General features: G+C 37.2%; 1 pseudogene; it reads right to left on the bottom strand.

Annotated features, from left to right (window-relative positions):
- Window positions 1–26,386: 26,386 nt before the first annotated feature.
- LOC117400286 (cadherin-7-like) lies at window positions 26,387–49,447 on the bottom strand (annotated as a pseudogene).
- Between the last annotated feature and the right edge of the window lie 22,642 nt (window positions 49,448–72,089).

Genomic DNA, 72,089 nt, shown 5'->3' with positions numbered 1-72,089 from the left:
CCAGCTGGTCAGAGACTGGCTGACTATGTGGTACTTAGGCTGATATAACCGCACTTAGGAAAAAGGATGAATGTTACCAATGACAATTTTTTATTTCACTGTAATTAGCAAAACAGTTGAAGAAAAAAAAAACAGCCTGGTTTGGAACAGTAAACAAAGCAAGAAGAGAGTTTTCACCATCTGCGCAAAACTGTAGAGAACTGAACGCAGCTCAACCTAGATACAATGCGCATCAAGTGACACACGCAACAGAAAACAGTGCTAGGTAACTAAATGCAATAAAAATAAAACTTCTGATATCTGTGCCCAGTGTGAAAGAGCACTATGTGGTAAATGCACACGACAAGCTGATAAGCGTTACATCTGTGTGGATTGTGCTAATAGGGGAGCTACTTTGAAGTATGTTTCCCTGAATGCACATTCACGTTACACAATGGGAATTGAGTTATTTTCTTTTTTAATGTTATTTTTTATAAACAATTACTTAGTTTTTACAATTTTGTATGTACATATACCAGTTTACAGCTGTTTACACAATATTTTCTTAAATGTTTATTTTATTATAGTTTTTCATGTTTTGAAGTCATGTGTTATATGTGCTAATTTTGAAAATAAAGTCTTTTAAGTTTATTTTTTCACCAAACTCCCTTCACCAGACAAAGGCGTTCTCCTTCCTTATATACATGTGTCCACTCCCCAATTTCCACTCATTACCTAACTGTGGAATGGCCACACCTGTGATTGCTGGCAGGGATAGATTTAACCCCACCCCTGCTAACCTTACATTCCCACACAATTATTTACAGTAGCAGGGCTTCTGCCCTGCCACAGTCACATTGACTGATAATCTATTGGCACAACCTTTGCCCAGCACATTAGCAAATCTTGTTTGTTCTACAAGGGAATCTTCAGGGAAACATTTAACAAATAATTACATTTAATCATTCTTGGAGATAGAAAAAAAAGAATGATAAGTAGAATGCCCCATTTACTCCTGTCGTAAACAATTAGCTAAGTACATCTGGAATGTTTCTGTAATATCATTCTCAAATCTTACAAAGTTCTTGTAAACACCCTTTTTAACCCTCTATACCCCAGAACGCCTGTGAGTGCCCGTTCTGTAAACTACTAGAACGCCCGCCAGCGCTCGTGGTTTTTTATTCAGGTGCTGCAATAATAATTATCGCATTAACGTACTCAAATCACTCTTCCGTATACACAGAAGGGACTCACTTATGACCTGGAAGTGGAAAAAACGTATGCTCACATTTGAACTTTTGAAGTTATCTATGTTTGAAGTATAGCAAAACAAAGATGGATTTTTTTTTTTGTTTCTGTGGAGACTGTTGCTGAGATGGTTTTATCGATCCCGAATCATCTCAATCAGTTTTGAAGTTACTATAAAGTAGGTCACACTTGTCGCAAGTGGTGGAAGTATGTATTTTGGGGGATGCTGAACATAGCAATAATAAATGCTTACATCATCTGGGCTCTTCTAAGAAGACCTCTGCCAGGAAACCAATGTCGCAGGCTTCAAACTTGCTCTGCTACACAAGTTAGCAGATGACCATTGTGGATGGAAGCGAACGACACCTGGTGCTTCAGAAAATAAAGTGGAGGCAGTTGTTCAGAAGAACATAAAGCCTGGACATACCCTTGTCAAGTTTGCAGGTAGAACGAAGGGCTGTGTTGCATGCATCTGGAGTGGCCACAGAGCACACAGTGGTAGATGTGTGCAGACAAATTTTGGTTGCTCTACATCCAGCATACCCCTGTGCAAAATGGGACCTGCTTTCAGGAATTTCATGGAATGGTGGAATACACATGAACATTGCTAAATGGGACCATCCAGTTATACTTTTCAGTCTTTCTTTAAGAATTTGACAGTGTTACCATTGCAGTTACAAGTTTTTAAATATTACTGTGCAGTTACTCATTTTATAATGTTATTGCAGTTTTAAAGCCACATTTTTTCTAGAAATTCATAAGCTTAAATCAACTTTAATATTTAAATGTAATTGCTTAATTCAAAAACAGTATTATTTCAAAATATGAATACCACAAACCACGTATAGTATAAGGCTATATTTTTGTAAATAGTTTTTAAACATTTTCTTTTTCTTTTTTTTCTAACCAATGATTTGACCTGTTTAAAATAAATTAAAAAAAAACTTACAATTCTAGGTTTTTCTTGGTTTTTGAGTTTTATGTTTATTTGAATAAAACATAGCTAAAATCTCTATTTTTTGCTAACATTCCTACAGAAGGGTTCTAGAATTATTCTGGAGTCTAAAGGGTTAATACAATGCGTATTTAATTTTGAGTGCAGTTCATTTTGATGCATGACATCTGAAATATTAAAATAGTCCCTATTAACCATAAAATGACCTCCACTGACACAGCAATTAGAAGTTTGTTGTACCCATGTCAAAATAAAGAAGGACAGCGTCAAGTGTTTTTCTTTTCAGGAATAGAATAGCACAACTCTCATAGCATGGTGTAAACATAGCCACACATACACTTTAAATATAATTGTAATTACATTTAGTTATTACATACCAGTGTTGTTTTGTTGGTCATTTTTTGCTTAAAAATATACCAAGAAAAAGATTACTCTTTACATTTTTTTAAAATTTTTGTTATTATATTAAGCTGCTCAGCATCTTATAATTCATAGGCGATATAAGTGGACTTACTGTGCTTTTCCATCTATCTTCATTTGGCTGTGGTATGTAGCATAGGAGGCTCCTAATGCATCTTAGATACTAAGCTATCTTTACAAGTTATTATATTTTTAATTTGAGCTGCTCTAAAAGGATCAAAGTGCTTTATCTTGTTGTAATATACAACTGAATTCATGTTTGGGATATTAACTTTCCAAAAAACTTCTGTAAATTATTGTGACGAGCAGATATAGGTATTTGTTCATTATTCACACATAGCTTGCACTTTGCTGTGGGTTTTTGTGATGTAAATACATGTAATCAAATCTATACTGGATTCACATATTGCAGTATAACATGATTTGGTATCCCAATAAAATTCAATTGATCGGTGGCTCCCTTGTCATATATTAATAGTTAAAAGGTGCTGCTGCTTGGAGGGGTTTGACTTGAAATGTGAGTTAGAACATAAGAACATAAGAAAGTTTACAAATGAGAGGAGGCCATTCGGCCCATCTTGCTGGTTTGGTTGTTAGTAGCTTATTGATCCCAGAATCTCATCAAGCAGCTTCTTGAAGGATCCCAGGGTGTCAGCTTCAACAACATTACTGGGGAGTTGGTTCCAGACCCTCACAATTACCCCTTTATCTAATCTCCATTTGTGACCCCTGGTCCTTGTTTCTTTTTTCAGGTCGGAAAAGTCCCCTGGGTCGACATTGTCAATACCTTTTAGAATTATGAATGCTTGAATCAGATCAAGCATTCTTTCAAGCAATCAGATCAAGTCTTCTTTGTTCAATTATTTGTTTATTTAGCAGACGCCTTTATCCAAGGCAACTTGCAGAGATTAGGGTGTGTGAGCTATGCATAAGCTGCAGAGTCACTTACAATTACGTCTCACCCGAAAGACGGAGCACAAGGAGATTAAGTGACTCGCTCAGGGTCACACAATGAGTCAGTGGCTGAGGTGGGATTTGAACCGGGGACCTCCTGGTTACAAGCCCTTTTCTTTATTATTATTATTATTATTTATTTCTTAGCAGACGCCCTTATCCAGGGCGACTTACAATTGTTACAAGATATCACATTATACATTATTTCACATTATACAGATATCACATTATTTTTACATACAATTACCCATTTATACAGTTGGGTTTTTACTGGAGCAATCTAGGTAAAGTACCTTGCTCAAGGGTACAACAGCAGTGTCCTCCACTGGGGATTGAACCCACAACCCTCCAGTCAAGAGTCCAGAGCAATTTTCCATTTCAGCTAGGAATATTTTTCACTATTTCAAATCTTACAGCAGCCTTCACTTCCATCTGTGACCTTATGAATCACTTATAAATCAAATTCTTTGTTTGGTATTAAATATCATAGCAGAAAATATTTACCAATACAGAGGTCAATGCAAGGATCACAAATATGAGTAGATCAGGTGAACCCTTGACTGTTTGTCTGTAAATGGAAAAACTGTGAATAATAACAGCTCTTTCCAAGTATTCATATACTGTATATTTCAAATAATTGCAAGCAGTGTTATGTCATTAACATACACAATTCCATGTTGTCCTTCATTAAAATAATTAGCAGTTGCGTTAACGAGTGGTCATTACGTAACATTAGTAACAGAACATTTATTTTATCTCATAATAGCAAGTTGCATTTGTCTAATTCAACTCCAAATTACCTCAATGTATTAGAATGTATTGGTCATTTCTGATTTCTAGGTACTTCAATGAAACAAACTTGTTCTTTATTTTTTAGAAATCAGATGAGTGTATGTGTGAGAAAAAAAACAAAACCTGTGATCTATGTTCTGCTATATAATGCACAGGCATTTTGTAACTGAGATCTACAGCAACTTAAAAAAATCAATCACCCTCTCAGACAGTTTTGACAATTATAAAGATGTGCTGCTTTTCACATTTGCATTTTGTCCCTCCGCCCCCTCAGGTATCTAGTAATCTAAAAGATTTTTTGCTGCTTGCATCATTTATTTGATGTCTGCAGTACATTTCGGTATTGATTAGTGTGAATACTGTATAGGTACATACCATTACCTTAACAAAGTTATCCCCAAGGGGGCATTATACTTCCTCTGCTTGAATTTAATACATATAGTCATTAATATTAAAGGTGGAATACACAATTCTTAATAACTCTAAAATACAAAGATAAATGAAACAGAATTCCACTCATAATGAGTGATTATTAAAGGAGTGCTAACTGAAACAGAATTTTAAAATCCATTTTGCAGCTTTATCTCCCGTGAGATGAAGGTATTTTGATTCTTTGGTAGCTTTATACTTCCACTGGGGATGTAGTGATTTTTTATGTACAACACTCTAGATCTGTGGTTCTCAGCTCTTGCCCTTCATTCTAGGCCAGGAATGTGTTCCAATCAGGTCCTAAATATGTTAACTGACCCCTTCGCTTCTTCAATTAGCTGCTTTAGCACCAGGGACGAGATTCAACCTAAAGCTAAGGTGGCGTGCTTTCTGAAGCTGTGAATTATGCGGCTGTCTGGTTTGCAGTTTCTCTTACACAGAATCAAATTCAACAATTCATGAAATTAAGCGTCACAAAATGGGAGGAGAGATACAAAGAGGGTATATTTTACCTTTTGGGAAGAAACTGAAGTGTCAATTTCCACGAATCAGACCGGCTTTTTTTTTAGAAATAAACACCGCACAAACACCCACATTGAAAGCATGAAGGAAGAAAACATGTATTTTTGATTTTATTAACTGAAGCACCTTGCCCAGATAATTACTGTAAGTATTGAGAAGCATAAAGAAGTGTACGATCCCTTTACTGTTTTTGTGGGTAGGCTATAGACTAGATTGTTTTTACTCAGTTGAATAATATTTGTTTTTGCATTACTGTACTTTACTCAAATAATGGTTGAAACATTCTAATATTGAAATAAAAAATAATACATAAATATATCTATAAACACAAAAATGTCATGTATTTCTATCTATGTTTACCCAAAACTAATGTGGCATCGCTTGGGACCAGAAAATTATCCCAATCAGTGAGCTGCTTTACAGATACTGCAAAATCTAATAACAAACTATTCAAACTGAAAACTATTACAGTACATACTGTACAGTAGGAGTACTGTCCAGGTATACCCTGCAATTCAAGAATTGTATTCATTTCAATTTGACTTTTTTCATTATGTAAACAAGGATTTTACTGCAGATGTACCACACACAGGACATATTTACCCAATACAGTTGACTTCAAACGTAGAAAAGAAAAAAGACATGACAAGACTTACCAGACAAGACTTGCAAATCATGCCAGATTTCAGAATACAGTTTCCGGATTGAAGAGGTTATCACACATGATTTATGATGTGTGCTGCTTACCCATGTATAGTCTATTGCTGTTTTTGGTGTACTTTAGTTTGCTATAATGCCCATTTTATATTGTGTTTATATAAACAAAACCATGGGATGCAAATATGGCCTAATTAATTTGAGTGATGCACTACAAACCATGTTCCAAATGCAATACATTGGAGAAACAAGGAACTTCATTTCCACCGGGAAATAGGAAATTGTTAACCTGGCAACTGCAGAGAGAGCCGCCCGCAGTTAGGACCAAGCCCTCGGTAGGACGAGGTCCGCGTCGTGGTGAAGTCACCGCCACAGTTAGGTGAGACTGCGTCGTGGTGAGGCAACTTACAAGGCTGGGTGCATGGCACCCTCAGGGACATGGAGTTAGTAAAGACTGAAAACATATAGAAAAGGGGTCCCCGTCTCTTGGGGGACCCGACATACACAAGGGGTCCCCGTTTCTCTTGGGGGTCCCATACATACTGTAAATAGAGGCTCGTGAATCTGAAAAGAAGGAAGAAAAAGGAACTCTGACTCGGAGAGCTGCCCTCAATGAGGTGAATTATAGACTTCCAAAGCTTGGACAGAGACACACCCCCAGAGAATCTGAAACGAGAAGAGATCCTCGTGTTACGAAGGAAGAGCTCCTACAGCGAGGTTTAGCAAGAATAAGCTTAGCTCCTCAGATTGCGAGGGTAGTGATAGATCATGAGATGCTAAAAGGTTGGCTTTGGCCAGGGGGTCCCCTCTGACTCACGGAGGTAAAGGAAGCGGAGCTTAACCAATGGTTGGAGAAAGTGAGATCACTAACCCCCCAAAGGATGGACCCCCGGCTCCCCACTAAAGATTCCTACGAGTCCAGACAAACAAAAGAACTGCCAATGCATATACAAAAAAGAAAGAAAGAACCACATTCCGGACATACTAGCAGTAGACTGTTGTGCAGAAGGTATCTCAGATGGGTAAGAACATATGTATGATTCAACTGTTGATGAGGTCCAGCGCCCCATATTTTGAATTAGATGCTGGTTAATCTTTGCTCTTGCTGCTGATGTGGCTGCCCGATTCTGAATGAATTAGGAGTATAGAATTGCGGGGGAAGTCCTGCTCTGGATACCAACGTGGACAGATGTGAACCAATGTCTTGATATAACAGTCCGGGTTGAATCGATGAACAGGCGGCCAGAATTTGAAATATGTTTGCGTTCTGCGATATATTTCTGCATGGAAGCATATGGGCATAGAGGAATGTCCATTTTTGACAGCTGAATAAATTGACCTTGTCGAAGCTGATCCATTTTGGAAATGTGCAGGAAGAGGATAAAGTGGGAATCTAAGATGAGTGTGAGATCACTGCACCGAATACCCAAGCATTGACCCCGCAAGCATTGGCTCTGAGACCGCTGAAAATCCTGTTGAATAGGTCTAAATCAGGGTGTGCCCAGTCAATGATATGGTTATCTGTTTCTAAAATAGCTGCTGCTTTTGCTGAAAATTATTTTTGGTAATCGAAAAACATGGTCCCTCCATATCTGACAGATCTTGTCTGCAGTTTGGGTTTACTGACTATAGCACATCTCTGTATATAGCGAAGGCAAGGACAAATTCAGTAATCTGGGGTCTCTGGATTTCAGCGTGACTGATAAATCTCCGCAATCCACCACTCTATGGTCCAGGAACTTGGATGTAGCCATCAATAGGGAAACCAGATTAACGTCCTTCCCTTCAATTATACTGCGTCAAATCTGTGGGGATATTGAGTGACGGCAGGCAGTGGTTGAGGAAACAGAACCATATGCTGTTGCAGATGCAAGGTTGTAGACCGGAGGCTCTACTGTAGGGACCGGGGTTGGTATAAAACTGGAATTGACGGTAGCTGTTGCGGCGGCGGCTGAGTTTACTGCAGAAATGGAGGAAAATACTGTAACTGCGGAACCTTGCTTCTCTCGCTTGATATTGGACACCCACTTATCCAAATTGCTGAGTTTGGTACTGACTGAGGATGAGGTATCTGCAAATGGTTGCATGAATGCTTTTAAACTTAAACCTTAACAGCTGGAATCAGCAACATACTTTGTTACGTCAGGTTTTGCATCTGCTTCGCAACTGGAGTTCAGTTGCTAGATTTGAATAAGATATAGATGTTGATTTCAAAATGAGATACAGTATGATAAAAATAAAAGCTATACACACTACCATTTGATGTGAAAAATAATTAATGTTTCACTCCTTATAACTTGCTTTATATATGGTAGTGCAAGTTATACTCACACGCTCTGTAGAAATATTAAAGACATGCATTAGAATTATTTATGCTTGGGCAACCTTCAAGGAGACAGAAAGATATTACATTGATAACTACAAAATTTGATTAAAGGATCAACCTACAGTAGGTGACTGTTTTATTGACTTCCACTGAATCTACTGTCTCTACAGTTTGAACTGAAAGTTTCCCTGCTAATTATTATGTCATAACAAGGATCAACTTAGCACTGCATGTATACCTAAAGATCCTGCCTGCATATTCTATTTCTTCTAGATGCTGGTTTCACACTGAGTGGTTCCATGGCCCAAGGCTTATAAGCAGTATAATTAATTCCACAAGCTCCTTTTTTAACATTAAATCAATGGAAATATGTAGAGGAAAAACAATGAATATTGTGTTGTAATCACGGCATAGCCCTATTTCTACATATTGTTTTATAGACTTAATTCAAAACTCAGGCAGAATAGTGTTCTCAGTGTACCTGCTGAAACTCCATCATTTTACTATGGATATTTCCGAATCCTGTTATGAGCTATTGTTCTCTAGGTACACACGTTACAAAAAGTAAGAAAAGAGAATGATGTCTAGTAAAGTGATGTCTAGTAAAGTCGTGTCTAAATTTGACACGACTTTACTAACAGTGGTGGTATTAAGACTCTTATATACAGTATGTAGACAGAAATTGGCAGAGGTTAGTGGTGATGGTAATGAAGTTAATACAAGTTAGGACAATGGCTCTCAATTACAGTCATTAATTTCACCAGTTACTTGCTTGTAATTGCAGTACATATAATTGGATCACATATAAATCAATTCAATATGGGCTCTCAAGATATATTTAAGATACATGTACTGTACAAATTATTAATGTCACATAGACATGGACAAACAGAGAGTGTGGAACAGAATGCACACAGTTTAATCAACACTGCACAATATTATAAAAAAGTAAATGTGATACAGACAGACAGTCGGACAGAAAGAAAAACAGCCTCCATAAAACCTTGAAGCATTAAGCATTAAAAAATGTGTGATAATGAGAATCTTAGCATCTTAGTTTCATAACAAGTGTTTTTCAAAATATATCTATATATATATATATATATATATATATATATATATATATATATATATATAACAATTTAAGCATTACATACTGACACACAGTTAGACAGTGTCTACTTACGCAAAATGATACTAGCAATAACCTGGGCTAAACAATGTCCTTATTAAATTGGAAAAGCAGTTCTCTCTATGAAAATGGAACTGTAACATACACAGCAGAAACAACAAGGTTGGCTGATCTCAAAGAGTGAATCCTTTTCAGGAGGGTTGACACTGAAGGTGTATTAATGGATGTTGCGATGACTCCCTGTCCCTATCTTTTGACATTACTTTATTGGTTGTAATTATTTTAATCATTTTTGAGCTTACTTAAAAATTAATGAGTTAAACTATAACAACATATTAATACTTTTGAAGTCTAGTGGCTATTTCACTTTTTTCACAGATACTTACTTTCTATAACATGTGAGTGAATAGTTTATGCCAATAAAAAAAAAAAAATCTACTAAGACTACTATGACGACTAATAATAATAATAGAATAAATATAATTCTGTAAAGTTAAATCTATTGCTTCTGTAGCTTTTAGATTGTTTAAAACATACCTCCCAGTGGGAAAGTATCAAACATAATTGCAATGGAAAGTCAAACTGATTGAGCTTGTGGATAGAGAGGAAGCTCATTTTCATACTGTATGTGGCTTGCATCACACACTGTATTATGTCACGTTTCAGTCAATTTGTATGTAGTAAATGCATTAACTCTCTAAACTCAGCCCCTTTACGTGCATATTACTCAGGCACCATAAAAGCCACCTACGTGTTTAAAAGTACAGACCCGACACTTGCCAATAATGTATTCAGTGTTTGTAAGCGGTACTCCTAGCCAGAGCTACAATCGCCTGAACATAAGCCTTTATTTTTTTTTTTACATATATTCTCATCTCTACCACATATAGTGTGTCTGATCCTGTTGCAAATTATATAATATGAAAGGAAATATTTTGTGGCCTTTCATTTGATATCAGTTACATGCATGCAGCACAAACTATTCAGTAGTTACACATACATAAATGAAAACAGTGAAAAACAGGCGGAAATAGAGCTGAGTGTGAATTAATATACCCATTCTTAATTCCCCATGTAAAAAACTCTGTTATATGCTTTGGAATAATGGAAACAGCTGAGTTTTGTTGATATTTGGCAGCAGATAGATTGGCCCTGCATTGCCAATTAAACATGATCATCAATAAAAGCAGAATAAAACCCTCAAATTCAGTTCACATACCTTATCAGTAACAAGATCGAAAACCAAATTTGTTGTGACGTGTTGATCTACAGGTAACTTATCATGCCCTTTTCCCTTGATGGTTGCATGTTGAGAGCTCACAGAAATGGTACAGTTTAGAAATTAATAAGCATGGCCACTTTGCGGTCCACTCTGGGTTACATTTTAATTTAATTTAATAAAAGGCTCCAGAAGTCGTGTTGTGGGAGGAACATATAAAGCGACCCTGGGCAGCAGCAGCAGTACTCACTCCTGTCAAAAGCACAATTTTGTTTTACCGTGTTGTATTCAGTTACGCAGGCTTTTTAAAACTCTTGTGCGTCAAATTGAATTTAGTATAAAACACCAATATACAGGTATTAGCCTTTCTGTTAACCTGTAGGATCACTATATTATCTTCATATTCAACAGTGAGATATGTATGACACATTTTCTTTGTAATTTATAAAAAAAATATATAATATATTTAAGCGATAGAGCCCGTCGATATGGGCTCTAGCGTTTCGTAGATGACTGCGACTAGAGTTATGCGTCCCGAGCCGTAGGCGAGGGCGCTAACGAAAGTCAAGGTCATCTACCACATGGTAGAGTACGCATCAAGAGGGTTCTATCGCTATTACAAAAACAATTCATTTCTTTATTTTCTCTTTTAAAAAAAACTTTAAAACCTATATTTACCTTGAACTTCTGATACTTGGCCGGGTAACCTTCCGCTGAGGAAAATAATCCATAACAGAATTAGAATAGAAAAACGACATACGCGTAGAGAAAACAGTTTTTATTATTATTATTTGGCTAAGATATTTATTTACTCTTTCTTAATATAATTTATCTGGACATTGCCAGATAAATTAACTGTATAATTGTTGAATAGTCCGTGTGGTATAGAGTCGGACTCAAAACTTGTTGGAGGCGGGGCATCATTCAAGCTGGCAGGGAGTGGATTGGCTGGTGCGGAAAGAACTGAAACAGGGTTGGCAGTTTGACTGGCTGGTTTTGAGGCAGTGTGTTGTTTGGATCCAGCTGATGAAAGAATTGTGGACCAATTGTGTCTTTCCTGTTGATTTGCTGTCCAGTAGCTGCGAATTGAGCCTTCATTACAGTGTCCTGTCAAAGACATGATTTTCCTTGTCTCTAACCAGCGTCAGAAAGTATCAATGTTTAAGTCGCTTTTTATGTTATGAGATTAGTTGTAGATTAGAATGTTAAGGGAAAAAGATGGTATTTATGCGCAGATTGATTTAAAATTTAATTCACAGTTAAGCACTTCAACGTTCCAGTGGGCAAATAGAAGCCCGCTAGATCTGGAAGCTAATTTGCTGTTCACACTCAATCGTTTTCTAATATGTGAGCGAGTGCGATGACATGAAACTGAGTGTGAGACTTGACATGTCTGCAGATGGTCAGACGACAGACAGACCCCAGGTTATGATACACTCAATAACTTGTGGTAAACTTCATCACAATAGGAAACCGTGGTCCCTGGATATATGCACATGAAACATAAGCCCTGGTGTACACCATTAAACTCTGCAGGCTGCTGTAGCTCTTTTAGAGTACCTGAAACCAGACATTAATGTTATGGAACATGAGCAATTTACTGAAACTTGGGAGGCTATATCTATACATGCATGCCCTATGTTTGATTTATAACTCTTGGCAAGGTCTGTGCCATACTATTGCATTTTCATAAAATGTTTAAAAGCTCCAAAGAAGTTTAATTAGTGTTAGCTAATTAATGCATTGCCACGCACTAACAGCAACTAAATATATTTTAGTATTTATTATTAAAACTGAGTCCAAAGCACTTTTTTTTAAATAGTATTCAGAACACAATCCAGACCATGGGGATATATTAAATGAAATTAGATCTGCCACTATGCATTTATGAGAAACTGCTAAATAATGTAAAAAAGATTCTGAATGAAAAAAAAAAATCCATTTGAAAGATTATTCTTACCCTTGAAGGACAATCTATCAAAGCACTTCTGTTATTTATGTAATTTATGAAAATGTTGCAACATGGGTGATATTTTTAATATACATATGTGACAGAGTGTGGCAAAGTGGGTAAGCATGTGCAGGTGGATGTAATGCAGCAGTGCAGAATAAAACAGACAATTATATTCAGGTGCAAGGGTGTTTATTGATGAACAATGTCCACAGCCTTATGGCAAACACCTGTAAATAATAACTGTTGTAAAGTGATACAGCAGCGTGTGTCACTTTATCTGTAATCTGTATCTGTAATTGAATCTAATCCCTCTGTTAAAACTTTACAATGCATTAGTAAGACCTCACCTAGAATATTGTGTTCAGTTCTGGTCACCTCGTTACAAAAAGGATATTGCTGCTCTAGAAAGAGTGCAAAGAAGAGCAACCAGAATTATCCCGGGTTTAAAAGGCATGTCATGTGCAGACAGGCTAAAAGAATTGAATCTATTCAGTCTTGAACAAAGAAGACTACGCGGTGATCTGATTCAAGCATTCAAAGTCCTAAAAAGTATAGACAATGTCGTCCAAGGGGACTTTTTTGACATGAAAAAAGAAACAAGTACATCATAATAACTTGTCTATTAAAGCATTATAGACAGAGTATAAATATAGACTAGGAGAGAGGGGGTGGGGTGGAGGTAGAACACCTTGTCACTGCAGAAAGCATGGATAGCAGCCCAGAAGCACTGCATTTCCACTGGTGTCCTTTAATTCCATCGGCAGGCCTGTGGGCCAGAAGAGGGAGTTGGCCACCAAGCAATTCAAAGACATGTCTATACCGTATTTACATACACATATAGATTTACATATACCCATACATAATAACTTATTTAAAAGATAGAAAACAAACAAAAAAGGATTTTAAGGACACCTATATTTATTTACATTAATTGTTAGGATCACATATATTTATACCTGCACATAATCAGATACACATACTAGATGTACTTATAGTAGCTCTCAAGTGATCTCTTCCATGTTTCAAGATATGAATGATCTACTAGCATGCAAAGTGAAATGATTAATTATCTGCAAACAGTGAGATCCACTGACAATGGATTAATTTGCATTATACAGATTTGTTGGTGCAACTATAAACAACATTTTTCATACAATAAAGGCTTATCATCAGTTAAGTATGCATAAATAAAATAAATGTACAATTATAACTTTCATTAACCTCACTATAACAAAGGTTTATAACATAGTTATTTTTAGCTTATTATTCATCATCTGTTGGCACTATATAGATTGTTTATAAGATAATGTTTTGGGTGCTAATAAATCTATTTATAAATGCATTTGTAAAGGTTTGTAACTGCATTAAAGCTTTACAGGTTGTTATTCACCGATTTCTCTTTACAGTTTAGTTTTATACAGGCAATAAAACAAGCATTCATTAACATACAGCCAATCCTATACCGCCTACATCCCAGACTTACCCAATAGTAGCTAACTAATCATACTACTGTTTAAACAGAAAACATTCTTTAACCCAGAAATCGGCTCAAACAAGTTTCCTTTTATGAGGCCCTAAAACATATTGGAATGTGTTTTATGACTTTATGGAAAGGAACTTCTACAGATTGGAAGGTGCTTTTAGAACCTTATGGCATCATATAAACTCTCCCACTCACAAGCTGCTGCCGAGTGACTTGTATGCACCCGTTTCAACTATGAGTGAAAACTTAAATGTATACATACCAATTTCACCTACAGTGATGTGACATTTTTCAATAGGTGGAATGTGTGATTGACCAATCAGACAGCAGCATCTCTGACTGCCTTTTATAAATGCCATTCTGTTGCTTAATTTGTGTATGTGGTTTTTTTTTTTTTTATTTTTTTTTAGATATCATTTATATTTTGGTAGGATAAAGTGTATTTTCTTGTATCATGAGTTACCAGCAATTTAAATCCAGTTTAGTTTTATACCAGAAAAAGGAGAAAGAAAGCTTTCTCCTCTGTCTATATAAAAAGATATGTCTGCTTTAGATAATCCTGTTATTTGTGGATGGCTAGTGGTCAGAATAAGAGAATTTACACAAGTGAGATATATTGAAGCACACAGGTGCACATTTATTTTTAGTGTTCACACAATAGAGCTTTGGTGGAGTCAGCAACCAGCAAATCCCTGTTATGTGGAAAAAGTGTTTCTTTAAAAGTGTGTGAGTAATCCATTCTACCGTATCTTCACTTTGTCCTTCCCTCTCTGTGGATCTCCGATCACGATCCGGTTCATCAGAGGTTGTAGCGATCTGCAGACACACAACGGAAAAACATGCACTGGGCAGCAAAGACACCTTAAAAACAATTCCCAGTTGCAGTATTGTCGGTAACTCTCCCCATTCTCTCTGTTCCTCTAAGTGAGCTGCGTTTCCTTTAGTACTCCACGCTCCACCCCTGTAGTTAGCCAAACCCCAATCCTACCTGACCAGGTGTTTTTAATATGGCTGACTCGAGTGACAGAGACTGGAGCCCTCACACCGTCTTCCCTTACCAGGATGGCTGCTATTAAAATCACATACTTGTACATCCTGATAAGAGAAAGCTCTCAGCTAACTTCAGCATCAGGGGTGTGGTCGAATTCCAGTCAGGACCGTTTTCTGCCTGTTCCATACTCTATATCAGGGTTTCCCAATCCTGGTCCTGGGGACCAACTGTGTCTCCTGGTTTTCATTTCAACTGAGTTCTCAATTACTTAATTAAACCCTTAATTGTAACAATCTGGTTAATTAGACCTTTTCATTGTCGTCAGCTCCTACAAAGTTGTTGGTTTCCAGTCATAACATTGTATAGTTAACTTGAAATTGGCAACTGTTTAAAAGCTGAAAACAATTAAAAAGGTCTTATTAAACTAATGAATAGTTCAATTAAGGGTCCAATTAAGTAATTGATAACTCAGTTGGAATAAAAACCAGCAGACAGAGTGGGTCCCCAGGACCAGGATTGGGAAACCCTGTTCGATATAACATCAGTTTGCACAAGCATGTCCCATTTTCTTTTGACAGTTTGTTTAATATGCATACATAGGGCTCTATGTATCATTGATTTTTCTTTCGTATCTTGACTTTTCATAGGTTTTTGTGATTTTGTAGACATACCCGCGATGTCTTAAAGTCATTTTCACTCCCGTAACTTAGTTTCATCCCTGCTAGTTTAGTCTAGTCTAGTTTAGTTATGACTGTTCCTTTCAAACTACTTTCAAATTCAAATGTACTAATCTCATTATAATACCGAAGTTTGCATTTTGGTTTGATTTCTATTTTTAGGGGCTGTATTTTAAACTGCACATTAATAAAGTCTTCAGGGAACCAGGGAGAGAGGCAGATAGATAAGTTCCTGCTTTTTGTAATTGTAACTACTACATTTGGTGACATTGTAAGGTGGTGTTTGAATTGGCTGAGTTTGCGTGTGATTAGTACCAGGTGAGTGGCTAAATTGATTAGCAGTTGATTTTGCTATTTGATTGGTTTCCACACAGTTTAGTTGGTTCTTTTGCCAAGCAGGGGTAACAACATTTATTCAAGCAGCTTATTTTAGCGCCAGCACGAAGCGCCAGCCAACAGAAGAGCCTCAACAAAAGAGCCGGGAGTCTAGCTGTGGGAGTCCAGCGAGGGGAGGCCTGCGCTGAGACGCTGTTCGACTAGATCCGAACCTCCCAGCGCTCTGGAAGAAGCCATCTACTAGTCAGGTCTGTATCCTCCACCCCACTGCTCCTACTGTGCCTTTTGTCTTGCTTGTCCTGCTATGACTGTCTCTCACATCCCTGTTCTGTCCTCCCGTCCTCGTCCTCTGCCCTCCCTCCGCTGCTGCTCCTCCAACCCCTCTAACCTCATTTCTCTGCCTCTCCCCCCCTCCCGCACACTCTCTGGTGCACTCTGGAACTGTCACTCTTCTGCTAACAAAGCTGATTTCATCTCTGCCTTTGCCTCCCACCTCTCGCTCGATTTCCTTGCTCTCACTGAAACCTGGCTGTCCCCTGATAACACTGTTACTCCTGCTGCCCTGTCCTCTCTCTACGTCCTGTCCCATACCCCGCGTCTCACCGGACGGGGAGGTGGGACGGGTCTTCTCCTCTCTCCCTCCTTACTCTTTTCTGTCCCCTCTGATCTCACCTCCCTCTCTGTCACTACCTTTGAATTTCATGCAGTCCAACTAACCTCTCCCTGTCAACTCCTGCTCATTGTTTTGTACCGCCCCCCTGGGCCTCTCACTCACTTTCTGGATGAACTCGACTATCTACTCTCCTCCCTCCCCTCTCTGTCTACCCCGACTGTCCTGTTGGGTGACTTCAACATCCATCTCTCCAACCCCAGCCACTCTGCTGGATTCCTCCCTCTCCTTCACTCCTTCGACTTCTGTCTCTCTCCGTCCCCTCCTACCCACAAAGCTGGCCGTCAACTGGACCTCACCTTCTCCAGGGCCTGCTGCCCCTCCAACCTCTCTGTCACCCCCCTGGACCTCTCTGATCACTATTTCATCTCTTTTTCTCTGTCTCTCCCCCCTCTCCCTGCTCCTCCTACCCCCACTGTCACCTCTCGCCGTAACCTCCGCTCTCTCTCCCCCTCTGTCCTTGCCTCCACTGCTCTCTCTCACCTCCCTCCTATCGACTCCTTTTCACAACTCTCCGTAGACTCTGCTACCTCCACCCTCTTCTCCTCACTCACCTCCTCCCTCGACTCCCTCTGTCCCCTCACCTCCCGACCCGCTCGCCCCTCCCCTCCCCATCCCTGGCTCTCCTCTGTGCTCCGCTCGGCAAGAATCACACTGCGATCTGCTGAAAAGAAATGGAAGAGAACCAAACTCCCTGCTGCCCTAGACCTTTACCGCACTCTTCTCTCCTCCTTCTCCTCTACTCTCTCCTCTGCTAAATGTGCTTATTTCCAATCTGTAATCCAAGCCTCCACTAACAACCCACGTAAACTATTCTCTACCTTCTCCTCCCTCCTAAACCCTCCCCCCCCTCCTCCTCCCTCCTCTATCTCCCCTGACGACTTTGCCTCCTTCTTCTCTTCTAAAATCTCAGATATCCGCAAACTCTTTAACACCTCTCCCTCCCCCGCACCCCCTCCTGCTCCAACCCCTACACCCACTACATCCCCTACTAACTCGCCCTCCCTCTCCACCTTCTTGCCCCTCTCAGACTCTGACCTCTCCTCCCTGCTCCAGGGTCACAAACCCACCACGTGTGCCTTGGACCCCCTCCCCACTCACCTCTTTCAAGCTGCTGCTCCTGCTCTACTCCCCTTCATCTCCTCCCTCCTCAACACCTCTCTACTTTCTGGCATCTTCCCCTCTGCCTTCAAAAAAGCCTCTATCACTCCCCTCCTCAAAAAACCTACCCTCGACCCCACCTCCCTCCAGAGCTACCGTCCTGTCTCCCTCCTACCCTTCCTCTCCAAAACCCTCGAGCGGACTGTACACCGCCAGCTCTCTGCTTTCCTGTCCAACCACTCTCTGCTTGACCCTCTCCAATCTGGCTTCCGCTCTGCTCACTCCACTGAAACCGCCCTTCTCTCTGTCACCAACTCACTTAAGTGTGCCCGAGCTGCCTCTCTCTCCTCTGTCCTAATTCTCCTCGACCTCTCTGCTGCCTTTGACACTGTTGATCACTCTATTCTACTATCATCTCTTGCTGACCTGGGGATCTCTGGCACTGCTCTGGCCTGGTTCTCCTCCTACCTCTCCAACCGCACTTACCAGGTAACCTGGCGTGGAGCAACCTCCACACCTCACCCTCTCTTGACTGGAGTCCCCCAAGGGTCAGTCTTGGGTCCTCTCCTGTTCTCTCTCTACACCCGCTCCCTGGGCCCCCTCATCGCATCCTATGGTTTCTCATACCATTTCTATGCTGATGATGCTCAGATTTTCCTCTCCTTCCCCACCTCTGACTCCACCATCTCCTCCCGTATCTCTACCTGTCTGTCTGCTATTTCCTCCTGGATGCACTCGCATCACCTCAAACTCAACCTCTCTAAATCTGACCTCCTTTTCTTTCCCTCCTCCTCCCCCTCCTCTGATCTCTCTATCTCTGTTCCTCTGGAATCTACCACACTCTCTCCCTCTTCCTCAGCTAAAAACCTTGGAGTCACCCTGGACCCCTGCCTCTCTTATTCCCAGCACATCTCCACTCTGGCACGCACTTGCAGATTCTTCCTGAGCAACATCCGAAGAATCCGACCCTTCCTCACCAACTATGCTACCCAGCTCCTGGTCCAGGCCCTGGTACTCTCCCGCCTAGACTACTGCAACTCCCTCCTGGCTGGCCTCCCTGCGTCCGCCACCCGTCCGCTCCAGCTCATCCAGAACTCTGCTGCTCGCCTGGTGTTCTCTCTACCTCGCTTCGCCCACGCTACTCCACTACTCCGCTCGCTCCACTGGCTCCCGATCACCGCTCGCATCCAGTTCAAGACTCTTGTACTAGCCTACAGATGCCTTGATCAGACTGCACCCAGCTACCTCCAGACCCTCATCTCTCCCTACACCCCCACTCGACCTCTCCGCTCCGCCTGCACTAGAAGACTGGCTCTACCTCCGCTACGCTCCCCTGCCTCCCGAGCCCGCTCCTTCTCCACCCTTGCTCCGCAGTGGTGGAACGACCTTCCTACAGATGTCAGGACTGCCCAGTCCCTGACCACATTCCGGCGCCTCCTTAAGACTCACCTCTTCAAACAGCACCTGTAGAACTCCTCTGTTGTATCCTGGGACACTATCACCCTTCATTTAAATATGCTTTATTTTGCTCTTATCTGCCCCCTATTTTACTGCATTTAATCCTGTACCTCAGAATATTGTAATCTCCCAAGTGTTTAATCTGTAGTATTTTGTACTTAATCATATCCTGATGTAACTATCACTACTTAATCATATCCTGATGTAACTTTCACTATTATCTGCTGTATTATTGAATTGTGGTTTGTCACACTTGAGAATTATTGTATTTCTTGTTCTTATTGTATGACTTATATGGTAACACTTGAATGTATTTGTATTTGCTTGCGATTGTAAGTCGCCCTGGATAAGGGCGTCTGCTAAGAAATAAATAATAATAATAATAATAAAGGAAGGGAAACACGGAAACAAATCATTGTCTTTAATTAAACACAAACTGATATATTTTCTTATCAGTAATTAATTATTTACTTGCATAACATACTGTATGTACTGTACTTTTGTTTCCTTTACAAAACTAAATATACACAGACTCAAACAAAATGTATCTGCGATATTCTTAAATTAAATCACTGAAAGCATAGGGAAGCATGGTTAGGGTACAGGCGAGTACAAACATGGTAAACTGCAGAATTACCTTGCACATTTACCATGGTAAACTTCCATATATAGAAACAAGCTTAGTTTTATTTATGCTTTCCGTTTTTGGGGACCCTTTGTTTTAGATGTGTTCGCTGTGCTGCATGTTCTGTTTGCGCTACGTTTTAACAATCACATTCAATTTGCCATAACACATTACTACATTGTAATGTTTCTGTATTACATTCTTCATCGCATTTTAACACTGGCTCATTTGAAGTCATCTAAATGTGAATGATGCTTGTTAAATGTCAAACAGCAGATTAAATCTTATTGAATCACAAATGTCTTTTAGCTAATCAAACTGTGTACTGTCTTGATTAGCTGCAAAGTTAGCAACTGATTCATTGACATTAGACATAGACTTTAATATTAGGTTGGCATTCGTGTTTTGCGATAGCTTATGTGGCTTTTGCGCTTCTCCAATAGAAGGGTGTCTAAATTTGGCGGGAGGTAAAAGTTAAATCCATGGAAGTGATTTCTTCCATGGGAGACAAAGTTTCTGAAATTATCAATAAAAAAATATTATATTAGTATTATTATTATTTATTTCTTAGCAGATGCCCTTATCCAGGGCGACTTACAATTTATCACATTATTTTTACATACAATTACCTATTTATACAGTTGGGTTTTTACTGGAGCAATCTAGGTAAAGTACCTTGCTCAAGGGTACAGCAGCAGTGTCCCCACCTGGGATTGAACCCACAAGCCTCCGGTCAAGAGTCCAGAGCCCTGAGCCCTAACCACTACTCCACACTGCTGCCCTTACATAACATATACAATAACACAGGTGCAGTTGCAGCTGTTTTAAATTCAGATTGATAAAGGAATTAGGCTGCCATATGCAAACTTTTTTTTTTCAGTGTTATCATTAGAAAAGTGCACAAGGCACGTCAACTTGTATTTTAGGTTTGAGAATGAATGACTTACGGGGGCAAATCTGCCTCCTTGAAGGAATCGACACCTCACATTACACCTTCCACAGTACTAATGTCCATTGTGGATAAAACAAAAGTTTCCGCAGGTGTCAATTGCATTTTGGATGATGGCCCACCTCCAGTTTGTCCTCTTTTTGGTTTTTTCTGCAATGTCCTATTGTTAGTGACTCTGCATATAATACCTTTGTAAAGCGCTTTGTGATGGTGGTCCACTATGAAAGGCGCTATATAAAAATAAAGATATATATTTATTTTTTGTAATCCTCCTAAGGTCATGCCATTTTTTTTTAAATGTCAAGTGTCTGTCACTTAGTGCTCCAGTGAATTTATTTTGTTAGATATTTCTTTCCATGTTTCTTGACGTAATGTTTTTTGGACCTGCGAAGCGTTAAATAATATTTCCTGTTTTTTTTCCATTTCACTAACTAACAGGTCAATTTCATCTTTGTGGAAATTTGTTTTCCTTTTTTTTTTGGCCAGTGTCATAGTTGTATCAAGGTCGGAGTCTGCAGAAGCAATAGCTCAATCCTATTATATTTGCTTACTACCTCTTTCTGTTCACTATTCCACTCATTTATCTTTGCCAGGAAGTTGTAAATCTTGACTTCGTGGTTGCAAATCTATTTATAATGAGATGCAAATTCTGATCTCTCCTGTATAATGAGCAGTATTTTATTCTGTTCGTAAACTTGCGGTGATATTACGGTGGTTGTTCATAAAAAAAGAGCTGTTTAGTACATCGCATGCAAAAATTCTACGAGGGATGGAGGCTACGAATTTGCAGTATTTACGAACACGTAAGTAATATTAGTACAGGGTGTATGGTTACACTTACTTTAAAACCGAAATTAAATACCTGCAAGGTTTTTATTTGTGTTTTTATTTTTTGTGTTAATATGCTGGGGGCAAATCCCATAAAGTGAGAAACACAGAAGTCTACATACTGTATTAAAATAATACTTTAAAAAGGAAAAAAGCAGAAAAACTGAAGTCCTGTAAATAATAAACATGTTGATATTTATTTTGTGTAAAGCATATCATCATTGAAAATACAGACAAATTAATTTTGCTGAAATCAAATGTTGAACGATTGCTGAAGAGATGCATTGGGTAAAGTAAGTGATGACAATGATTGATTTTCTTTTATTTTATTTTAATTGGGTTAGCATTTAGCATTAATATATCACTGCAAGTTAAGATAATAAAATAAATACAAATAAATAAAATAAATAAAAAAACACAAGCGGAAAACAAAGGAAAACATAAACAACCTTTAATGGAGGCAGTATTTCTTTGTGGTAGTTTGATATTCTGCCAGGTGATGCAATCGGAGGCTGTGTGGTCCAGTGGTCCAGTGGTTAAAGAAAAGGGCTTGTAACCAGGAGGTCCCCTGTTCAAATCCCACCTCAGCCACTGACTCATTGTGTGACCTTGAGCAAGTCACTTAACCTCCTTGTGCTCTGTCTTTCAGGTGAGACGTATTTGTAAGTGACTCTGCAGCTGATGCATAGTTCACACACCCTAGTCTCTGTAAGTCGCCTTGGATAAAGGCGTCTGCTAAATAAACAAATAATAATAATAATAATCGGCATAGATATGCGGTATAGATACATACAGATACTATACTTCAAGTAGGTGAAACAAATGGGGACAATAGAATTGTGTTTCTTAGTTGTTTTTTTTTTTAATGGAGTATTAGATTTGAATTACTTTTAAAACACTTTGCGGGTCGCAAGTGCAAGTTTTTATTTATTTATAGTAACTCAGACAAATTGACAGGACCAGTCCATTTACAACCTTACAAGCCAGGTTTTAAAATCAACTCTACAACACACCAGCTACAATTCAAAATGCATTAAAATAGGAGTTTGTTTCACTGATCTACACAACATCATCTACACTTTCAACGTGAAAGAACATATTCAAAAAGTAATTAAAAAATAAAAAACCCAAAAAGTCTTGATTGCATAAGTCTTCACACCCCTTGAGTCAATACTTGGTGCAAGCCCCTTTTGCAGCAATAACAGCCATGAGTCGTTTTGGATAAGTGTCTACCAACTTAGCACAGCGGGATGGTGCAGTTTTTGCCCATTCTTCTTGGCAGAATAGCTCAAGCTCTTTCAAGTTGGCTGGGGATCATCTGTGGACTGCAGTCTTCAAGTCTTATGTAAAATGTTCTCCATCATAAGTTTTCTATAGCAAGACACATAAGACATAATGTATATTTATCTTTGGTATGTTACTATTTTGTTAGAATCAATAAACTCACAAAACATTGATTGAAGGTTACCAATATGCATCTCCCTTTTCGTCCTCTTCGTTGGTTATAAATCACATCTCATCCACACCTGGAATTTGAAAATATGTTTCTTCAATGACTTAATAACCAGAAATCCAAACCGTGGCAGGGTACTTAACTGAAGAAAGGCATGTGTAACTTTTGGCTTGATAAACAGCATGCTGTACCATTCACTTTGTGATATGGTAGGGACAACAAGAATAATATAACTGCGACAAAAACACAAACATGTCTCATTCCAAAATCCCTGACTTGTCTTAAAGGTGCAGACATGCTGTTTTTCAAAATGTTTTGTGATGCTTGACAGGGTGATTTATTAGTATGTCTTGTAGTTTTAATGAAGTATATTTAAAGGGTCACTGTTTCCTGACATTACAAGAAACACATTAAATTAAACAATCAATTTTCAGATTTTTTACCCCTGTAAAATCTATGAAGGTAATTATGGGCTTATCTACTGTTAGGCTTGCTAGGTAATTAAGGTGTGGCTATGCTAATATTTCATATAGCACGCATCATAAGAACGTACTAATAATTAAACATGTATTGTATTAAAAAGTCTGTTTAAAAAGACTTTGTATGATTTTATAATAATATTACAGAAACTTTCCAATTTTACTTATCTATTCGTAGGCATTCATGTTTACTGCAGAACCACTACACTGTAACATGAACTTCATAAAAAGTGTGTCCGATAAAACATGTACGATTCTCAACTTCAAATCAATTAATTTTCAAAGAAATACCATAACTACTATAATTATTATAAAATTTTGTAAGTATTTTGGACAACAGTGGGGTTTGATGCTATGATCTTAAGGACCATAAGCTAAGGGTTTATTGCTTGATGTAAATGGAGAGCTCAGTTTATTGCTGAGATTTCAGTTATTTATCAGATGTTTTGAAATTCCTGAGAATGTACTTTTGACAATCATGGGGAAGCACTGATGTAGCCCTGTGCCCTGTCCATGGAGTACAAAAAAGAATCAGATTATTTTAGGCTAATGTCTGATTATTGAATCTGCAACCTCAAAAATGCACAAAAAAACATTTTCCAAAAGCTTTGGGAAATGATATTTGATTTATTTCTGATGAAAAATGTCTCCTTGAAAAGAATTAGATTACTGTGGTTTCACTAAAACAAGGACAGGGAGATTGAATTTAAAGACAAATAAAATCACACAACTACACACATGATATGACTGTTTTACGAGACAGAGAAGATCCCAAAAAACACAACAAAGTCTGAAATCCAACACAAAAAACACCTTTAAATAAATATTCAGTGGTATTTTTTCATCTTTGAAAAATGAAAATCCAACTAATTCCAGGGTCGAGCACATGCAAAAACTGCAGGATTAGCCTTAAAAGGTCCCGATTACCCACTATAATTATAATAATCTTTATTATTATATAGCACCTTCCATAGTGGATCACCATCGCAAAGCGCTTTACAAGATACGAGACTAGTGTGCGTGTGAACTATGCATCAGCTGCAGAGTCACTTACAACCATGTCTCACTTGAAAGATGAAGCATAAGGAGGTTAAGTGACTTGCTCAGGGTCACACAGTGAGTCAGTGGCTGAGCTGGGATTTGAACCGGGGACCTCCTGGTTACAAGCCTCTTTCTTTAACCACTGGACCACACAGCCATCAACTAAAAATTATTATTATTATTATTATTATTTTTAAGTATAGAAAATAAGGAAAAATTGTTAGGAAATCGCTTTTTCCAAGTATAATATATCTGAAAAGAGTTTTTTTGAGCAGAACTTTCCGTCTGCTTGACCTGCTCACTCACACAACGCAGAATGACTCAGCTCCACTGACTGTGTTAGAGGCTGTGTCACACGGGTCCCTCCTCCTTCTCTCCTGGATTGGCTCTTTACTTGTAGAGCCGAAATTGACAGTTGTTACTGCCCTATTTGAGCCAGAAGCTGATTCCACAATTTTTTTTTACGTATTATTTTTTTTTCCGAATAACGAGTAATAGAAACATTTCTCATGTATTACTCAACCTTGGAAAAAATGTCCATATTTGTTACAAATATTACGAATACTTGTTTGTACTCGGACACACACACACCCCTATATATATATATATACACACATATATATATATACACACACACCCACCCCTATATATATATATATATATACATGCACACACACACACACACCCCTATATATATATACACACACACACACCCCTATATATATATATATAGATTGTGATGAAGATAGACTTTGTCGCTTTTTAAAATGGCTGTCCGAGAGTAAAAAAAAAAAAAAAAAACTACATGTCCCAGGAGCCTCCGTGGCAGAGACAGGATGGGCGGGGACTCCTGGGTATATAAGGAGGCAAGCTGAGGGAGTCTGGGCAGTTCGTGGGAGGTTGCCGCAGGGAACAGACTCCAGACTCCAGTTTGCTTGGAATAAAACTGGAATACCACAGCCTGTTGCAAGCTTGAAAGGGGTATGTGATTCAGGACTGCTGCAGTTTATGCAATGTGTTTTCTTTTCATTTAGTTAAATTGGTGGGTGAATGAAATCGCCAATGTTAATTTGCTACAGTGTGGGAAAGTTAAACTAATATATCCAGCCAAATAGGGATCCTGGGAGTGAGGGGTAAACCCGAAGGCATGTGACTTTGTGATTGAATATAAAAATAACCACACGGACACGTGAGAGACTTTAAAAAAAGAAACTTTATGTTGTTGAACACTATTTCTGGTGGGGAAACCAGAAAGCACGCCTTCTTCACATCTGGGAGGTCTGGAACGGTCATCTCGGCAACGCAGGAAGTGTTGGACCTTGTGGAGCGGTGTTTGTTGATTTCACTGTGTAGTGAGGGACAAAGAAGAAAGTCAGTTAGGCCCAAACAGGGCTAGGCATATTATTTTTGTTTGTTTGTTTATTTTTGTGTAAATAATAAACTTACCTGGTCCACACAGTCCATTCTTTGAGAAACTCCTGTCTGGATCTCCGGTTTTTTGGGTCTCCCCCACTTACTTGTCTGTCACAATATATATATATATATATATATATATATATATATATATATATATATATATATACATACACACACACACACACCCCTATATATATATATATATATATATATATATATATATATATATATATATACATACACATATATATATATATACACATATATATATATATATATATATATATATATATATATACATGCACACACACACATTAAGCAAATGTGGCTATAAAAGACAAGCATTAAACCAACATGTTTTTCCTTTAATAATATAACATCTCCCAACATAAATAAAATAAATAAGTGTATCAACCAGTAAATAAGATTTATGAGTTTAACACGCAAGAACTTGCCACAAAGTGTGCATTTTACTGATTAGGATCAAAGCTGTGCAAAAAAAGTCATGTGATGCTATCAAGAATAGGGTATAATCACAAAGTATGGCATACTGTATATTATCAAAGTGTTGCACCTCATAAAAGCTGTTAATTCTATTAAGCATACAGTGGTTGTACAGTAAAACAATATTGTAGTCAATAATTCTCAGATCAGCCTTATAGCACTAATTCTCAGATCAGCCTTATAGTAATATTTTTCTATAGCTTATTATGAATGTACAGTACATTGTTGTCATTTAATATTACAGAATCACGTAAAACTAACACATAATTAAATTATTTCCACATTAATCTTGTTCATGCAATTAGAAACCATTTAAGAGGTTAATTGAAGGACTGCACGTTGCTTCTTATTAGTTTTGCAGCATTACCAGCAGGTTTCACACAAAAAAAGGCTGCGATTAACAGTCTTTGAAAAAAATTGGTGCCACTCTTAATGCTTTACAAACTAAAACAGAAACATATCATATTGCCAGCACCATTTTTAAATCTGATTACATGTAGTGCAACTATAATATATGTAGTTAGTAAATTGTACGTTAGAAAAAGCAAGTGGGTGCTGCAGCAATAAGACCACCACGTTTAAATATTTGATCATGAATGGGCAGCAGTGTGGAGTAGTGGTTAGGGCCGGACCGGAGGGTTGTGGGTTCAATCCCCGGTTGGGGACACTGCTGCTGTACCCTTGAGCAAGGTACTTTACCTAGATTGCTCCAATAAAAACCCAACTGTATAAATGGGTAATTGTATGTAAAAAATAATGTATAATGTGATATCTTGTAAAAACTGTAAGTTGCCCTGAATAAGGGCATCTGCCAAGAAATTAATAATAATAATGAATGATTTAGCTGATTAACTAAATTCAGGGAATACTGGTTTAAAGATCTAATGAAGGTTAGTGTTTTACACATGCATTTCCTGAGGAAGGCATGCCAGTAACATCGGAGTTGGTGTTTTAGGCTTGAATTGACTACATGACTGATATAGAGCTTTGCTTGTTTTGTTTAAGTTCACGTCTTAGTCACTTTCCAGCCTAAAAGTCTCTGTCTTGTACACCATTTTCATACATGGATGCCAGTCTTTTGAAACGTGGACCCCAGTTACTCAGGTATTCATAGTTTTGATCTGTGTCTGTGCTGCCTGATTCCAGGGAGCTGAGAGACCCAGCCACTGATCCATCTCCCTCAAATGCATAGGTCTGTACAGAGTTATTGGGTGGAGCACAAGGATCTGTATCAGCCTCATGCAGTCTTTCCAAAATAAACTCCCTGAAAACTGCATCACTGGGTCCAATTCTAAGATGACATTAATGACATTCGGATACGTGCAGTCATATCATTCCCTGGTGCTGGTTCTTTCATATTAGTGTGAGATCTTAAAGTTACTACGTCAAATGCCTTTGTGTCCTGTTCCCCACCTTCGTCCTCATACCTCACAACATTCTCTGTGACCTCTTCCCATTTCTCAGAATTCACCTCCTCCTTCTTATAGCGCCTTACTGCCAGTATAAGTAATACAAGGACTGCAATAGAAAATGTTAAGGTTTGAACTTTATCAAAATGTTAAGCTTTGAATTTGATCTACGTTAAATAAAACATGTATACTAATAACACATCACTTACTAACCTAATATTAAAACATTTCTCAATGGCAGCGCGCTTAATTCATTTTTTAAAAGGGACTCAGGAAAGAACAGAAATGCAGCACTCTGACTGAAACACTTCACAGCATGCTGATGCAGTCGTTATCGGCATGAGATGAGATGTCGGTGTGGTTCAGTTGTGCGGACCATGTGAAAGGTTTCTGGGGGCGCGTCTACATACATTCTTTTTGGTTTGTTGAGTGTAAGGCATTGCAAAATAATATGGCAGGGACGGTGCTATGATGCGCTATAAACAGATATGCCATAGTTTGACTGTGGCGCTAAACTGTAAGATTGCATTGTGTCTAGGAATTCGGGACAAATGCCGTCCCGGAGGCATTAAGCCTGGGACCAGGACTTGATCTTTACATTTCAGGACTGTCCCGCCCAATTAGGGACGGGTGGTCACCCTAGCATAGTGTTAACTTACCTAGTATTATTAGGAAACATGACAAGATGGCAATCAGGGCACCAGGGCTGATACCAACATAAAGAACGAAGGCGTCAACCCCACCACAGCTACAGCTGCCAGCCGGATAACAGTCGCACACTCTGATGGTAAGGGTGTTGGTACTGCTGAGCGCTGGGTCTCCATTGTCCGTAATGACAATTGGTGGGTGAAAAAAAACCTGTTACTGCCTGCTAAACGCAATTTTTCTTGTGAGAACTCCAGCAGTGTTCTCTAAAATATTAAAAAGCATTAAATAAATAATGACACATACATATTATACATTTACAAATACAGAAACCAAAGAATAATATAACACATTAAGCCTTAGTGTTTTATCCATTTAACTGATAGATGAAGATCATTATCTAGGTACTGTACTGATGCTGCAGGCAAGGATAAAATAAACTATTTTCGATGTGTATTACCAAATTGTATGTTTTGTAACTCAAGTAGTACAAACTTTACTTTGAATTGAAGTTCTACCTTTATATAAACTGCCAATCTTTCTTACCTTGGTTATCTCTTATAGTGAAATTAGTGTTCATGCTGGTTTTAGTTGCCAGTGTAAAATAGAAGTGATGGCCTTCCACCGGATCATCTTTATCTGTTGCACTGATTGTTTGAATTAGCTGTAAAAAAAATAAAGAATAATTTAAAAATAAATAAATCCATGATAATGACCCTTCACTGAACGGGAGCAATGTGTACTAAAGGTCAGATAGGATTGTGCTTGAGAGGTTAGATTTGGCTGGAGGTCCCCTTTCATCTCACTGAGGAGATGAGGCCAAGCCTCCACGGTGGGGTGGGAAGCTTTGCGTGCCTTGAGAGGGAGATGCAGTTGCAGAGGTGGTGATAAGGAGGAATGGTGGGTTGAAAAGCCCTTGCTCCTGCCCGCTGAATCACAACAGAGCACAACAGAACCAGCTGCAGTCATATTTTGATATTATTTATTTGGTAATATTATTGTACCTTAAACATCAATAATAGTCATTTATATTGCACCACTGGTGAATGAAAAAAAAAAAAAAAAAAACACCTGTTCTGGTTTTGCAGTTTCACATACATAAGGTGTGTAGCATTTTGAAAATTCTGGTGCATTGTCATTAATGTCTAGAACTCGTATAAATACTGGGACTCTGGATAAAAACCCATTCTTTTCTGTAAAAGAAAATATATATATAGATTTTAATATTTTTTACAAAAACATTATACTATAAACTGTATTATTATAGGTTTTATTTTAATCCACATATTCCCTCTATCTACTTTATACTCAGCATAGGTGAAGTTAAACCAGCATACTGTTTCACTGGTTTACTTTGACTCTATAGCCTTTGAGGAACGATAAGGATATCATTTTCCATGTACAGTATATTAGCATTATCAGTTCTAAATAACTATTTGTATCAATGAGGGAATGTTCACGTTTGATACAAATTTCAGTTTATACTTACTTTCTTCAGATGCTGAAACAGTTAAATTGTCCCAAGATGCTGTCTCTCGGTCCAAAGGTTTTGCAATCATAATTGTTCCATTGTGTGCAGCTATTTTAAACATTCTTTTTAAATCAGTGTTTTGATCAATATGATACCTGTAGGTTTGACAGCAAAGGATACTATTTATTATTTCAAAATATATCTTACATTTTTAGTGTTTTGCAAATTAATTGTACAGAACTGCATTGTTGTCAGGGAAGTTCTTCTATGCCCTGAAGTGTTTTAGATTTCTTGTAAGAAGGTTTAATTTCTAACACATTTTCTCTTCATAAGAACGTCCAGAAAAAAAAAAAAAAAAAAAAAAATATATATATATATATATATATATATATATATATATAAAATCACAAAGTTTTCTCATCATAATCATACAATATAATTATATTGCTGAAATTATAAACATGTTATATTTATGCTAGAATAATTCATATTTATGGTATATAAAGTTTAAGCAGTAATATAAACAGAAGGAAAACACACATATTTGATTATTAAACAGGTTAAAATGTAATATAATTATATAAATATCCCTTTAATTGTGGCCCCATATTATAGCTTTAAAATGAGGGAGCATGGTAAGGCTCTTTATTTTAATTTTTTCTTTATTTTTTTTCTTTTATTTTTCAGTTTAACATCTCGCTGGGCTTACCCACGCACAGGCTTTAGGGTGTGTGTTTAATCTTGTGTGGCACTTGCCGGCTCTAGCCTTTTTAAGCACTTTGTATGTAGGTATGTATTGTGTGCCAGTGCGGGTAATGAATTTGGAGACAATTGTGTCAAACAAGCAGATTAATAATAAAGGTTATGAAACATTTAGAAATTAAAAACTGACAAACACAGTAACTAGTTCAATGAACTAAATTGCATTTACGAAAGGGCACTAAACATTATGGTGCACCATAATTCCAATTAGTGTGCACGGGGTCATGATTCCCATATTTACTATTGTAATTGTTTTAATAATCGCGCAACATAGTGGGCATATTGTGGCGCACACTGATTTTATTGTGCCACACTATGGTAATCAGAATGAATATGTGATTTGTACAGTGATAATGTATTAAAATGACCACCGCTCTGAATAATGAGATGAGCTTTATTCACACCATATTTACTAAAGGGCGATAATCGTAGTGTGCACCTTAAAGTGAGCAATAAGTAGTTGGTTTGGAAACCAGACTTTAACGACTGATAAGAACACTATTTAAACCTATTTTTCTGGGCTGAAAAGTATCTGGCATCATGGAGGCATTGCATTAATGTTTTCATATAGAGCAGTTAAAATGACCTGTAAATAACAGGTTATATTAAGCGTGAATAAACGTGAATGAATGTTATAATTTCTTAGATTTTTTTTATAGTTCATTACATTGGTACAAATAATAGAGTGGTAAAATTAAAACACTGGACCAAAGGTATTATAATTTAAAACAAATTCCTCCACTAGAATTTCTATCTCCTATGAGTGCAGTTTTAGTTTGTGTTGCCTCTGCTGTCCCCTGCGGAGGGCTGCGTCTGTTGATTGCTCATTTTTGGTCAATGTAAGACACCTCCACCTTCACAATAAGCCACTGACCAAAAATTCCACCTTGACTGCTGGGGCTTTTTATATGACAGTGGTCATGGGCAAGTCTTGTACATTATCGTACACATTAAATTATCGCTCAAAATATATGTAGTGTGCACGCTATAGTATGTGAATTAGCCAAATAGTGTGCACTTAAATGAATGCGTTCTCTGTTAGTAAATGGGGCAGTAAATTTAGATTTATGGTGCACGTTAGGCTCACTACTTGATGTACACATTACAGCTACATTTAGTGCCCTTTCATAAATTTTAGGAGTCTAAAAGGAAACATGTCTATTAACTTAAGGCAAACATTTCACAAAGCAATATGAAGGATATTGACCTGAAGCTTGCTGAGATGAGCATCAGATAAAGAGATGTTTGTATAAAGAATGGCCTCAATGAGAATAAAAAGAACGATACCTAATGGGATTATTTGCTATATCTTGGTCTCTTGCTGTGACTGCACCAACAAATGTTCCGGTGCTTGAGTTTTCAAGTATCTCTAACATATACTCAAGAGCAGTGAAAACTGGAGGCTCGTCAACATCTTCTACAGTGATCTTTATATCGGTCAAGTCTTTGAATTGGTTAAGATTGACAATCCGAGGATCAATGTGTTTGTTGATGGCAACTGCTCTAATGCTGAACCGTCTTTTACTCTCATAATCCAAGTGCTGTAAAACAGTGAAAAGCAGATTTGTATTCTTCTTTAAATGCGTATCAAAAAGCAATACCACAGTTTTCAGACTATTATGCCCACCCTTTTAAAAAATGCAAAAGCATTGTATATATACTGTAGGATGAACTCATATGCAGTACAAGGCATGCAGTGTACTTAAGCAAAGTTTACAGGTGTAGTCACAATCTCCATGAACACTAATCCATTTTTTTTACAGTTGTCAGTAAAAGCTGACCTAACACCCAAGCCTTTATTTATGTTGAAAAAAACACAACTAAAACCAAAATATTTTATATTGGGATTGTCTGAGCTTATATCACATGTACAGTGTCTGCATAATTGATACATTGATAATATAGTACAGTAGTCATTCGGTGTCTGTATTAGTGAGGGACTCCTGTATACATAAACACAGTTTAAAGTACGATTAATAGCGATCTTGGTTAACGCAGGCAGGCGCATAACACAGGGCGAGGCAATCCACACACAGGCGGAGGGTGGGTGCGAACCCAGAGCCGGATCTTTTGTACAGCGGTATCGGCGCTATGCTTTACTGCAAGAGTTCCCGGGTTCGCGCCCGACCACCGCCTGTGTGTGGATTGCCAGCTGACGGCAAAGAAGAATGGCGGAAATCTGAGGAAAAGAGTTATGGAGACAAGGCAGCAAACTTTAAAACTAAATCTGGGTCAGACTGCAATACTTGGTACCAATAGGCACTGTAACATTTCTTCAAGTTTACCTTTGTTATGAAAAGTTATTTTATTGAGGTACTTTTTTTTAAATATTAGTTACTCTAACAGGGCGAGGTGCCCTGTACATTGATTTGTTTATTTTCTTTTGAGAACGGGGTGCCCCTCCGCCCTTGTGCAGTGTATTGTATTGTTTTGCATTTGTTTGTTTGAGTTGTTTCAGTAATAGTCATAGTACTAATATTATTATTATTATTGTATTTGTTAAATGTATAGATGACAGTGAAGCGCCGTGGGTATTGTTTTGTATTTATTTATTGTTTATAAATATGACGGCGTAGCCGTGTGTTTTAGTTTGTTTAGTCACGTGGATGGGAAGCCCCATCCACAAGAACATTTTTTTTTTCTTGTGGATGGGACTGCAAATGTTATCCCTTTACATGAGATTGCAGCTCTTAGAAAAAAAACTATGCATTATACACTGCACCAGTTGGTGCTGTATCTGTTTAGGAATGCAGAATGTATATTACCTTTTTTGGAAAAAAAATATTTCCAATTTAAGATTGTGTGTTTTACTGGGAAAATAATCATATAACAATTTAACAGTTCATTCAAAAAACCCAAATCAATTCCTAATTAAAAGGATTTTGTCTGTTTCTTTTTACTTCAACTTATTTTTATTTTTTTGTGAGGTTCATTAATGTGAGTAAGAGCTTCATGGGGTGCCTGGAGCCTTCACTTCAGTATACAGGTTGCACAACGGATAAAAGATGCCCTGGTGATAATTGCTTCTTGTGCATTATTTGTTTGATAAAAAATTTATGACATATGTTGCTAATAAGTAATGTGAAAGAAGCCTTTACTTCAGAATAGGGGCTGCAAAACCCTTTATTAATGACCTAATTAATGGCTCTTAATTAATGAAAATTAAAGAAAGGAGGCTGTGTGGTCCAGTGGTTAAAGAAAAGGGCTTGCAACCAGGAGGTCCCCGGTTCAAATCCCACCTCAGCCACTGACTCATTGTGTGACCCTGAGCAAGTCACTTAACCTCCTTGTGCTCCGTCTTTCGGGTGAGATGTAATTGTAAGTGACTCTACAGCTGATGCATAGTTCACACACCCTAGTCTCTGTAAATCGCCTTGGATAAAGGTGTCTGCTACATAAACAAATAGGGATTGCAAAACTCTTTACTAGTGGCCAACCTCCTCCTAATAAGTCCTTTATTGGAAACAAAGTCCACTTTGTTTTGCTGCTTTATTACCAAGGTATTAATCATATACAAGCAGCTAGTAGGACCTAATATGGCCAAGAACAGTCTTCACTTCAGTATAAGGCATGCAAATCCTTTATTAATGTCCAGTAACCTGTTAGTAAGGCATGTTTGAGAATAAGCATAATACGTACCTAACAAACCCTTATTAGGAGGCTATACATGATGTAGTATGTTCTAATTAGTCACAAATAAGTACATAATAAATGCCTAATATATAGTGCTTAAAATAAAGTGTTACCAAGAGGGGTTATATTAAATTGCTCAGTTATGCACACAATGCGTGGGTTGTGTGCAATACATAGGTTATGCATTATATTCTGAAAATGATGGTACATTATTATTTAGGGGCAGCAGTGTGGAGTAGTGGTTAGGGCTCCGGACTCCTAACCAGAGGGTCGTGGGTTCAATCCCCAGTGAGGGACACTGCTGTTGTACCCTTGAGCAAGGTACTTTACCTAGATTGCTCCAGTAAAAACCCAACTGTATAAATGGGTAATTGTATGTAAAAATAATGTGATATCTGTATAATGTATAATGAGATATCTTGTAATAATTGTAAGTCGCCCTGGATAAGGGCGTCTGCTAAGAAATAAATAATAATAATAATAATAATAATAAAGCATTGTATCTCAGCAAGCGGTTTAGTGAAATACAGTACAGACATTAAACATACAATCCCTTCCAGTCATACACTACAAACATGTCATTTTAGAGCAGATATACTTATACAGTATTGTGAAGATTTGTACGCTATTTCAGGATACACAAATATTTTAAATAAGTCATACTACTGCTTGTACTAATAAGATATATCAGGAAGAAATACATGGTAGAAACAAATGTGGCATTGTTTTCATCTACTAGGGGTGTTGCAGGGGAAGAAGTTAATGGATACTCTGATGTACCAGATTTACTTGAAGATACAGAAAAAAAGGGAATCCAACAAGAATAACGCATTAGTTAAGGTAACTCTGATATTTCAATGCCATACCAAAGTTCCAGGTTTAATAATATGAGCATTAATGTGTTTCAAACAATTTACGTGGATGTTTTTAATCCACAACATCATTTAATAATACTACAATAATAATTTAAAAAATTGTGGTTTCTCTCACCTTATTTAGTATAAGTATCCCTTCCTGAGTGTCAGAGTCCGTCATAATGTAAAACACATCTGAGCTATCTATTTCCTCAATGGTGTAATTCATTTCTGCGTTCTCTCCCATATCACTGTCATCAGCCATGATCCGACCAATCATTGTACCAACCGTTGCAGACTCAGGAACTGAAAAGTGGTATAGTTCTACAAACACACATGCAGTATTCAGTTGTAACTCTGGAAAGATTTACATGAAAAATACCAGCCTCGCTTTGAATTACTGATACAGAAGATATTTATAATGAGTAGTTTTTCTCCAACTGGCTTTTGCTACATGCTGGCACCTGCTTATTTATTTATTCTCTTCAACACTTGATAACCACAAAGCAGCATGTACCTGGTACAGTTATCTTCAATCATTTGCAAAGAAATAATGAATAAATAAATCACTAACAGGAATCTGAAAGTATACCAAATGTATGACCACAGTTGTGTTGTTTCTGTACCACATTACGATTTTTGCTTTTGTGAAAGGTGATTCAACAAACATGGTCTACTCACTCTGTTGGAATTTTGGACCGTTGTCATTGATATCAGCCAAGTTAACCGTCACAGTCGTTGTTGCAGAGAACCCTCCCTGCTGTCCTACCATATCTTTCACCTGTATGATCACCAAATGTTGCTCCTTTGCCTCTCTGTCCATATCAGGTAAGGAAGTAAAAATAATACCTAGAAAAGTTAAAAAAATGCATATGCATTTATTCATTGTCCAGAACTTTTCTAGTTTTTAATGCATAACATTGTGTAAACACGTGGGACAACTAGTAATATAAAATAACAAGCAATGTATGGAAAGTGCTTAACTTGACATGAATGTAGTTTTACATTGTATTGCCTTGGCAATGTTTGTTGTAATTTAGGAGTCTCATTTGCAGCTCATTTGATTGTTAATTTAAAGGAAGAGACTTGAGAAATATATATTGTACCCTGTGGAAGGTTGGTGGGTAATTCACTGACACACACGGGAGACAGACATTTTATTTGCAAACACCGCACTGGTGCCCAGTTTTATTATTTTACATGTTTGTCTTATTGCCCGCAGAGGGTGCTGTTGTCAATGGCCTGAGTACCGACAATGGTACACAGGAACACAGGAATACCAACACTGGTAAAACAGTTAAAAGCTGGTGCACTCACAGGTGCTCAAAATAATAATGAAAACAAAAGGGAAAATAAAACACAGTAATAAAACTACAAAATAAAGGTACTGCTTATTATTATTTATTTCTTAGCAGACGCCCTTAACCAGGGTGACTTACAATTGTTACAAGATATCACATGATACACTATTTCACATTATACAGATATCACATTATTATAATTATTATTATTATTATTATTATTTTTAAATACAATTACCCATTTATACAGTTGTGTTTTTACTGGAGCAATCTAGGTAAAGTACCTTGCTCAAGGGTACAGCAGCAGTGTCCCCCACCTGGGATTGAACCCACGACCCTCCGGTCAAGAGTCCAGAGCCCTAATCACTACTCCACATTGCTGCCCTCACTGCCGCTAAGCCAGTCAGCTTGGGATCTCCGTCCTACACTGTTATGCACTATACACTGGGGTGGCCAAGGTTCCCCTATCACTACACACTTACCCTGGGTACGTAACAAGAGATTTTAATAAAACAGTTTATTTATTGCTGGCTGTTTTCCTCAGCCGTGCTTGCCTGTTTTGGTCACTCGCTCCAACCACTGGCCTTCTCAGCCAGCGTTTCTGTGTGTTTTCCAATTACGGCCACCCACATGAACAACCAAGCGCAGTACTTATGAGCTGAGCAATCCCCCAAGGCCCCCCTCTCAGCCATTCAGAGAGGGAAAGCCAACACACCCTCTTCCCCACCTCTCCGTGTAATCGCCATGACTGACAGGCGGATCTTGCGAGACTGCTGAACCACGGATACACCAGATAGTCAGTACAGATCTCCCGTTACATACCCATTACTTAATACATTGCCTATATTATCCAGAACTTCAGAGACTGCATGTAAAAATGGTCAAACAATCTTGCATCTAAGGTTCAGATTAATATAATCCCTAATGAATGGCCATCATAATGACCACAACACAAATGTTTTAAAACCTTTAGAAAAAAACCTTTAGAAAAACGTTGTTGTACAAAACACTTACCAGTATATATAACCTTGCCATGTATTATAGTAGAAATCTTATGTAACAGGGCAGAGGCTGGGTGCAAACCAGCGACCCTGTGCATCACAAGAGCGTCTAAACCACAATGCAAAAGAGTCAGGCTCGTTTGCATCTGCAGTTTTAGAGCCTTTAACCTAATCTCATCTCACGGCAGGGTACTGGACAGGATCCGTAACAGCAGTGTATCACACAACACTGCTCATTACACTCATCCCCCCCTTTAACCTCAGCAATAGGCTACAGCTAATCTATCAGATCGGGGACACAGCACCAGTGTAACAGGGTGTGGGTCCTATGTCGGACCTGGTCCGACATTGCAATTTTCCCTTTCCGTCAAAAAGACGCAAAAAACAGGTCTCCAGTCGTTTTGTCTCCGGAAAAAGCCGAGAAAACCATTCAATGGCCGAGTGGGAGCAACAGGAGCCGAGACAAGCCGAAAAAAAGGCGTATCTCATGAATAGTCATACTTGCCCCTGGCATCAGATAGGGGTGGCCATAAGGAAACAAGCTGGCTGATACTGCATCAGTGCACAGAGAATATCACAGACATTTGCAGAGCTTTTTTGAGATGTTATAATAATAAAATAATGACTTGGATCGCATTATTGAGGAGTTTGGTGATAAGACAAGTGATCAGGAGATGATTGATCGGTATGTATGACTATTATTATTATTATTATTATTATTTATTTCTTAGCATATGTGAAAGCGATAGTGAACGAAAGGGTGGGGCGGGGCTGGAGATGCCTAGTGAGTGCTTTGTTGATATGCAGGGCCTTTTAAACCCGTTTGACTGTGGAAAAAAATACTTTTAAACAGCGCGTCTAAAATTAACTGCGTGTGTGAAAATAAATTGGACCTAACGCGCCTGACACGCACTTAATAAATGGACTGCAAATGGTTAAACCTGTAAAGGCACTGGATCGCCCACATTGCTTATTACTTGGGATTTACAGTGGTCTGTGCAACCAACCAATCACATTTTTAAAGCATTTAATAAACCAAAAACAGCACTACTACTGCTCTGATTCGTTAAAAATTCAAATTAAATGAGTCTGTGTGATTTTGTTGATTATTAAAAAGTTGTCTGGAGATATAGCTCGCCCAGTGCACGAACAAAACCACTTACAGGAGTTTAAAACATCTCCCCTGAGTTTAAGAGTATGCTCAGAGCATATCTATAAATAAAAAGAGTATGTGCAATTCTGACAACAGACATCCCATATAATTTGATAATGAAAAACAGTAAAAATGTAATTTCAAAACGATCAAAATCCTTTCTGAATGAAAATCAGGATCAGAGACACATTTTAACAGAACTTCCAGTTTTAGCCCCACGCACCCCTTTAGTGGGCATTTCAAGTGAAGGCCCAATAATTTAGCAATATTAAAGTTCAACATAAAATACACTTTTGCATTAAAATAAGAAAAAAGTGGATTTAATAAATGATTTTCAAGAGGCAATGTTTTTCTTTGCAAGTTAAAATTAAATTCTCAACCAAGAGATTGGATGCTGCAGAGAAATATGACCTCCAAGGAATAAAATAAGCTGCATGTCTCTTGTACGGTGGTACAGCAATATTGCCTCAGATGAGTTGGCTACTTTAAAATAAATTTAAAATGTAATAATGTGCATAATAAAATCTATTTTTTTTACTTTATAGGGGTGTTTTAAATGTTATATGGTACTGAATGTATTAGAAGGAGAAAATATAGAATAGTCATAAAGTTATACAATAGGCAAAAATATAAAGGGATTGTGAACCAAGTTTACAAGGTCATTGTTATTCTTTAACATTTGACAAACCATTACAGTTTCTCTGAAAGACAACAACATGTTTATCCATCTCAGCCTTGAAGGTGAGGTCCCTTAGCAAACCTGGCTTTTTGACAGAAGCAGAATTTTCTGGCTTGCTATGAATAGTAGCAGCATTTAAACAGGACTTGAATACCGACTATTTCGGTATCTCTTTGTTTTATAACATTTAGTGACTCAATAAGGCATATTTTCAAAGTATTTAGTTAATTTACATTATATGATACTTTAGTTTTATAAAATGAGAAACAAACACCTGCTATGTTCCCAATATATGAGTTTATCATGCAGTGTATTAAAAAAATACAGTGTCATTATTGCAAAGACCTTTCTTTTCAAGAATGTAATGAACCATTTTTTATGGATTAAACTGCCTTCATGACTCCTTCTTTATAATTCTTCAGGAGAATGTCTTTAAAAAAAAAAAAAAGAAGAATTTTACATTCCTTTATTGAATCTCTGACCTTGTGTGTGACTACATTTAGCATCATAGTCAATAATGAAAGCATTGCTGCTTCTGCATGTGTTTTTTTCTTTAAACCGTGTAAAATACTCTAGATTTGTAATTAAAAGCGTATTTCTGTGCACGTACCTGTCTTTGGTTCTACAGAGAAGTAAGGCTGTCCCTGTAGAATGCTATAGATTAATCTTGCACTGTTCCCATGGGTGGGATCGTCAGCATCTGTGGCTGTCACTTGTATGACGGAAGTTTCTGTGGAATATTAAGACAAGTTATACCAGTAACATTAGCGTAATCATGTATTAACATCTACAAAGCAAATAATTGTGAAAACCCAATGTGTGTCTCATCTGGTTGAACTCATCAATGTATTCTTTCAAACTAATATGAAAAGAAGATGCAGGTGTGTTTGACAGCTTTTATTACTGCAGTGATTTTTTTTTTCTTTCAGAATTGAAATTGTAATCCTCCAGTTAATTTGTTGACAACACCCATTGCACATGCTACTACAATAGAACAACGCACTTGTCTGTTTACAATCAGAATGATTGTTGATTGTATAGTATGTGTTTGCCCTGATTTTGTAATTTTGTACCTTTCGCAAGTTGTAGTAATTTTTCACATTTGGTAAAAACGGCTCAGTTTAGGGATAGGTATTGCAGTATGTGTGTATATGTATAAACTACTGGTATAATATAAACCTCCAAAGATAGGTCATTTTGCTGTCTAAAGTCAAAGACATTAGAAACTCCATTTAAACTGTGACATAAATTTGAAGCAGCCAAAGCAGCTGTACCAATCACCTATCAGGTGTAGACTTCTCTATTGGGCATTAATGCTTAATTATCAATTGTAACTCACAAAAATATCAACATTCACAAAGTTCGAACACATGAGTATGCTTTCAAGCAACAACAATAAAAAAACATATAATGAAACTGTTTAATAGTAAAATACAGTTTTGTATGCATGCCTTTGTTCAGTGCCAACACTACTGAAAAACCTACCATATATACAAACTATACTATAATATTGTACAGTGATTCCTTTGTAATAATTTTATTATTATTATAATTATTATTTATTATTATTATTATTATTATTATTATTATTATAAAAATAAACTTCAGTGTTTTACAGTCTTATTATACATGGGTTGTGTGAGACACCAGTACATGAACACTATCAATACCAAAACAAACAACAATTTTATCCACAGAAGACTGGGTACATTTGTAGAAGAGCAGCAAGTATTCTTAGAAAAACAGTAAGTGACATAAATTTAGAAAGAAATGACATCCCTTTTCAATTTTTTTAAATAAACACAGCTAGTTCTACAATTTCTGTCTGTTATGTCGCCACCAGAAACCCTGAATAGAATTACAGCCTTGTTATGCTGTGTTGGGTGTACATTCTTCCTTATTATTATTATTATTATTATTATTATTATTATTATTATTATTATTACTACTACACGTACCAACTTCACACATTTCAGGGATGCTGGCAACATAGGGTCCATTTTGGAATTGCGGTTTATTGTCATTGATATCCTGAACTTTAATAATGAATTCAGATTCTGGTTCCACTGGCTGCAAGGTCAACCTGTTTATGGCCTGGGCACGCATTGTGTAGAATGCTTTCTCTTCTCGATCCAGTTTCTTCAAAGTATAGATAAAGCCTGTATCTTCATCAATTCTAAAAACTTCTCCTGCTCCCTCCCCTAACAGTATATACTTTATGGAAAAGTTCCCTTTGTCATCATCAGATTTGAGCTATGTGAAACAAAAATGTAAACATTAAAGGCTTCATTTACTCTAAATGTCAGATAGTAAATATGCACCCAATAAAGTTTCCAAATTTTAAGTAAACAGCTTAAGAGACTACATCTCAAGTTCTTTATTATTATTTTTGTGTTTGTCCTTTCAGACAAAAACAATGTTAACGATGATTTGGAGTAAATAGCTTTGATAATCTAGCGCGACGTTAAGTAAAGGATACATGAAAAACATTGTAGATGACAAGCTAAGTAACATAAACATATATAACATTACATGTTGGGATATAACATTAAATGTTGGGAACAATAAGAGGCGAATTTTGTGCTTTGTGGCTCACCACTTGATAGCACAGCATAGGCCATATTTGTAAGCAATGCAAAGGAGAACCTTCAGAGAGGAAACAAAATATTTTAACAGCTAAGCACAATGATTTTGATATTGATTGTGTTTTTTATCTGTGTTTCTTCAGTTAAAATATATCAGTATACAGTGTAACAAAACATGCAAAATAAAATAAATGATCACTAATCACTAAGGTGTAGATTTGCTCAGACTGTACCCTGTTGGGATAAACCCTAGATGGACAGCACTGGAGAACCTCACTGGATTACATCAACCCCTTATTAGGGGTAATCCGGGTTTTACAACAAATACTTTATGTGATGGATAGAGTCCAGGGTATTTGCCCTCTGCTGTAAAATGTTACTTTTACCAGGGTGTATGTCGATCAAATTGGCCCATAAGCCTCTTATCATCTCTGCAGCAGAAAATACCTGGCCAACACAAAGTGGTCCTGGGTCCTCTTCAGGAACAAATAATTGGTTCCATTTCCATCCACGTCTTACACGTTGATGAGATACATGCTGTTCTTGTTGTGTGGGCTTTTTGATTTGCATATGCTTTCTTGTATTAGTTTCTTTTGGGAAGCAATGCCCCAGCACGGAGAAAGCAATTAGCATGGGTAGCCAAGCATAACAGTTCATTGTTCTGTTTTTAAATTGTTAATATCTGGTTCCGGCCAACACAATTACCACAGAGATATCAAAATATTTCTCAATGTCAAAGGGAAAGACTGATAATGTACTTATGCTCCCAAATGCTGTCAGATGTTAAGAATGATGTATTTTAATTCTTGCATCCTGAAGAATCTTACTCCTGAAGAATAAAAAAAATAGTGTAAATTATGTGGGTTAACAAAACTACATTTTAATGCAGTGTTAAATGCTCATTTGTTTCAATTTAGGGTATAAAAAAACCCAGTTCTTAGAAGTATAAATACTGTATAAACAGTAAAGAACCCTGGGGCACCAAATTAGACTTTTGTTAAAATTGGTGTTACTCAGAACAGTAGTTTCCGGCAACTAAATTATTTATTTCTCTAGGTCTAGATCAATCATGGTCCCAGAGGGCCATTCCACTCCAGGTTTAACAAGTAAAATCATATACCAGCAATTGCCTACTTCAGGGTCTAGATGGAGGTTTAATTGGTTCAATTAAACAATTCAGAACAGGGTTGGAACAAAGACCAGGACTGGGAGGGACAACTTTGGACACCTCTGGTCTAGATTCTATGTACATTTGTCAAGATTGTACTTGACTTTTAGTTAAAAAAAATAGGGGAAAGAGCTACGGCCAGAGCAAGGGCTGATAAGACGGAGTACTGTAGAATTTTTAAGAAATACATTCTAAATGCTTTATTTATAAGTTTGGAAATAACCTTTATTACGACTGTGACAGGGAATATTTATAGGTCTGATAGTTTCACAAAAAAAAGTTTACCATCATTGCATACAAGTCTTCCCTTACTCTGATGCATTGCAGTGCTTTTTGGATGCAGTTTGAACAGAAAACCATAGTGCATATGCAAATAAAAATAGCAATTGTTGCTCAGCAACCAGAAATCAACACAGAAAAAAGAAGCATGGATTGTATTGTCGTTCAATCCTGTGATTTATGCAACTACCATACAGAATTGCAACATTTTTTTTTATAAAGCTTTTTCAGATGTATAACCCCGGGGGTAAATGTGTTATGTTTTTTGGTAAACATGCAGACAGAAAATGCATCCTCTATTAAAATGACAAGCAAACTGGTATCAAGAAAAAAAAAAAAAAAGTTTTTACTATTGTATATATTATACTTCTGCAGTAAGTTGCCATTATACAATATTAAAATGTTTATAACAAGAGGAAGGGCAATCTGTCCGTCTCTGCCAATCACACTCTACATGGTGAACAGAATAACTGACTTCATTTTGTACAGATCTTCACTGCACTTATATCATACATGCCTAGCTTTATTTCAAATTGATTTGCCTGTAATCCGATACATTAATACTGTACATAGATTTTAAACAGTACATATACTCTTTCACGTTCTTAATAACTGAATCAAACTGTAATATTGGTATCACAAGAGTACCTTTGCGCCACAATTAGTTGACAGCAATGCTTGCTGAGTGTCTGAAGTGCAGTACAGGAACAGTTTGCCACTGGTCTGTAAAACACATGTAAATATATATTTTTATTTTTCACATGCATAAATGTAATTAGCATACTACAGGTAGTTAATAAAAAAAAAAGTGTGCATATGATTTTGGCACTGAACAAACGCATGTATACACTTAAAGAAATTTGATGCACATTTTTCTAGCATAAGGTGTAGGCTACATAAAATCGTAAGTTTATAAATAAATAGAACCTCTTTTTTTGCTTGATAACGAGGAACAAAAAATGTGTTTTGTATCAGAATCTACTAATACAGTCTACCTGCATGTCAGCAGAGGCAGACGGAAAGTCACATTAGACTGTATACAACTGATGCTACAACTCACAGAGGATTTACACAGTAAAGAAATGGATGAGTTACTCTGTACAACTTGTAATTTTTTAAACATATTGCTTGAAAGAAAAGCACAGTTCCTTAACAAAAATAATAACAAACAGGTCTTTCTATTTCATTTTTAGAACTGTAGTGCCATATTTCACATGTATTTTTTTCAGTAGTGATAAGCTAGAGTTGTTTCCTTTCCGGAGTGAAAAAAGAAAATCAAAGTAACCCTTCTGTTTGCCAGGGGAAAAAAATGTGAAGCAATGATCGGAATTTATTAAAGCCTAAATTTTGTCTTGATACAATCTATTCGTAGCTTAAGTTATGAAATGCCTAAAGGATGTAAAATGTGTTGGTGGTCCTACAGAATGATTTTAAGAACGAATAGTTAATGTATTTTCTCCTCTATTTCCTACCTCTCCTAGTAGGGTAATGACTGGCTTACAAAGGCCAAGTGCAACCCAGTGAAGGAAATAAATGCTACTTACAGCTGTACTACACAGTGTCCGTCAATGAATTTAACTGGTTCATCTGATTCCATGTCCTCAGCAATTACACGTTTTATAAAACAGACAAGGGAAAATATGGGCTGAAAGGCCCTGTTTTCAACTGTCAATTTAACTGATGGCACAAATTATCCTTTTGTGAGCAGAGCTTTTCAGTGGATTGAAAGCTAGTCTTCTGTATTGTTAAAATTAACACTGTCCATGCACGTCGGGCCTCCCTATGTGTTTTTTTTTATTCTCTCATTTTAATATTTTGGTTCTTGTTTTCATGACATGACAGGGATCGTGTCTGTTTATTTTGACAAGTCCTTACAGACACTTCATCTAAGAATAGTTTTCTTTAAACTGCCATTGTGTGCATATCAGTGAAAGAAAGTACATCTGGACACATTTACTCCCATATGCTTATCAAACTCTTGTTTTTATGACTTAATTTTAGGAACTAAAAATGATACTCTTGCATTTGTAATGAAAAAGTAATAAGGCAGAATGTTGTGAATTTAGATTGAACCGGAAGAGCTGGCTATTGCCAACGATATGTGATACTGTGAAAAACATTTGAACATCTTTGGCCCTTTATACTATTCATGAATATAATAGCTAGTTGTAATGGGGGAGATCTGTGCTGACTATCTGGCACATGCGTGGTACTGCAGGAAGAGGGCAGCATTCTTGTAGGATCCGCCTGTCAGTCATGGCGATGACACAGAGAGGTGGGGAAGAGGGTGTGTTGGCTTTCCCTCTCTCTGAGTGGCTGAGAGGCGGGCCTTGGGAGATTGCTCGGCCCATAAGAACAGCGCTTGGTTGTGCATTCGGGTGGCCGGAGAGAGGATACCCAGTGACGCTGGCGGAAGACGTCAGTGTAAAGAAAGAGCAGGCAAGCACGGCTGAGTGAGACAGCCTGCCTTGAAAGAAACAAAAGAATAAAATAAATAATTACATACCCGAGGAGACGTGTGTAGTTATACAGGGAACTCTGGCCACCCCAGTGTATAGAAAATAGTGGAGTGTAGGTCGGAGGCCAGTATTGACCTGCTTAGCGGCAGTGGGGGCACTGTGTAAGCAGCACCTTTATTTTGTAGTTTTATTACTGTGTTTTATTTTCCCTTTTCATTTCGCCTTTTGTTTTAATTATTATTTTCGAGCACCTGTGAGTGTGCCAGTGTTTTTTACTGTTTACCAGTATTGGTATTCCTGTGGTCCTGTGTACCGTTGTCGGTACTCGGGCCACGGACAACAGTGCTCTCTGCGAGCTAAAAGAAAACCTAAAAAAATAATAAAACTGGGCATCAGTGCGGTGTTTTCAAATTAAACCTTCTGTCTCCCATGTGTGTCTGTGAATTGCCCACCACCCATCCACACTAGTTTAAAAATGTTTAAAAATACACTTGTAGACAAACATTTTTTGTTTACATTACTTCCTATAAAGAATGCACAACAGAATGAGAAAAATCAGTCTTTACTAGGTCAGAACAACACAGATATGATTGGGATAATGTTGACTCCAGATCAACTGTAGTAAATCAACACAACCACAATTTCAAGGAGCATGCAATATTATCATTATTTTTACCTTGTAAAGTCATCCTGCTTGTAATTAACAAGATAACACCACTATATCAAACATCTTTCCCATCCAGCATCCACCTTCTCTTTTACCCTATTCACTCTACCTACAGTGCACAATTAACACCTGTTGAAAGTATGATTGTTAGTCAAATAATCAAATTAATATATACAATTATTCTTCTACTAAACAGCAGGACAGTTGGCTATGTCAGCATATCATTAAGAAATTGTATTGGTTTAAAAGCTCTTTAAAAATGTCAAGTTTTTTTTTTTTTTTTTTTTTTTTTTTTTTTTTTAAGTCTCCACAGGCTCTATTTAACCACATTTAACCAGATCGATTGTATAACACTCAAACTATATACAATATGAAAGTTGTATTGTTTAATTGCATACAGGAATGAAACAGGATCAAGGCTCACATTCTTCTGAAGACATGAGAAGTTCAGTTAAATAAACTGTCAGAAACATTTCCACTTTTGGGCACTCAGTTGGAGATGACAGTTAGATATCTTTAAAAGTATGTCAAAAGAGAAAACATGGAAATCATGTCTACTATGTCTGCTTTTTTTTCCTTCAATACTGTATTTTGGTAATGCACATTTTTGTTACTGAAGTCATTAGTGAAATGAGAGGGGGGCTCTTCCTGTGGAGTAAATTCCATTATCTAAATGACTAAAAAACTCCATGGCAATGAGGAAGCTTGGCTACAAATCTTAATGGCATAAGTGCAACTGCAATTTTTTCTTTTTTTTTGCTCTTCTTGTTTATCATTTTTGAAGACGACATATATATTATTCTTTGAGTTTTCTGCCATGACTAACATATATCTTTAGAAAAGCGAAAAATCCCAAGATCCAACATTACTGTCGCGAGATTGCGAGGAGGTCTTACTTTAATTTAGAAATCACATGTCTCGCGATGAATTGGTTTTAACCAATCACAGGCCAGAATTTCCAACCACTGATTCATATTATATATTTCTAGAAGCATCTATTAACTTAAGAATAACATCTTTAGGTTCTAGTCTATTTGTAACCCCATTTCATTTTGCTTAAGGTATTTTTTAACACATACTTTGCAATACATTATTTAATATCATATTCATATGGCATGTATGTTTAACAGCCTACCTTGTATACCATGAAATCTGCTCTACAAATTTTCCATATTTGAGCTAAATTATGTGGGAGCTATGGGTTACCCGGGTTTGTACGGTACATTGTAGCATTACATTATACACATAACTGAAGAACTTACTACAACATCATTATTATTATTATTATTATTATTTATTTCTTAGCAGACGCCCTTATCCAGGGCGACTTACAATTGTTACAAGATATCACATTATACATTATTTCACATTATACAGATATCACATTATTTTTACATACAATTACCCATTTATACAGTTGGGTTTTTACTGGAGCAATCTAGGTAAAGTACCTTGCTCAAGGGTACAACAGCAGTGTCCCCCACTGGGGATTGAACCCACAACCCTCTGGTCAAGAGTCCAGAGCCCTAACCACTACTCCACACTGCTGCCCTAAATTGATTGAGCATGTCTGACCATTTCCAGGGTGGGCTCTTTACTGGAGCTGTGTTTTTCCAGTAGTTTCCAGCTGAACCTTGGTTAAGCAGTGTGTACAAAGATAATCAATAGAGCTGCATCAGCAGCTGATGCTCTATGAAGGTTAGTACATTGGTAGAAAATGCGTCTAGTCTTTGTTACTACTTGGCATTGACATGTTATTGTTATTTGTGTCTCTATTATCTAGCATTGAAACTAAATAATCAAATGGAATATCAAAGTAGTCAGAGTCCAATAAAAAAAGATTTACTTTGTATTTACCTTTACTTAAAAATAAAACCTACTTATTTTTTGTTCTTACTTTTAAGTGTTTGAAATCCTTATAGACAGAACTATTTAATTCTGAGCTACCTCATGCGGGATGTCATTTATAGCTATATATTAATATTAATATTTGTTTATTTAGCAGACTCCTTTATCCAAGGCGACTTACAGAGACTAGGGTGTGTGAACTATGTATCAGCTGCAGAGTCACTTACAACTACGTCTCACCTGAAAGACGGAGCACAAGGAGGTTAAGTGACTTGCTCAGGGTCACACAATGAGTCAGTGGCTGAGGGGGGATTTGAACCGGGGACCTCCTGGTTGCAAGCCCTTTTCTTTAACCACTGGACCACACAGCCTCCTTTCTTTATAGTAGGTATACTATAAAGCTATCCTTCCTTTATAGTAGGTAGAATATTAATGTAATACCAACAGCTGAATGTCGTGGATGGCAATATTGATTAGGTACTGACTTTGAAAAGGCCCACATATGTTTACACACATAAAAAATGCATACATTTGTTTTGCTCAAAAGAAGCCATAAATAACCATAAAAATAAAAGAAACTTTTAACATAAAAAAAAAAAAAATACTAAAAGAATCTTACTAGGCAACAAGGAATCATAGCTAATTAACAATGCTTGAAAATGATCAAATGATTGGTTTCCAATAAGAATAAACTCCTTACCTTAATCTGATTTAGTGTGCCCCCTAATGCCCAAACAGGTTCTCTTTGGTACCAGGAATAAAACAAAAAGGTTCATAAGATCCTGGAGCTGAGAAATGGTCCCCAATGTTTAGCAATACAATGTTGTTTCTGAAAGCTGACTATATGGTATGCCTCCACACCCCTAAATCTCTCTTTTTCTGGATCTCTGAGTAAGAAGGAACAAACACAGGGACTTTTGTCCCAAATAACATTAGGCTCCTGCTGGTTATTCGGGGCCATCATTATGATGCAGACAGCCTAGGCACAGAAGTACAAATAGATGTTTTGTTCCGCATGAGAACAATACAGTACTTATTGAAAACAAGCCGGGGTGACAAGGAGGCAATCCATCTTATGAAAAACAAATTGCAAGTGAATAGGGCATGCCATCCATTTTGAGATTAGTTAGGAGGGACAAATTATTAATTTAGGGCCATCTCTAAAGTTACATGAAAGAGATGAGTTTCCTGTGCTCTACAGCAATAGATTTATCAATGTATTTCTGTTTAATGCTTGCCCTGGATAAGGGCGTCTGCTAAGAAATAAATAATAATAATAATAATAAGGAGGCAGTGGCTATATACACTGACAGGAAACGGATGCAAATGTTTCATGTGCTTGGAAAATACATAATTACACTGATTTAAAATGAATTATCTTAATATTTATTATGCTAATTTAGTATCTTCTGAGTCGGGACATGCACAGCGTCATTAGATCAGGGGTTACTAGAAGGTAATTATATTTTCTATGATGATTTGTGAAGAACAAAAATTAACTAAGTAATTGGCTAAGATCTATTTGTCACGGTTGGGGTAGCACCACAATATATATATATTTTTTTTAATGATTGCATTTTATTTAACACAAACATATGTCATTTTTGTCATATGTTCCCGTTCGATTCTACATTTCTGGGGAATGTAGAATCGAACATTTATTTAAACATACAAAACTGTGCAAAGGAAATATGAGAGCTTTCATATTTATGACCTGTTATAAGATCGATGGTAGACAATGCAGTATTAAGTTATACGTATTAAATAACTTAATGGAATGAATCAAATACTGGTAACTTGTTAGATTTATTTTTTTTAAGTAAATAAAAGACTTAAATACGTTAAATCATATAGATCAGAGGTTTTCAACCGGGGGTTCGTCTACTCCTGGGGGTACTTCTAAGGGTCATAGGGGGTACGCAGGATGACTCATAAATGCACATATAAAAATGAAAAAAAAAATGGTCTTGAATTGACTTTTTTTTTTTTTTAACAGCATTATATATTATCTCTAAACTACTAGGCATAACTATTTCATTTTTATTAAGCAGCTCAAAGTGAACCAAAGATGAGAAAAAAACAAAACACATAATCTATCACGTCCGCACTTTCCACCTGTATGCATGCGTCATTTTGATTGAGTGGATTTCCACTTTGATTATCGGTGGGTGAAGCAGTCGTCTGGCGAATGTGCCTATGGAGAGCACTCTGTGGTGCTCATGAACTTTGCGGTTTCAACTTGTTGCATCAGTGAAGCACAATGTTTCCGCATTTTTTATAAGTATAAATGCTCCGGTAAACAAATAATCACAATAATCATACTTTAAAGGTCACAAATAGGTAGGCTGTGAACTGTGCATTATATGCAGAATCACTTACAATAGGACATTTAACATCTCGTCCGTAGGATGGAGCACAAGGAGGTTAAGTGACTTGCTCAGGGTCACACAGTGAGTCAGTCAGTGGCAGATGTGGGATTTGAACCGGTGACCTTCTGGTTACAAGCCCTGGACTTTAACCACTGGACCACACTGCCTCCTATATGCATGTGCTTCAGTCATAGTCACTCAAGCGTGTCATGGTCAAGGATGAATGATAGAAACCAAATTGTCAATATCCATCATTTTTATACATTTTTTTTTTCAAAAATAAAATGTGTTATGATAGTGATAAGTTTCTTTTGATGCTTGGTATATCATTTAATTTCCAGATGGTATAGTACTACCCATCTCCCTTTTCTCAATGTCACGTCTGGCCCCTGTATTAGTGTAGATCCTGTCTACACGATTGGATTTGTCATTACATGGAATTACAGATTTAAAATTAGGTTACATTTCAGTCAGAAGATGCAGTCTGATTGTTATTCTAAAATACACTCCAAAAAATTAAAACGGAGCAAACTTTTAATGTAGCAAAGATAACACCACGAACAGTCAAAAAAGTTGTCAAGGCATTTTCTAGGTAGACCTTATACATATTCTTCAATAAATTATGACAGCTGTTGAGATACATTTTGCACTGACTGTGGCCCTTTAAAAGCAAGGTCAACCACACCATGCAATGGCAGATATCTACATAATATGGCATTGCACAAGTCAAACTCTCCATGCTGCTAAATCAATAAAGAATTATCTTACAGTCCTCAAGATCGTAGCATGGAATCCAGCTGTTGTAAAGTATTGTAGCAATCTTGACAGGACGCCATCTACCGGGTGCGTAAAGATACCCAAGGCACGTAACTCAAGGAAATTCAGCTCTTTATTAGGCAGCAGCCACTAGCTTTACAATCTGACTAGAGAGACTGGGAGGCCCTGCCACTTTAGAGTAATGTTGATAACTGGTTACAGCAACATAAACACAAGATCGACGGTTTCCGACAACAGCAGGCTGAGGGAGCTTAGCCCACTACACGGGCTCACACACACAAAACTTTTGCATAGCACACAGACAAACACTGAAGAACACATACAGAACAAGGAGAAACAAATGCACTTTGATTATTTTCAGAAAACTCATATTTACAACAAGAATTGTCCCAAGTCCTGCAGTGCCTTACAGCAACTACTTACATAAGGTCTTTAGCTGTCGGGCCAGCCCAGGCTTGCTTGCTCCACGGAAAGGTCACAAGATGATGCCACAAGTGCACCGTCCGACTCGCTACAGTATTTTAATAAAAAAGTGCTTCTCTTATAATAATTATAATAGTTATAATAGCCTTTCTTGGATAATCAATTTATTTTGATTTTAGATTTGTACAGCTTTTACCAGATACATTTTGTTTTATCTTGAATGAAGTTCACATTACAGTTAAGGGGTAACAATAAAACAAAGCACATAGTAACAGTACATAGTTAAAAAATAAACTTCAGTTGAATTAGTTGTGGTAGTAGTAGCCTACTGGCACAACTTTAGCACAGCACATCAGCAAATCTCTTTTGTGCTATGTGAGATAGCACCCCCTTTTGGTAGTGTGGCTAGGCTGCTATCCTCACGCAGTCATGTAATTTCCAGGACTCCAGGTTGTAGGCAGACTACTGACACATAATATGCAGTGAATAAGTGTTTTATTTATTCAAAGTCCAAAACACAGCAATAGGGTGACTGTCCCTTTAAATGCAAACAAAAAAACACAGTGTACAAAATTCAAACAAAAACGTAGCTCTCTCTGATTTCACTCGTTTAGTCCCTGACTATAAAAGGAGAGAGCTAATTCCTGTTCCCCTCTTTCTTAAACCAAAAAGCTATTTTAGTTTTACCTTTGTATAGTCAGTCTAGCTACCAATACACCTTAGGTTTTCTTGAGCAGTGTTTACAACCACACCACATGCTAACACCACCAACCAAGGACTGTTTGAACTGGTCTTTTATACTAGCCCTTATTAGTTAATTGTAACCAGCTGTATAATTAACTAATTTGTTATACCAAATTGGCCTCATTAAACCATTGCCTTCTGGGAGATGTAGTTTTCTGTCCCTCTGTCTCCACTGCACCTGCAGTGGTACATGGGGTATACTCTCCTAGCGATACGGGGGCCATTATATCTCCCTTCAGCTATTCTACCCCATACATTACCACAGCTGTGAGGGAATCTTAATGGAAACTTTTAACAAATAATTACCTTTAACCATCCTTGGAGATAAAAAAATAATAATCTGGATGGCCACGATTAAGTAAATAAAATGGGAACGTCTCTGCAATATCAGTTGGCACTTAGAAGTTTGTTGTAAACCCATGTCAAAGTAAAATGACAGGCTGAAGTGCCAACTCTAGTTTTGTAGACCATGGGATTCATTCAGCCTCCACCTGCAGGCATGTTACAGTACAATATGATTTCAAAAGTAGTTAAGTTTTACATTTAGATTAGATATACTGACAAGTATCCCTATAAAACGAGATATCTGTGGTTTACCATGGTGTACAGTAATGGAGAATTAGTTGGCATTTACTTTTGAAAGAAGAACTTGTGTGTGCAAGCGAGTGAGAAGGGAGTCATCTTCAACATTAAAACAAGCACAATTCTTTTCACACGACAGTTTTGATGAAAAAAACCCCACCTTAAATATCAAACAACTCTTCACCTGCAAACATTTATTTTCATCTCTGTGGGTCAGCTGAAATGATGGCACTAAAATAAGTAATCTACAGCATGTATACACCTGGCACTTGATACTGTACCTGATCTGGACAAGCAGAAGCACAATTTTCCATGAAAAAACTGTTCTGAAAAATGGGTAGCTGACGTCTCGATAGATTTATAGTCAGGGTCAATAGAACTACAATAAATTCTGCTCTAAGATTAACATTTCCTTCCATTACAAAAAAAAAAAGATCATATATTTTTGTTACCTGTACATACAAGAACTAAGGGCACATATTTGAACAATACACAATGATATTTACACAGACCCAGCCATCTATTCCCATTATTTGATATGTGCAAACATATATCTTTGGCCCCTGTTCATCACAAACTTCATTCACTTCAAGGCTCCTATCAATGCTGGTACAGTTGCAGCAAGGTAAGTGAATGTGCTTTGCCATGACTTGTGTGTGCCACTTAAAATCTACTTGCATTTGGTGCCCTATTTCAGCTTTGTTTGCTACAGTATATTGAGAGAGGACCAAATACAATCATGATTATGGAGCCACTTAATTGTTATACAATACTTCCATCCTGTATTACACAGATTATCTTCTGACTACAAGCACAAAGCCAGTGTTCTTAATGTCCCCCTGAAGTAACAGCCACTGAGCTCTGATTTGATATTATGTCTTGTATTAAATCACAGGTAGAGCACTCAGACACTTCCAGTCAGCATTAACAAAGGGGTTATTGAAGGTCTGTGGCAGGTTTACTTCTGTATTAATTCCAGTCCTATCACGCACCTGAAAAAGTGGATGTCAATAAATGCAAATGAAGTGTTTCACCTGAAAAAGGGGGAATACCCATATGCAGAAAAAGTGTTTCTGCTCAAAATTTGATTTAAATAAATATTATTTAAATTGTGCAGGAGATAGATGGAGTCCTATGAGATGCTCAGCCAATTTTGTTGAGAAATCTTCTTTTGTCAGAGATATCTCTTAATTGCGTAATCCAACATCCTTGATTGTTCATTAAGGTGCATTGAGGTAAAGCAGCAATCCTGCATCCTGATTGGCTGAGCCACTCTCCAACATTCAAAATAAGTCTTATTTTATCAAAAACAAGTTTACAATGACAGCTTTAGCATGTATTTAAAAGTAGATTTTTATAGCGTTCAATTGCCAGTAAAAAAACACTAACACAAAACACATCAATAAACACTAATGTAAGTATCATGTTCTCATGTCCTATCTCCATTTTCTTGTTAAAAATCCTTTAAAAAGTCTATTATCAAACATTTTAGAAAGTAAACACATATAAATCTCCTGACACTTGAGGGTTCACATAAAGTCATATGTTATAAAGCAATGTCATCTTCTTTGAAAAAACAAAACAAAAAAACATCTGAACATTTCTCCAAAAAAAAAAAAAAACTGTCTCTGAATGTACCATCCCTAAATGAGACAGCTCTCTGCATGTATCAAATTTAATATGGCTGAACACTGTCAAAAAGACAGCTAAATGGGTCCATCAGTAATCAAACAACCACATGCAGATGACTGTTTATCTGCATCAACAGAAATTATGGTCAAACTGACTTGCCGGTTTGGTGCAGAATGTATGCATAATTCTACTGAACTGTGAGAGTCACAGACCTTCTCAATTCTGGTATGACTGCTGCAATAAGTGGGATATGTATGAATCCAAAATCCTTGAATGCTTTATTTTAAATATATCAAGTCAATTCAGGGAATATGATTTTAATATTAAAATGTACCCTATGTATAATGACACCTATTGGATCCAGTGCAGAAAGTAATGTGTTCATTAGAAGAATATGCCAACATGTACATGACCTGATTTTGAAAATTAAAGTAAAACTATTGAGTTCATAGATAAGTTAAATGTTAAATAAAGAAGGATAGGAATTCTTGCCCCAGACTGCCTCCTGCTGCCTCACTGATGCATCTGTATTTTCCCTCAAATTCTCAAGGTTTACTCAACCAATAATCTATATTTGAAACTCAGAATAACATTTGCAAAATCATTGTACCTGCAAACTCTACTAATTATTACTTAATCTATGCAACCTTTTGCAGAACGTTACCCAGTTAGTCATCTTCTGTTATTTAAGTACTAATGGTACTGTTCTTGGATTCCAATTTCTGCATTAAGCTGGTCTCCAACTAAATAAATATCAAGTTCCTTACCATAGCATAATGTTAATTACACTGTGTAACAATTTTATTTTTTATTTTTTTGGTTCCTGGGTAGTAAGTGTTATTTCCTAATTGCTTATGCCTCAAAAGTATAGAAAATGGCTATTATTCCCCACAAACTTTGCTTTTGTGACCAGGACAGTGATATTTTGAAATTTACCTATTTTCCAGAACATTCCAGATAGATTCAGTGCTGAGTAAACTTGGAGTAACTTCTAGAACTTTCTAGAACTTTCCAGTAATATAAATAGTAGTATAAATACAGGGGCCTTAAGCCCAGTTCAGTTTAGTTCCAGCTGCCTAAGTGGATACATATCTGCATTTTTCTGAGATGGCATCAAGAGGCTGCAAGCATCCCGCAGACGCATTTTGCTATGTCTGTGGCCAATTTATCAAGACAAGAGCGAAAAAGTACTCAGTGGAAGCATCTGCTAAGATGTGTGAGGCCTCAAGGCATATTTCGGCATGCCTGTCGGGGATCAACACAAACCCTGGGCACCACATTTTACCTGCGAGCACTGCAAAAAAACTCTGGAAGGTAAGATGGGCAATTGTTGCTCGGAATTTTATGTTATAAAATTTGTTAATTTTGTAATTGTAAAAGTTTTTAATTTTAAAATGTTTTACAATTTTCAATGTTATTGAAAAAATATATCATATATGAAAAATGTTGCGAGAATGTCTTACACATTAGTCATGGGTGAAATAAATGTATTTTTGTAGGATAGTACAGAGGGGAAAAGAGAGCCATGAAGTTCGCTATCCCAAGAATTTGGCGGGAACCCACTGACCACTCAAGCAACTGCTACTTCTGCATGGTGGACCCTTCCAAGCGGACCGAGTTCTCTGTGGGGAGGAACAACGTCAAGTGGGAGCCACTGGTGGATCCCCAGAAGGTGCTGATGCCACCACTGCACATCAAATTGGGCCTTATGAAACAATTTGTCAGAGCTCTAGATAAGGAGTCGGCAGCCTTCAAGTACCTTCAAGACTTCTTCCCTAAGCTGTCTGAGGAAAAGGTCAAAGCCGGTGTCTTCGTCGGACCACAGATAAAGAAGATCCTGGAGTGCAACGAATTCCCCAAGAAGCTCACTAGTAAGGAGAAAGCGGCTTGGAACAGCTTTGTCGCAGTGGTTCGGGGCTTCCTGGGCAATCACAAGGCCGAAAACTATGTGGAGCTGGTTGAGACTCTGGTGAAGAACTACGGCACAATGGGCTGTAGGATGTCCCTCAAAGTCCATACCCTTGATGCTCATCTTGATAAATTCAAGGAGAACATGGGAGCGTACTCGGAGGAGCAAGGCGAGCGCTTCCACCAGGATATACTGGACTTTGAACGCCGCTACCAAGGACAGTATAACGAGAACATGATGGGAGACTACATTTGGGGGCTGATTCATGAAAGTGATTTACAGTATAATCGTAAATCTCGATCACTTCTAAATCTTTTGTAGTCATTTTTGTATTACTTTAGTATAAATACATGTTAATTTGGATTCATATGTTTTTTTTTTTCTGACTTTATGTGAACGAAAAGACACAAATTCGCCCGTTTTCTCACTGGAAATAGGTAAATTTCAAAATATCACTGTCCTGGTCACAAAAGCAAAGTTTGTGGGGAATAATAGCCATTTTCTATACTTTTGAGGCATAAGCAATTAGGAAATAACACTTACTACCCAGGAACAAAAATTGTGTTACATAGTGTTATTGGTGGATGTTGCTTAAGAGTCGATGAAGGCTCTACCGTATAGCAGTTGACCACGACTGGAGTTATGCGTCCCGAGCCGAAGGCAAGTGCTCTAACGAAAGTCAACTACCACCCGGTAGATCTTTCATCACAATCACGTCTCCTCCAATTCATGACTGAAACTTCAGGTACCGTAACGCCGCCCGCTTCCTGAATGGCCGGCTCCTGACTGTCCCCGGAATAAACTGCCCAACCATTCAGTACGAAGCCCGCAGTTCCTGTTGTACAGTGCCCTCACCGGTCGAGAGGGAGATTGTTGATTCAGATTCATTCGCTCTTTGTCACAAGCACACATATATATTTAATTAATTACATTCTAAATCACACCTCTTCTTGGGGAAAAAAAACATATGCTATGTGACAAAACACCCTCCCCCTCCAACATACAAACAAGCCAGCAGCAATTCATTGTTTCAAGCAATAAACCCTGAATACTATAATAAATGACATTCTGCTTATGAAAGCCCTGAATCTGAAGGCAATAGAGTATTTTCAATACAGAAAAAAACAACTTCAAACAGGGGGATAGGGTTTTATGACATGTAAGGTTCTATCAGACAGTGCTCGGCAAACAGTAGCAGATGTCACTGGTATAAAGCTACTGTTTCCCCTCAGCCTGTGAATGTTTTCAATAGCATGCCTCTGAAAAGCCAAGACGTTTTTCTGCTTCAACCAATCTGTTTGTGAATGCTTGGATGGCCCTGTAGAATAAAAGGGCTGAACCTCCACATTCAATAGAAGGTCACAATAATGATCTGTTTGTGGGGGTCAGGCTTTATGTACACCACAGCATCTGGTGGTGATTGCCAGAGCAAATTGAAAGAATTCAAGCAAGAGAAGAGAAAAACTCATTTTCATGCAAATCATTAACAGGGTGCTCTAGGGTTACTTACAGCGTAAAAATAGATTTGCTATAGTAGTTTACAAAACAAAACTTCCACAAAAGTAAAGACAGATAAAGTTGAAAAAATCCTCCTTACAAGAAGGATACACAGTGATTATGTCACTAATGACCAAAGTTTTAATTGTTTTATTAACTGGTGGTTTTATTGTATACTGTTTTAGTTGCACTATTTACTGTATTTATTTAAACTGTGTGTTTTATTTATTTTTATACCCAAAGGGAGACCCCAATAAGGGGTTAAATGTATGTGTTTTATGTACCCAAAGGGTGCAAGTCATCAGCTCCATTTGATTAGTTCACCTATACTGGAACCAAAAGAACAGGAAGGAAAAAAACATGGGGGAACACACTGGAACCGGACTGTGGCCATTTTGGACAAGGAAGGAAGGAAGTGAAGCAGCACTGGAGCCTAAACAACAAATATATTGAAGAGAAGTAGAAGGAAACACACTGGCACAACTAAATGCAGTGAAGACTCTACTTCACAGAAAAGAAAGTTAAGTACTCTTTGCATTGTCGAGATTAAAACAATACTGTTTCACAACGGACTGCGAGTATAACTTGTGTTGTTTATGTAAGCATCCCATTTGAATGATGCTAGTATTCTAGTTATTGTTAGCTGTTACACAACTCCAGTACATAGGGACTGTGAATGGAATAAGTATACTGTTGGACTGGAAGATAGCTTTATTGTATTATGAGTGCTGACGCATTGTAGTTTTGTCTGTCTCTAGGATTTGTCTTCTCTCTCCCTCCATTCCAGAAGAAGGTTTGCAGAGAGGACGGACTGCTGTATTGCCTGCAGACACCCCAATAAGCAAGGCTCTCACCTACTAGAGTTAAGTATCAGTGGCGGGGTTGGAAGACTAATGCTCTCGTAGGGAGGGGCCAAATGCAGGGTGTGTGAATTAGCCCCGCTCAGAGAGTGAGACAGGGAGGGGAGAGCGACTATTAAGTACGGATTGTTTTCGTTGTTTCTCCAGGATCGTAGACAAATTAGTGCCTGCATTATGGCAAAGACCACTTTGGAGAAGATTGTTTTTTTGTCCTTTGAGGAACGAAACACTCTCCGGCCATTAAATGTCAGGTGACACTATATTGGTATATTGGTAAAACCAGGTACAGCACATAATTGGTTATTCCACTTTTTGCAATAACATGCATACTCTCCCACCCACATATATTTATATTAACCCTTTAGGGTCTGAGCTATTTCCGACCTGTTTTTTACTGTTTGAATTGTGGCTATACCTCTTTAACTATAAAGGTTACAGGTACGTGTCATACATGAAATGAATGTGAACATACTAGGCTTTCATAAGAAAAGTGAAATAGTCTGAAACTCACCCTGTTCAATGCAGATAACAAAACACACAGAAAAAGAGATGGCCATGGCCAGCTCAAATCTGACAGTCTACAATGAAACTTCAACAAGTAGGGAACATGGACATTTGTTTTGAACAAATTGGATAATAAAGAAAGGAATTATGGTCATATATACAAAAGGGACCAAAAGCAACCACAAAAAAAAAAATGACCAAGTGGCACAAGATGGGGCTGTTCACTGTGGTTGAATGGCCAGCACGGTGGTGACCATGGCAACATAACCCTAAACAGCTCTGGTCTCGGGCATCTGATCCACAAACACAAAAAACAAATATATATTTATCGAAAAATAGGTCCTTGTGCCTTCGATGTCACCATTTCTCTTATTTTGTAATAATTTTGTGTGCATATGTGTGTTTACTGCACCGAGTAGGTCTGTCTTTCAGCGCAGCAGCAACATTCCAAAACACTTGCATTCAAGGCTATCTCTTAATATGGTCATCTACCAGAAATAAACAAATAGGACCTCATTTTAAATCTCAGAATCTCCTCTTTCTGATGACATATGGCAAGCAGGGCTGTCTCTCATATTGCCTGAGTAAAAAGAGTTAAAGAGCCAGGACGCTGGTGGGATATTTAATATTGGGCGGACCCTATCGGGCTGAAGATTTAAAAATGTATTAAAAAAATCACATAGGCTGCCCACTTTTTTATTCTTCTTTTATGTGTGTATAGTCAAAGTACTGTAGCTATAACGACACATTTAGAGAACTGCATTGATGGGGATTATGTCGCTGTCATGATAATGCATATCCATGTCACTGTTACATTATACACATAACAAGCAACGAGTAATATAAGGGACAGCCCACTTAAACAAGTGTGTTACACGACATGAAACATTTTCTATCCACTTTTTTGCTTTGTGAAAGCTGGACTTTTCAGGTTACATCAAAGGCAAAGCATAGTGTTTATTTAGATTTTTAAATAAGGTCAACCCTTCTTAATGATAAAGCTTTTTATGAGCATTTTAAAGTAGATCAAGCCTCTTATATTGTCTTGTTATTTGTAGATTTGTTCAGTCTTCTGCATACTCCCCAGTATTGTTGTTGAAGCTGACACCCTGGGATCCTTCAAGAAGCTGCTTGATGAGAGATCAATAAGCTACTAACAACCAAACGAGCAAGATGGGCCGAATGGCCTCCTCTCGTTTGTAAACTTTCTTATGTTCTTACATACTAATGTAGTTTGTCCTTCCCTTATTTAAAGGGCTTGCATATACAGTAGAGAGAAAAAAAATCAGAACATGGCTTTGGATAGAGCAGTTATTATTACACATATACAGATGATAGAATCCTCAAACTCTCACTGTCACCCTGTGCACTGAAGTAGCAAAATACTATTAGATAGTAACTGGTTCCAAGCAGAAAGCCTTTTCGAATGCTTCCCATTCTCCAATATGAATTCATTTCTACAGGACTGTTGCTTTATTTTTATGTTTTGTTTTCCAGCATATAATAATAATAATGAATATCCAAAACAAACATTTATAATAAAGGGGTGCATTTTAAGAAGTGTTCCTAACCTAATAAAGTGTAATGTTAACATAAATAGTACAGGCCTGTATTTAATGTGCCTCCACGATAGCCCAGAAGAAGATTCCCGAAATAAATGCTGTACCATATTAAAAATACTGATATACAAATATAAATAGATCGACAATAATATAATTATTTTTGTTGTTCATCCTTTGCTTAGCTCAGGCTAGAAATAGGCATAAATGTCATCACAACGATATGATATTTTATATTCTAGAATACTAATTCACACTTTACACTGGCTGCCCCTCTATGAAAAAGCTCGGCACAGACAGTAACTCAAATTAAAACATTATTACAACCACAGGCAAACATCCTTCAAGCTATAAAAGTCTGCTCCCCTGCCAAACTAACAAAGTCCCTGCCATTACATTTAAAGATAGATGATGATTAAACTGTTCACAACTTACCATACCTAAGTACCCAACATTTCAATATGTTGTACCTATCTTTCTCAAGGAATTATGTGTTTGGATCAAAACATTGGAGGTATTTATAGGTTTCTGACAGCATGACAATGACTTGTTATTGTTTATATTCAAATCCATAATTTATTCTTACATGATGTAATGGTGTTCTATATATTGTGACATAATTTGTACTTCTATCTTTAAATCTGTATTAATTCTAATTAACATTAGTTTATATAAACTTCTATTTACATTTTCATGCAATGCTGGCTCTGAGGATCAGCCTTGATTTGGCCTCCCCGGTGCGTTGGCATGCACAACTTTTGAATGAATTTTGTTTATTTAAATGTTATATATTTATTGGAGTTAATTAGTTCATTCTTTTCTGTTGTCCCACTGGCATAATTGTGTTTAGTCTATTTATCCATTTACATTCTTTTATTCTTCTATATGTCGCATTGTCTAATTTCAAATACTACAAACGTTACATTGTGTATGTCATGTCCTTGACTGGCGAAGTGCTATATTATTGGTTCACTAATTTTCTTATTTCTAATTAATGAAAGGTGGTTATTTTATATAACATTGTTCCAGTCTCTCCAACATATTTCATTTATTATTTTTTTTTACATTTTGACCACTTTTTTAAACTTTTAAATTGCATCCCCTGCCTCAAGATGGCTTCCCATGTACCCGCATGCACCTCTCAGAACTACATTTCCCATCATCCTCCTGCTCACATTTAAAAGATTAAAAAAGTGGTCAAAATGTAAAATATTAAAACAATACACACAACTTATGTAAACAGTTGTAGCAACACATGGGAACATGTAACACAATAAAATAAAAAGATCCTGATGTACCCTTTAACTTGTGCGGTAAAATGAATAGGCTTGCGAACACGAATAATTCTTTTACATTTATCGTTACCCATAAGTCCACTATTGCCAACATACCTTTTTGACTTTGATTTGATTGATGATTGCGTAAAAGTGTGCTGTGAAGACATGTTGGCGACCAGTTTCTACAGTTAAACTTCCCACACGACACAAACCTTCTCTCCTGTGTATGTGGGTGGGTCATGTGAGAAGTCCAGACCCAATGAGAAACTATCATCAACTATGGTTGCTAAGGAATGCAACAAAATGAAACATGTCTACTGGCGCCATAATTTAATGTTGCTAGTGCTATATGAGGTACCCTGGTGCTAGAATCTACCGCCATGGTGCCAAATTTGCACCTCTGATTCACTGTTTAAAGATGTTGACTCAAATGCCCTTTGATCTTTAACAATGTGATGAGGCCAAAATGGTTCTGATCCCTTGTGGTAGTGCAAACATTCCTGCCCAGTCATGTAATCACTAACAACCGATCAGAGCGCTTGGTGTGACTGTGACATTTTTATTATTGTCTTTAATTTACACGTGTCTTTGTGCGTTATAATAACTGTTGTTTTCTTCTTTATTCTTTTCAGAAAAAAAAGTTGCTCAGGGACAAAAATAATTTAACAACATAAACTATGATCTATTAATCACCGTTGCTTTCCTGTGCAGCTTTTTGGTGAGGTTTCCATATTATTTCATGCTGTTAATCATTCATGCTGATAACCATACTCTATACCCCACTTTCTACTTGGAATGCTGGGTGAGTGGCCAAATTAGTCACAACAGCTTCCGCCCACACTCTCCTCCACCCACATCTGCCAGGCAAGTGGTCAAAATGTTTTGTATTTCATGTCTTCAAAACTCCAGTCGGCAGCAATACTACAACCAGGAGCTAGATAAAAGAAAATAACAAATTAACAAAAACACAGAGACTGTATATAGTATGTGGAGAATATAGCTGTAACTCTGAGCAATATTAACAGTGTGCACATCTCCACATTTTCTTATAATATTTTGCTCTAAACAATGCAAACTAACCTTCACTCTAAGCCAACTCTTTATATTTATATAAAAGGCACATGTTTTGATATGTTAAAAGTTTTATCATGTTGCATCCTGTTGTGATCTTTAATATTAGTCAAATAATAATTCTATAAATATGTACTTTTAATAGAGATTGAGGATAGATGAGTTAAGGATTTTTATAAACATGGAATTCCTGACATTGGACAATCAGTGGCTTGTTCTAATCATGGAACTGAATACCACCCATTCAAAGAGGATTACATGAATGTGTAAATGGGCTTATTGACTTGCCTTTAGTCATTGCTATGGAAACATTAAATAGACAACCTAGATCAGATTCTGCGGTACAAAATCTCTATATATGGTCCTTTATACAAAGCAATGGGAAATAATGTTGTGTATGATAATGTACTTCAAAAAGCATGCAGTAGCAGGGTTCAAGATTTAACATGTTGGGAGAAGTGTAACAACATATTCACCACCCCCAAAAGAACAAGTGCGTCAGTGACATCATCCCCTGCCACGGCTGTCAGTTCTAAATTAGAGCTATCAGTATGATGAAAAAGTTGAAAACCTTGAAATATATTAAATATTAACTAGTACAGAATAAGAATTAGTAATGCAATGTTCAATCACAATTTGATAAGAAATTATCCAGATCAATGCAAACATGTAAGTGTGACATACAGACACATGGATTAACAGACCCCCTCCCCCAATATCCTTAGGATCTGATATTCTTAATATATTGTCATGAAACTAAAATAGCCAATTGCTGACTTTTTTGTACAATATGGGCCTCTAAAACACCATCTCTAAATATATACTTCCTGTCAAAAGTGGAAGGCACCGAGTGAGCAGCTCTCCCAAAGTAATGTTTTGTTTTGTCAACATATCAAGATATGATAATGAAATGCTTATGTTAAAGTAAATTAATTTGTGTCTTCATATGTGCAACACTATAAAAGCTATATAATTTTTTACTAATATTTATTTGGAAGCTACAAAGACACAGTACCGTAGCACAATTTCTTTCCTTCTCGGTTTGTTTCATAATAAGTGTAATAAGATTAGACATAACAATATATTTTATACATATTTAACTGAAGTCATTATACATTTGTTATTATTTATTCTAATCTTTTTATTATTCTTTTTATAAACACGTAAAATATGAAATGTTTACCTGTTTGACATCCTGCCGTTTATACTTATTACTTAATTGTTATAATTTATAGATTCAATGTTAATCGCTTTGATTAATGTCTGATTTTTTATCCCTAATTATGTTCTACAACATTCAAAAAATGAAGCCGCTACACGACTTTCAGAATTGTGTGGTGCGTTGGGCTCTTGTTCGTTCTGCTGCTTCTCATATACTGGCTGCAGAGGCCAGAGCAGCAAGTCTGTGGCGCTGTGATGTATTCCCACCCCTGTCACTCCAGTACAACATTGGCTAATAATTTACAAAGGTATGTCTTCCTGACACTTAACATTAAACAATCATCTACTTTTTGAGCGTTTGATTGGTGGTTAGGGCTTTGAAATGCTTCCTACATTTTTTCTGATTGTCAGATTTGCTGTCAGTGGGGTCTATAGAAAGCTTAAAGGGTATTACGTTTATTTTAAAGCATTTGTTATGTGTAACAAAATCTGGACCTGGTGGCTGGGTCAAAATATGGAGACCAGAACTGAAAATTGCAGTGCCACAGTCGTGACACCGCAGCTAAGTCACAAAATTGATTGTGACACTTGTATTACAAACTGTTATACAATAAAAGCCACTAAGCAACAAAAAATGTGTGCTTAGGTGAATTGCACAACCAAAAGAACAATATTTTGTGAGATTGTTATTATATTTTGATACATTGTTATACTCTTAATATAACAGGTTTCATTATCTTTTACAATTTGTAGTGGCTTTAGATCTCTCTTAAATTTAAAAATGACTGCATTGATAAAATGCACAGACTGTCCTTCTAAGAGGATCACGCTCTGTTTCGCCCACCCTAGTATTATGCCTTCAATAGTGAAAACTGTGACGTGTGGTGGGTATTATACTAAGGATAACGCAGCAAAAGAAGAAAAACATATTCCAATCTTCATATTCTTTTATGAAAATAATGTATTGTGTCCCCATTATTCTTCACAATCATGTGTACGATTCACAGTGCTGTTCACTGATTAAATATAATATATACAATAGTTGACCCTAATATTGACGTGAGACAGCCATCTGAAATTTCTATGTACGGTATAGTTTGTACCAAAAAAAAGTTTAATTAGTCAGATAAGAAGAGGCATTATTTTTTTATTTGATAACAAACTAATATTTTGCACGCGCACACACACACACACACACACATTTTATATCAATGAAATATAAACAGCTTTCAAACCTAATATAAAACTGTGGCAGGATGGCTCTGTGGATGAGGTCAGACTTGGAAGAAGCAGCTCACACACAGACAGACTGGGGTATGAATGCGCGTCAGCACTTTTACTATAAACAAACAAATAAAAGGTTTGAACAAACAAAACACAGTTGGAAAGCAACATGACTCACTGGCCAAAACAAACAGACAAACAAATAATAACTAAAACAAGTGTCATTCTTCACTCTGAACACACTACCCAAACACAGCTGAAGCGGGTCCTTATATATCAGGTTAATTACATAATTGACAATCAATTAACTCCAAGCCACCTTCTACATTCTGCATGGGAAGGTAGGGAGAGGAAGTTAACCCTCTCCCTGCCGAATCAATCTATAATAATGACGGATGGCTACCGTCCTTCTACATAAACAAATACAATCCACTCATCAAAACAATACCGGCAATACCTTAGCATTTATACACAAATGGAAACAAAATATACAACCGACGGCAACAAACCAATACACAGATATTATTCACACAAAACAAACAGTGACAATTATAATGAAAAATAATAATAATACAGTGCACATATATCTAGGGGTGGGGCACCCCATCACAAAAACAAACTGCTTTAAATAGCTTTAAGTTCGAATTATAAAACAAATTTCCAAAGTGACCTCAGAAGCTACTGCAATAGGATATTTAAATTTAACAGCCATCTTAAGCTGATAATGCCACAGCTGAAGTGGTCAGATTTTTAAAAAGGACAATGCTTTTGGAAATTAAACACCTTTATTTAATACCGTTGTAAGGATTACATTTAAGTCTTTAAAATGATAACAGTTAAACCTGTCAGCTCCTGTAATATGCTGAAAAGTCAAGTTCCCTTTTAAAGTAATGAAGGACATGGAATTAGCCAGCAACAGCTCAATATACTTTGTTATTTGTTTAGTAACTTTCTAGAAGACACACAGTAGGGGGTAAATTAAATCTAAATTATATGCCCCACCTTAGCTAAGGCAGGATAAATGTTGATATTAAAGCAACAAATTTGAAATGCCGACCAATTGTTTGGTATTAAAATAAAAATTATTTCTGTATACCCAAAGGTGTCTGATAACAAAAACACCCAAACACACAGTAACAATGGCAGGCAAAAAAATCTACAAACGGAAAGAAAAACATACCGTTCCACTGCCATATCGAAGTTGTGTCGGTTATGGGTTCAACTACCACATGATAGAATAAATAAGGATATAAAAAAAAAAACATTACGGCCTGCAGTAGGTCTATAAGGTAATTTCTAGAACCCCCCACGGGTGTTTGTTATTGATTGTTTTTAAGTTTTTGTTTTTTATTCTTTATTGTTAAAGCAAGACAGTCAGAAAAATACATGTTTCTGTGCAGTAAAACTGTGTCTGATCGTGGAAATTAACAGTTCCCTTTCAAAAGCAAAATATGCATTGTATCTCCATTTTGAGGCACCCTAAATTTCAGGAATTGCTAGATTTCAGGCTGTGTAAGAGAAATCATCACCTGCAAAGCTGCACAATTCTCACAACTTCTCAGAACACACATGAAGCTTTAGTTTTAGATTTAATTGGACTTTATTGAGAATTGAAAGTTTATAATTGTGTAAGAGAACTATTACTCCTAATTAAGTTGTACTTCAGATTAAAAAACAGTTATATCCAGTTAATTAAAGATCTATTATTGTGACACCAAGCAATTAACATTGGATAAGTACCTTATAAGTTGTTTATTATTTAATATGCATTATCTATTATACACCAATGGTCTTAATTACAGTCTTATGGCAATTAACAGAACTATTATAAAATACAATAGGTGCTGTATTATGTTTGTTAGCATTGTTGTTATCTGCAGCCTAGCAAAATAGGGACCAAAATATTAAAATGATGATTTCTGCCTGTCTGTCTTTCACAGTCCATAACTCACAAACTAAGTAGGTTACTAGGTACACTACTAGGTATACTAAGTCATACATGAGGATTGTGGGAAACCTTTACCTTCTGACCTCCAGATCAATGTCACAGAATGCCAAGCTGATTCTCGGTTCCTATTGCATTTCAAGTAAATCTGTGAATTACAAGTAGATATGGTTTTACTAAATATGATAATTACTGTAAATGTGTGAGAAAAAGAATGTAATTACAATTAACAACAACTAGATGCCCTTATACAATATAGTAGGCAATTTTACAAAAAGCACAATAGTGGGCGCAGATTAAAAGGCAACATCCCACGTGACTGATACCATATGTAGGTTTTTTTCTTTTCTTTATATTTTCAAATGTATTTCTCAACTTATCAAAACGTGTGGTCCACTACTTCCTGCAAGATTCATGGGACAGGAGCAAAGGCTGCATGGAGGAAGAACCTCGGGAATTCAAATAGGAGAGAAGTGCTTGTGACTTTAGAAAGAGGACAGGGCTTCCCCTTGCTTCACAGAGAGCCAAAACGAAAATATGTTGAGGGAGGTCAACGTGGCCACACTTCCAAGGAGAGTGGTGATTCCAAGGTGAAAAGTGAGCTTCAATTCCCTCGTGGGGGAGACTGGAATGCTTGAAAAGAGAAAAAGAAATGAACATGCAAAGAGGGTCAGGGGTCTCCCACCCGCAGACCAGCCTTAGAAATGAGAGAGAAAAGATGAGAAGAAAAACATTTTTTTGTTATGAGCACGGTTGTGTTGATGAACAGGGTCAAAGGTGTTGGAGCAGTTGCGACAGGAAAGATAGTGGGACAGAGAGGAATATGGTCAAATAGGAGAGTTATGTTTACAGAGCTGTGCGAATTGACTTTGGCGGAGCTAGTCCGTTTTGGAGATGCATAGGAAGAGGAGATAGTGGGAGTCAGGGACAAAAGAGAGATCGCAGAAACAAAAGCCCAGGGAGGGAAAACTAGAGAACTCAGAACAGCGGAGAAAACCAATAGCAGAAAGGCAAAGGGACTCCATGACTACATCGTAGGAAAGTGAGAAACAACCTCTCCCGATACGATGACAGAGAATATCAGTAGTAATGGGAAGACAGGACGGAGAAGGAGGAGAGCTCTTTGCCATCCCCCGAAGAAGGTGAACAGATGGAAGAAATATAGAATAGGTGACAATGGAATTGAAGGCCAGCTAGGTAAGGAGAGGTGTATATTACATTTTGTGTGAACAAGGAAAGACAGAATTAAATCCTGGTTGAAGGGTGAAGGGGAGATCTAATTTTGCTTGTAGCAGGTCGTGAATGCAGACTAGCTGGTTGTGTAGGAGGAGCCGATGGATGGAGCAAGAGCAGCGGACATGTAATCCTGAGCGAAAGTGAGGAGATTGCAAAGGAATTCATTTATTTGGATATAACTGAGGAACGGGTGTTAGCAGTGTTACAGTCGGTGATGCCTAATCGGGATGCTGATAATCGGGATTGCTGCTTAAATGGGAGACAGTTCTTACCAATGCTATTAATGTCGTTTAATTAGGACATCACTTCGTTTAATTGGGATACAGTATTTTCAATTGATGATCGGAGATCGCTTTTCAGAGCAAGACAGTTCGCGTAGCACAGTGCAGTTAGTACGTGATTACACTGTAAGTTGCGTAAATCGCGTAAACCACGTTGAACTCTTGAAGAAGTAGGAGTCTCCTGTGGTTTCTCAGGTTGCTGTTGCAAAGAAAGTTGGCATGTCAACATCGCAGGTGCAATTAATTTTGTTTAGGAATAAAAAAAAAACATTGATACGTAGTTTAAATTATATATTTAACATTTAATCATAACGTGATGTGACTTCATTATTTTTCTTTTCATTAAGAAAAAATAAGTGTGACTAAGGGTGTTTCAACTGCCTCTCATTTAATTGTGACAGCCGCTTATTCGGGATATTTTTCCTTCTCCCGAGGCATCCCGATAAAGCGGTGTCAACTGTATTAGTGAAACTTGGAAGGAATTGGGCTAGCAGGATAAAGTTGTTGGTAACAGAAATCTAGACCAGCCGGTGGAGAAGTTGCATGATGGGATTAGAAGCAGTAAGTTGGGTTGATTGTCATTTAGAGAAAAGCAGGCAGATGGAACAAGAATTGGCATTGCTGCAGAAACTGCACTGCACCGCAGAAACGGCACTATTTGACTAAGCAGAAGAAAGAATTTAATTATTACACTACAGATTGCCCCCGGAGAATTTAATGAGTCTTCCATGGGTACCTTTGATATTCATAAAAAATGGTGCAGCTGTAACTGACAGGTAGGTCGACACTATTAAACAAATAAGAGACCACTTCCTGACGGTAGTGGGGGTAAACTTCAGTCTTGTTCCCATGTTGTCTAATGCAGGTTTACAGTCCAGGGAAATTGTGTTGTTTGTCGGTGTGAAAACAGCTTTTGTAATTATTGGTCAGCTTCTCTTGAAAACCGCAAAGCCTGGAGTAGGATCCTTTCTTACTCAAAGACTGAACCTCGATCAATGGACTGTCATACAGAAGCTCCTCCCTTGACATCAGCCCCAAGTGCCAGTGCAGTGGCTGGCTGTTCCGTGAATCCTCCCTCAGATATTGGGAAATCAGTCTGCCTTCAATTTCAAAATGCCATTTCATCTAAAAAAAAAATTACAATAAATGGCAATGCTCAATTTAACATTCCTGGCAAATAATTTTTTTAAAAAAAACATATCCAAATGAAAATAAAAAGCTACTTAAATAAGCGAAATAACCTACTCTACTTCGCATTGTGCCTTACAATGCACCCTGGGCGTGTGGTAAGAATTGTCTTACTGCACACCCTGTCGTCGGCTATTTCTTACATAACTCTCTTATGGTATTTAGTTTATAATTCTGTCTAGTTTCTGTTTTTTTATAATTACATCATTTTTAAAATGTTTAGGCTCACCAAGATACTGTATTGGTTTTAATTTTACTTTTCATGTTTCTTGTGTATTCTCTACAGTAGCTAACAATTTAAATTGTGCATGATTTGTTACAAAAAGGTAGACACTAAAACAATAACACTATTACATTCACTGTTATTTTATTGGCATGCAACTTCTGCCCTCGTACTCTGCACATATGTATTGGCAATGTAATGGCTCCCTTTTAGTTTTCATACCTTGGTTATTATTGTAAAGGAAATCACACTGGACTTCACAGGTACATTGATTTTAAGTAGCGTAATCATGCCAGTTTCCAGGTTAGAAAGGTTCTGGTTTGTAGAGTGGTTACACCGCTCATGGGAAACACACAGCCAGCTCAATATTTATATATTTGGCTGTTCTACTTCCAAGTTGAAAATTGACCACAATTCAGCAGTCTGAATTCTTAACTAAAGAAGCTCTCTGGGAACATAGCTCGAGTTTGGATTTAAAACCTCTGACAACTTCCTCAGATACTGGATCAATTGTTTTTAGCATAGCATGGGGAGATTTTCTTACTGATCTGGTGCCTGTATGCAGCATTACTCCACCTCACAGTTCAATTAAGTACATGTGTGATGCAGGGTTAATTGGCACTACGAATAAACTTGACAGTAATGCATAAATGCCACAGTATATAAAACACAAATTCCAATAGAATATAAACATTACTGACTGTCCTATACTTACTTTCTCAGTGCACTGATTTGTGTTTTATATGATGTTTATATGTAGCACACCTTTTTAGATATTAATGGAAAATGTTATTTATTTTCACTCCACCAAATACATTGCAGAATCAAAATAAACAGCTTATTTTATTGAAGTCCACAGGAGTAAGCAAACCTTGGCAGCTGAGCTGAAAAGTAATACAGGGGCTACAGTAGCTTTGGGCAATCAAACTGAGATAAAATCTTGCACTTCAAATGGGAAAGAGGAGGAGGTGAAAAATCGCTCACAGCAAGGCTTTTTTAATGCCGTAGAAATATCTATCTGTATTAATAGAATATATTATGAATGATACTCTGCCAATAGAATCTGCTGGACCAAAATACAGGTAAGACAAGTCCTTCAGCATAAGCAAGCTAAA

Source organism: Acipenser ruthenus, chromosome 4 (genome assembly GCF_902713425.1).
Source record: "Acipenser ruthenus chromosome 4, fAciRut3.2 maternal haplotype, whole genome shotgun sequence".
In the NCBI taxonomy this organism is placed as follows: domain Eukaryota; kingdom Metazoa; phylum Chordata; class Actinopteri; order Acipenseriformes; family Acipenseridae; genus Acipenser; species Acipenser ruthenus.
The sequence above is the reverse complement of the archived record's forward strand: the minus strand, read 5'-3'. Positions and strand labels throughout refer to the sequence as shown.